Source organism: Myxocyprinus asiaticus, chromosome 27 (genome assembly GCF_019703515.2).
Source record: "Myxocyprinus asiaticus isolate MX2 ecotype Aquarium Trade chromosome 27, UBuf_Myxa_2, whole genome shotgun sequence".
In the NCBI taxonomy this organism is placed as follows: domain Eukaryota; kingdom Metazoa; phylum Chordata; class Actinopteri; order Cypriniformes; family Catostomidae; genus Myxocyprinus; species Myxocyprinus asiaticus.
In genome coordinates this window covers 42,032,197-42,091,343 of record NC_059370.1, presented here as the reverse complement: position 1 = coordinate 42,091,343, position 59,147 = coordinate 42,032,197, and the positions used below count along the sequence as shown (strand labels likewise).

General features: G+C 39.2%; 2 protein-coding genes across 4 annotated transcripts; one reads left to right on the top strand and one right to left on the bottom strand.

Moving 5' to 3' along the window:
* The first annotated feature begins 1,149 nt into the window (after positions 1-1,149).
* Positions 1,150-16,042, top strand: LOC127417947 (zinc finger protein 711-like). 3 transcript variants are annotated; one of them, XM_051658234.1, is made up of 9 exons: positions 1,150-1,287; positions 2,512-2,597; positions 2,891-2,984; positions 3,344-3,811; positions 4,047-4,205; positions 9,250-9,387; positions 9,503-9,640; positions 10,787-10,918; positions 12,398-16,042. In XM_051658234.1, exons 3-9 carry the CDS (start codon positions 2,912-2,914, stop codon positions 13,573-13,575), a joined length of 2,286 nt encoding a protein of 761 aa, XP_051514194.1. In that variant the 5' UTR covers positions 1,150-1,287; positions 2,512-2,597; positions 2,891-2,911; the 3' UTR covers positions 13,576-16,042. The 3 variants fall into 3 exon arrangements, with proteins under 3 accessions (XP_051514194.1, XP_051514192.1, XP_051514193.1); XM_051658232.1 differs by having other exon boundaries at positions 1,156-1,314; XM_051658233.1 differs by having other exon boundaries at positions 1,158-1,291.
* Positions 15,502-45,011, bottom strand: LOC127417967 (FERM and PDZ domain-containing protein 3-like). Its single transcript, XM_051658262.1, has 14 exons — positions 43,373-45,011; positions 42,025-42,127; positions 41,806-41,851; positions 40,450-40,554; positions 34,444-34,551; positions 31,391-31,522; positions 30,805-30,924; positions 30,550-30,686; positions 26,693-26,819; positions 25,927-26,016; positions 25,584-25,763; positions 25,301-25,436; positions 22,165-23,004; positions 15,502-21,664 (listed from the first exon to the last, which is right to left on the bottom strand). Exons 1-14 carry the CDS (start codon positions 43,518-43,520, stop codon positions 18,888-18,890), a joined length of 5,049 nt encoding a protein of 1,682 aa, XP_051514222.1. The 5' UTR covers positions 43,521-45,011; the 3' UTR covers positions 15,502-18,887.
* Positions 45,012-59,147: the final 14,136 nt, after the last annotated feature.

The following is a 59,147-nucleotide window of genomic DNA, read 5'->3' as shown; positions in this document are numbered from 1 at the left end:
TTTTGAGTGAGAACAGACGAAGATATAACTTGTTTTTCCATTGTTCATCTTGCCATTGCAGTATCTAGGCACGATCATGATTTCAAGCTTGATTACATTTCCTAGTGCTTGACGCATCTGCAGAGCACTAGATGGCGCTTCGAAGTGCAATCGAGCTTGAAATCATGATCACCAAGGAGATTGCTGATGTCAAGTTTTATAGTGAAGTGGGAGTTATATTTTGGTCTGTCTCTCACCCAAAACCAATTAATCACTTAAGAAGACAAGTTAAACCACTGGAGTCATATGGATTAATTTTATGCTGCCTTTATTTGGTTTTTGGACCTTGCAAATTTTGGTCACCATTCACTTGCATTGTATGGACCTACAGAGCTGAAATATGCTTCTAAAATTTTTCACGTTTTGTTCTGCAGAAGAAAGTAAGTTATACACATCTGGGATGGCATGAGGGTGAGTAAATGATGAGAGAATTTTAATTTTTGGGTGAACTATTTCTTTAAGTTGTTTCATTCGACACTTACATTTAAATAAAGATATAGAAGAAAAAAGAACCACATTTAAAAGTACATTTTTAAATATAAAATATATTTTGTTTGTACAATATTACATAAATGTATATTATGTTGACATATCAGTTCAGAGACCCCAAATCTAACGTATGCAACAATAATCAAATTTCGATATAAGTAGAAGCATCTGCTAAATTAATAGACTCTTGTGGGGTTGCACACTTGCTGTAATGTCAGTCAGACTTTAGAGTGCAAACATGTATTGCAGGAACTTAAGTGGGTGAGCAATATTTAATTCACAACAATAAAATAGCAAATGCACTAACAATCCAGAAAGCTCATACGCCACAAGTAATAGTGTTGCTCTACGTTTAATTACATTTGAATTGTGTGTGGTTTAATATTAATACTAAATTATTAATACTATTAAATTAAAATGGTTTACGAAACTAAAAGTACCGTATTCTGCACACAACACTATGGTTGCGTATGAGGTGACGTCAAGTGCGCTGCGCGTTTGCGTCAGGTTTGCTCTGCCCCTCCCCTCCCCTCTGCTGTTGATACCGAGCATTCTGATTGGCTCAGGCCTGAAATCGAGCAGCCTGATTGGCTGGGGCCTCGAAACGAGCAGCGTGATTGGCTCAGGCCTGGAAAAGAGTGTACGGGGATCCTCAATGTACAGGCCGCAGAAGTGCTACCGTTGGAAAATTAACTATAATAAAATACGACGCATTGAAGGGGATCCGAAACTCGTCAACGCTTGGAAGGCAGTCGCGGTGTAGGTAAAACGTGTTGGATTTGTGCGGTATGTATATAAAAAGGTCGCGCTCGGCCCAGTCGGCCTGCGCGGGCCTTGTGTTGTGTTCAAGCGCGTGGAAGCGCCCAGCGCGCGCTCCTGCTAGCGCATACTCGCGCTAAACTTGTCCCCGTACCGAATGCGCGCAACGTCCTTGTCACATTTAACAGATATTTACGGTGTAAATATCGACAGTGCAGTTGCGTTGCTTGTTCTGGTTTGAAATCGGATTGTTTTTTACTCACGTCTGGACGCTAATGCTATTAGCCGTTTAGCATGTAGGAAAATGGCGGAGGGCAAGATGGCGCAGTAAGGCGACTGCTTCTGCGCAAGACTTATTTCTACTGGGTTATTAAAAAGAATATCGATTTTTGCTGCGTTTGTGCAGAATTTTAACTGTGTAGCGTCAAAGCTATAAGTACAACATTTGTTTCGATTAAATGGTCTAAACGAATTTACCTGTATGCGCAATTACGTATCCCACTATGGCGAAGGTTTACCTCATAAATATTGATAAGGTTTTGCTGACGTCACGAGCTAATCGCAGTCAGGCGCTTAGTATGGAAGTGTAATGAATATTCATGAAACACGCCTTCGTCATAGTAAGGTTTGTAAATACGCCACCGCATCTTTAATCGCAGTGCGTGTCTTTCACTGTTGAACGCTAGTGGCCATCATCATCCTTACTGTTGTGCTGTAGATATCGAACAAAGTTATTTCACACACTTGAAGACGCTGTTATTATTGTGAATTGAAGACATTACACTCCTCAAAACGAATAACAGGCGCGTCTTGAGACATTGAAAAATTTTGTTTTTACTTTTAAGGAGACATGACGTCATTTTGGAATCCCCCCAAAACATTATTACTCGATACATTCATTTGTAATTACTAATTAATATTATATTATTTACATATGAATATTAGTAACATGTTGGGATTATTAATATATTATTTTATGAATTCCCATATTAATATTTAATACTACTATCAAGCTGCTTATTAAAATTATATGATTTTAAACAATTTACACCGTCTGAACGAAAAACTCTTGTCTTACACTCATGCATAGATACATACATATATATATATTTTTTCTCCAATATTTTGAACAATACATTTGTTGAAATGTCTTTTAAAACATAAAAATGTGTCTCTAAAATTGTTATTTACAAGTATTTATTGCCTTGTCTCTGCTTCTTTTAGACACTTTCCACCCAGATGCCAGATTCACAGATTTGCGTAATATTTGTGACATTTTTACCTGAAATAAACATTCAACAAATGTGAAGGTTTGTTCATTAGCAATATAATAAAAGCTTTTTTTTTTATTTTTTATTTTTTATAAACCACAAGGCTTCATGCTTGTAAAATGTAATTTTTAAGAACTAAACTGTTAAAATATCATTAGCTCTTTAATGTAGATTGTGTAATTTTAATGATTGGTTATGGATTTAATTATGAATATAATACCCTGTTATTTCTATTTTGTTTTTATCTGTTTGTTTTAAATATAGATTTATACAACATTTCTCCATTGTTTATTTATTGTTCTTGTTTATAATTTTCTCCAATGTACATACAGCATTGTGGAAAATCTTGGATAATGGATCAAGGCGGGATCCTGGAGCTTCACAAGGAGCTGAAAATGCCCCATAAAATGATAATGCCAGATTTCGGTAAGACACGGCTATTGAAATAGTGAAGCTAATGTTTGGCTATATGTAGATATCACATAATCGTGCTTACTTGGCCTTTTAACAGAAGAGTGCCAGGTTCAAAACAAGCTTCCAACAGCCGTGTATATGGAATAAGTTTGAAGTGATTTTTCATGAATTTTCGGTTAAATTAAATGTAGAGTAAAATTAGCGTTTGATTTCAACAATGTGTTTGTGTACATCTCATTTGTTGTCATTAAGTTGTATGGTGTTTAAATAGGTATACAAACAGTATTTACAAATTAATTAAAAAAAGCTCATGTTGTTCAACCACAACATTGAAAAATCAGCCTCGCATGCTTAGATGTCTTTTATTATAGTTACAGGGATGGGAGGCATGGCCCACATTGATGGAGAGCACATCGTGGTGTCGGTGCCGGAGGCCGTGCTGGTCTCAGATGTGGTGACTGATGAAGGTATCATGTTGGAGACTACTCTGGAGGCTGAGGTGGTGGAAGGGCCTGACATCTGCCAAGAAGACGTCATCACTACCGAGGGAGTGATCATGTCCGAGTCTATCCTGGAGGCAGAGGTGGCCATCGAGGAGGCTCTGGGCGACACCGCTGATCTGATCGAAGAGACGGTGTCTGATCAGGTGTTTGTGGCTGACCTCATGTCACCTCACGTGGAGAACACACTGGACCATGACCTGGTTTCTGCAGAGGTCATGGTGACGGACACGGAGATGGTCATCCAATCACATGACGCCATGCCATCTGATGTCACTATTAAGGATGATGACGAAGAGGATGTGAAGAGCACCTCAGAGGACTACCTAATGATTTCCTGTGAGTGCACATCAACATGTTGTCTCAGTAGGGTTGGAAATAGACAACCAGGTCAGTTTAAAAATAAATAAATACTGAAATCGATTGATGTTGGCATTTTTCCACCAATGCAGACAAAATACTGTACTGCAGGGTTCCTACATTTGGGTTCCTGGTCTTGGAAAAAATATCCCTATGGCTCAGTACATCAGCCAGATGTACACTAATATTTGATACTTTTTGTTCTCTCTGGCAGTGGATGAGGTTGGTGAAAAGCTAGACATTGGAGACGCGCCCTTAAAGATCAGCGCCGATGTGAGTCAGGATGACGATGGGTCCAAGGAGGATGAGTTCAGCTCGGAGGTCATTAAAGTTTACATCTTTAAAGCAGATGGAGATGAAGATGTGGAAATAGGTGAGGGACACATTTAAAATCTTGTCATATGTCAAGAAATAAACCAGACATGATCATGAAACATGCAAATGCACATTGCTCTGTGACGGCTGTGGTGCATATATTAAATATTTTAAAATATGCACCATATTTTAATATTTTAAATTGCTAAAACAAGCATCAATAATAGAGCTGGGATCTGCAGATTCTGTCTGACACTGCTTTAATAAATAGTTTAGCTGTAAAAAGGCTTATCAAACTGTTGGATGCCGTGAATTACATGTCGCGCCCTCCGCAATATTTATAATCTAACAGCCAAGGTATTTATGCGCAGTGGCAGGTAATTTTGCACATTGACCTGCCACTGTCGACAATAAATGCCGCTAGACACAAAGACGCGCGCTTGAAGCAGGGTTCCGCAGATCCTTACAATGTCTTAAATTCAGTTTTCCAAAATGTAAGGTCATAAAAAGTCTTAAATATTTTAAATGATACAACAGAAGTCTTAATCTTTATTTAAAGAGGTCTTAAATTTGGGGGCGGAAAGACAGGAATCGTGATATGACCTAATGTGATTATCAAACTTCAAAACAATATGATTTAATAAAATAAATGCAAGTGCTGCGTCCTTCAAAGTGAAAACGCGGCACTGTTGTATTTTCTCCAAGCACGCGGGGGCTTGTGGGCGTTTCCAGCTGTTGCAGAGCAGTTCATAAACATTAGGCCATATCAAAAATTTATGACAAGCTATCACTAATGATCAACTGTTGATGATGATGATGATATAGTGTTGATGAAATATGACAATGTTTACTTTTAATTGTTCATACAGTAATATGTTGTAGATTATCGTAGGGGTGCACATTTTATATCCATTATTTGTTTGAATGATCAGCTGGAAGCAGTGAACCGCTAACATTTCAAAATAAAAGTCCCCGGTGTATTTCAGAGTTAAAATACCTTTAAAGTTAAAAGTTCCATGCTATGAATCAAATCACTGACTTGCATTAAATAAAAACATTACATCGTACCGGGAGACTCTGAGAAATGGTGGTACACCGGTACTCTTTTGACTAAATTAGAGAAGTGCAGGTACTGCATACTGGTGAGTACCTGCACACTTCAAGCACTGAGCACAATCCAGTATCAGTCGACCTCTAATTTGCATCTATTTATATGATGGTACATAAACCAATTTCAGTGTGATATATATGTGGAAAACATGTCTTTTGAGTATTTTAAACTTTCATATATCCTACACTGTTTTACTGATTAGCAATGTTAAGGCCATGATGAATGTACCCCTGCCTGTTTAATTAAGAGTCTGTGATACATGATTTATTTTGAGATTGTGTGGGTTTGTTTTGGTATGGGGATACGGTATTAATTTTACTGGTTCAGGTCTTAAAAAGTCTTACATTTGATTTTAAAAACTCTGCAGCAACCCTGTGAAGACACACCTGATTATATTTTGAAGAACAGATGAAAGAAATGCCGGCGATGCGCGTGTCTGGTTTGCTTTATTGTTCAGAAGTTAATTTACGCTTTGGCGCCCACGCTCGCAGTTCGACCGTGTCTCGTGAAGCACACACAAATTGTGAATTCTCACTTTATTTCTCTCAGTCATCTGGGAGCAGTTTGTAAGAATACTATTGTTTGAGAACGCTGCTCAGACTATCTCAGGATGCATATGCAAATAACATGCAGTGACATTGGCACTACAGGTGAATTGTCGTGTTTGTCATAATTCAGTATAGCCCCAGCAACAGTTCTTGAACAATTTTACACTTTAGCCTCCATTTGTATGTTGCAAAGTTATTATTATGATAATAGTATTAGCCTATGGTAATTAATGTTATATTTTTTATCTAAAATAACAAATTTAGTTTAAGTTCAAATTATATATAGTATATTTTTATTTGTTGAATACAGATTGACATAATGCAGCCTTATATATGGGTTCCTTTGCACTAACTAGTCACCTAGCTCAGACAACACACTGACTGGTCGATTGGTAGTTTTAAATTGATAGTTTTGCACATTCCTACCTTTTACCTGCAAATTATATATTACAGAGTAAAAACAATTGTCATTTCTGACACAACTGTTCTTCAATAGATATTTCTTTCTGAGAAAAAGACTTAGTTTCTTTTTAAGAAGTTTTTATATCAAAACATCAAATCGCAATACTTACAGAATCGCAATACATATCGAATTGGCTTGGAAATATCGTTGTAGTATCGAACCGGGAGGTCTGTGGCAATTCCCAGCCCTAGTCAATAATACTATTGCTCATACGGAGGGTGAGGGATGTGAACAAACCCAAATTAAAACAGCATTGAAAAAGAAAATCATGTAGACTTTGGTGTGCTCTTTTTGACTTGCCAGTACGTAACCCCCTAGCAACATATAAACGGTTTTTCAGTTGCCAATACTGATATCTAGGGAGCAGGATGGCCGATACATATGCAGACAAGCATAATACAATTTAACAACAGCAAATCAGGTGTACACAACATTTCTAAATTGAAACGAACACTTATTTTATGCAATGTTTACTTAAATTTGCATAAACTTAAAAAAGAAAAAACCTTGGGGGAAAAAAAAAGCGTTGACTTCATTGACATCTATTGGTCGATTTTGGAACTTACAGAAGCGAAAGTAAACACTTCCGTTAATCGGCCAAGCGAACACGGTTTTTCGGCCAATGCCGATAATTGCAAAATGGCCAAAATCGACGGATTAGTCACCCTGGCCTATGTATCGGCCTATCACTACTAAAAATATCTCAGAATATCTAGGCCACGCATAGCAAAGCCTTAGCAGCCACATACAGTACACGCTAAAAATCACTCAGAACACCTATGCAATTGCATAGCAATGCCTTGCAACCATTCACAACACCAAAGCAATCACATAGCAACACACTAGCAACCACATAGCAACATGCTAAAAACCATTCAGGACATCTTGGCAAGTGGGAACCACATAGCAATGCCCTGGCAACCACCCACAACACCCTAGCAACCACATAGCAACATGCTAAAAACACTTAGGATACCTTGGTAACCGCATAGCAACACCCTAGCAACCATATATCAACACGCTTAAAACACTCAAGACACCTTGGCAACCACATACAGTATCAATGCCCTGGCACCCACACACAACAACCTCGCAACATGCTAATACCACTCAGGGCACCTTGGCAACCGCATATCAACACCTTGGCAACTACCTGCAACACCCTAGCAACTGCATAGCAATGCCCTGGCAACTACCCATAAGACCGTAGCAACCACACAGCAACATGATAAAAACACTCAGAATACCTTGGTAACTGCATAGCAGCGCCCTAAGAACAGCATATCAACAATCTGTCACAGTCCTGTCACCTTGTCAGGTTGGGTTTTTGTCTGACGGTACTGTGGCATCTTCACCCCATGTTCTGTCTTGTGTTTCGTGTCCTGTCTTTGTGTTGAGCGCAAGGGTCCGGGTGTGAGTTACCGCCTTGCGCTCTTCGGTGATGTCGCGGTCCTGTCATTCTGTCAGGTTGGGTTTTTGTCTGACGGGACCGTGACATCATCATCCCATGTCTTGTGTTTCATGTACGTTCTTTGTGTGAGTGCACGGGTCCGGTTGTGAGTTACCTCCGTGCACTCTTCGGCCGGTCTTATGTCATGTCCAGAGCATAATGTCTGGATCCTGACTTCCTGAATGGTTCGGTTTCGATCCGTGTTGGGATCCGGACACTCATGCTCCATGTTCTGTTTGTTTTGGTCAGATCGTGCTTACGTTTCTCCCTTATGTGTTTCAGGTGCCGCTGGCATGTGGAATCAGCATTTCCATGGGAACCCTGATTGTTTCCATGGGAACGCTGATCATGCCAACTTTCAGCTGGCGAGCGGCACCTGTCCCTTGTCTGTTCCTGACTATTTTAATCCCCTCTTGTGTCATGTTCGTTGCTGGATTGTTGAATGTGGTTTAGTGAATGTAATAGTGTTTAGTGTTGATGTGTGTTAGTGTGTGTAAGCAACTAACCTCGCTCTCTCTGCCTAGTTTGTTCTGTCTCGTGTATCTGTTTGGTTGCCCATCTCTGCCCGCATGTCGTGTGTGTGTGGTTACCTTCCAGCTTGCTCTAAGGTTGTTCACTACACTCCCGAATCTTCAACGGAGGATTCCTCGTCTCTGCCTGCGTGTCGGGAAAGTGATTACCTTCCAATCTTCTGTGCGATTGTTCTCTGCCCTCACGAAGCTTCAACGGAGGATTCCTCGTAACTGTAGCTGGTGCCGGGATCTCCAGTCTTCGCCAGCACAGTTAACATTATCATTTATTGTAAATAAATCCTTTTGAACTGTTCCTCTGCTCTTGGGTCTCTGTCTCGCTCTCTGACACAATCACCACATATCAACACACTGAAAACACTCGAGACACCTTGGCAACCAGATATCAATGCCCTAGCACCCACTAACAAAACCCTAGCAACTTCATAGCATTGCCCGGACCCACCTTTTAACACCTAACTGCATAGCAACGCCCTGGCAACCATGCACAACACCCTTGAAACTGCATAGCAACATGCTAAAAAACATTTAGGATGCATCGGTAACCATATAGAATCCGAATAGCAACACGCTAAAAAACATCGCCCTGGAACCACCTTTTGACAACCTTGCAACCACATAGCAATGTGCAAACAACCATCCATAAGTTGTCATTTATTCTGTTATGAGTTCTTCTGTTGAATTTGATATTAATTATATTTCTCAAGCCACATGGTTTACCTCTATTTCAATGTTTAAGTGTTACACAACAATGGTTCTCTTTTTTTGTGTGCTTTTTAACAATCTCTCCAGTTTCATTCATATCTTGGATTATTTGGATCACAGTACAGGCCTACAGTAATGATACAATTATTTGGAATTTTTTTCAATTTATTAACAGTCAAAAGCACACAAACCCACACATAGCTGCCTTTGTAGTGGTTTATCAGTTTGAGAAATATGTAAATTGAAATTTGGAATTTTTGTTGATCTGAACCATAAATTTATGTTTGGATTGTAGGCAGCACAGAGGTGGTAGCAGAGAGTGATTTTTCCAATGGGCACACAGTGCTGGAACCAGCAGGCACAGGCAGACTGCCCAGAGAGAAGATGCTCTACATGGCTCTGAAGGATGCTAGCCAGGGAGAGGAGGACATCAGTGAGTTCTTGTATTTCTTTGTTTGAGAAGAGGGACAGTGTATAAAATCTGCGTATGTCTGCAGCAAACCAAAAAACATGTTTTCACTTTTTGTTGATTTCTCTCCTGAGTATAGACTGTACAGAAATAACAGATCAGGTGTATATGGAGGTGATTGTTGGGGAGGAAGAGGCTCCTGCCATCCAGGAAGCTCAACTGGAGGACACACCAGTGAACAAGACCTTCGTCCCTGCAGCCTGGGCAGCTGCTTATGGTCTTTTACTTTATTTATGTTGCTTGGCTTTCAGGCCCAGTAAAAAGATAATTTATCCAAAAAGGAAAACTCTATCAGTACTTACTCTTATGTAGTTACAAACTGATTTGACATTCTTTCTTCCATGGCACAGAAAAGGAGATGTTTTGCATATGACAGGATACAGTGACCAGAGGCTGTCAAGCTCTTAAAAAGGACATAAAAGTTGTCCAAATGACTCTATATTCCAAGATTGTATGATAGAGCAGTTTCAACATCCTGCTTAAAGTGATATTTCACCCAAAAATGAAAATGATCTCATTATTTACTCACCCTCATGCCATCCCAGATGTGTATGACTTTCCTTCTTCTGCTGAACACAAAGATTTTTAGAAGAATATCTCCGCTCTGTAGGTCCATACAATGCGAGTGAGTGGGTGCCAAAATTTTGAAGCTCCAAAATGCACATAAACAGCATAGAAGTAATCCATAAGACTCCAGTAGATAAATCCATATCTTCAGATGCGATATGTGATAGGTGTGGGTGAGAAACAGTCCAATATTTAAGTCCTTTTTTACTATCACTCTCCACTTTCACTTTTACATTCTTCTTCTTTTGTTTTTGGTAATTTGCATTCTTCGTTCATATCACCCCCTACTGGGCAGGGAGGAGAATTTATGGTAAAAAAACTTACATAAATATTGGACTGTTTCTCAACCACACTTATCATATCACTTCTGAAAATATGGATTAAACCACTGGAGCTCTATGGATTACTTTTATGCTGACTTTGTGCTTTTGGAGCTTAAAAATGTTGGCACCCATTCACTTGTAATGTATGGATCTACAGAGCTGAAATATTCTAAAAATCTTCATTTGTGTTCTGCAGAAGAAAGAATGTCATACACATCTGGGATGGCATGAGGTTGAGTAAATGATGAGAGAATTTTCATTTTTGGGTGAACTGTCCCTTTAATAGCTGCTTTTGTGTTCCACACAAGAAAGACATACGGGTTTGAAAATGATGACAGAATTGTAATTTTTTGGTGAAGTATTGCTTTAAAATATAGATTAACATTTAAAAGACATACTCTTCTTTCCTTTAGTGCATTTAAATGGAATAAATGGCCCATCCAAACACCTCACCAGTCTTGCTTTTCCAACAGGTAGTAGTCTAGAGAGTAAGAACGGTGCTGCCACTCCATACCTGCAGATCACTGACAGCATCAGCACCAGCCGAGCTCTCAAGCAGAAGATCAAGAAGAGGAGGAGGGGAGAGTCACGCCAGTGCCAGACAGGTGTGATCTTTTAGGTCCTGTTTACACCTTGTATTAACCTGTGTCTCAGGTGATCCAATCATATGTGTACAGAGCTGAATACAGGTGTGAAGTACGGATGTCAAAAGAACTAGAACTTCGGTACCAAGCCGATACTAATATAAAGAAGCTGTAACGATACCAGTGTTTCAGTAGGACCAAGCACCGTCTCAATTCGGTCCTTGCACGCTGTCTGACTGACATATGGCACTGCAAAGTGAATGTGAGAAGCCACTCATACATTGTTGTACTGGATGACAGACAAAGTGCTCATTCACTGTGAAGATCGCAGTGCATGCAGACTATGTATTTAAATAGATTGAAGCATTTTGCGCTTCAGTAATCACACTGGGTTATATAACCACCGTCTTATCTGGAAGTGTGAAACTACCGTCAAAAATACAGAACCAGTAAAGCCTCCACGTCAAAATAAAAGCTTGACCTGTGTAATTTAAGAAATTGCGACAGATATATTACTTGTGTTTAGTAAAATGTATTTTATTATTATGTTGAACTTATATTTCACAAGCAAGAGTTCTCTTGTACTAAATAAATGTTTTCATTTACAGTGTGATGCTCTGTTTTGGAGCACTTTAATTGACAAAAAAATAACACCGACGTGTAAGGATCTGATTTACTGGGGTAAATGTAGCTTTTTCATAGGCTAAAGGATGAGTTCAGTAGCATATTACCACAGTATTTCTTTCTGTGGTATTGAAATTGGATTTGAGAATCATGAAATGTTACTGGTTTCGGTACTGACTACTGATATGTTGGTACTGTGACAGCCCTAGTGTGAACAGGGTGCAGTTTTGTCATTGGATCAATCAAAGCACATTCAGTGGTAGTTGTTGCATTTGTTGCCAGACAAAAAGTCCAAACATATTTGCACATGACACAGAACATCTTCAGTTTGCCTGGTGTTAATATAGAGCGGCACAAATCATGTGAAACACACACATCCTTGAATTACAGTTAATACTCAACCTAATGAACAATGAGCTTTGTGCTCAAAAAGTCACGTTTGTGGTCAGACTAAAAGGCTGAATTGGTCTTTTTACGCCTTTTAAACACATAGTGAAACACTTACAAATGTACATTGATCTATGTTGTCATGAAATCAGAGACCCTCCCATTGAAGTCTTGGCACAAGTGGTCATAAGAGGCGTATTTGAGACCCATGTAAATTAGCGATTTAAAAAGTTAATTTGACATATTCTTTTTACATTTTTTCTACTTAATTTCTTCAATATTGCATCTACTGATAAGTGCCAGCATTCATTCTCAAATAAGAAACATGTAGCAATTTATCCTTAACAGTTTAACAGTTTGTGATTGGATAAACTGAGATGGATGTTAATACCAGGAGTAAACAGGGCCTTTATTGGAGGGAAAAAGTAGAGCACCTGAAGGTGACATTTTTGACATGTAAATTCATGATGTTCTCATCCTTTGTTTTAGCCGTAATAATCGGTCCTGATGGGCAGCCCCTGACCGTCTACCCCTGCCATATCTGCGGCAAGAAGTTCAAGTCACGGAGTTTCCTGAAACGGCACATGAAGAACCACCCGGACCACATGTTGAAGAAGAAGTACCAGTGCACCGACTGCGACTTCATCACCAACAAGAAGGTGAGTTTCCACAACCACCTGGAAAGCCACAAGCTCATCATTAAGAACGAGAAGATCCCCGAGTACACGGAGTACACGCGGCGCTACCACGAGGCCAGCCCGCTGAGCTCCAACAAACTCATCCTGCGTGACAAGGAGCCCAAGCTGCACAAGTGTAAGTATTGCGAGTACGAGACCGCCGAACAGGGCCTCTTGAATCGCCACCTGCTGGCTGTGCACAGCAAGAACTTTGCGCACGTCTGTGTGGAGTGTGCAAAGGGCTTCCGCCACCCCTCGGAGCTCAAAAAACACATGAGGACCCACACGGGCGAGAAGCCCTACCACTGTCAGCACTGCGACTTCCGCTGTGCCGATCAGTCCAACTTAAAAACTCATATAAAGAGCAAACATGGGACCGACCTACCCTTTGAATGCGAACACTGCCCGCAGGCGTTTGCTGATGACAAGGAACTCCAAAGGCACACAGAGATCTTTCAGGGTCACAAGACCCATCAGTGTCCGCACTGTGAACACAAGAGCACCAATTCCAATGATTTGAAACGTCATGTTATTTCGGTGCACACAAAAGACTTTCCGCACAAGTGCAACGTGTGCGAGAAGGGCTTCCACAGGCCCTCCGAACTGAAGAAACATGCCGAAACGCACAAGGGAAATAAAGTACACCAGTGCCGGCATTGCGATTTTAAAATATCGGACCCCTTCACGCTTAGTCGCCACATTCTGTCTGTTCACACTAAGGACCTGCCATTTAAATGCAAGCGTTGCAAGCGTGGCTTCAGGCAACAGAATGAACTCAAAAAGCACATGAAGACACACAGCGGTCGCAAGGTCTATCAATGCCAATATTGCGAGTACAACACTACGGACGCTTCAGGATTCAAACGGCATGTCATATCCATCCACACTAAAAACTATCCGCACAGGTGTGACTATTGCAAAAAGGGTTTCAGGCGACCTTCGGAAAAGAACCAACATATCTTGCGACATCACAAAGAAACCCTAATGTAATGCTCTTTTATCCCCAAAACAAGAGCCAACGTTATACTCTACAACTACACTTTGTCATTTAGATGGCTAAACTGTCTTGTTATTTAATGTTCTGGTTATATTTTAAAGGAATGTAACTAAGACAGGTATGAGTGGCTTACAGTATGGTCTTGGTCAAAACCATCACAACGTTCACAGTCTTTGCTTATTCACTCATTCAGGGTCTCAAATGTCTATATTTTTATACCCACTTTGCTTAAAAGCTGCAAGCAAATCGTGTCCTCTACTATTAAAGGAATAGTTCACCTAAAAATGAAAATTCTGTCATTTACTCACACTTGTTCCAAATTTGAATTGATGTTTTATCCCTGGAACACGGAGTACTGTCACCATTCACTTTCATTGCATCTTTTTTCCATACAGTGGAAGTGAATGGTGACTGAGGCTAATATTCTGCCTAACAGTTACTTTTGTGGTCCTTGGAAGAAAACAAGCAGCTTTGGATCAATGAGTAAATGATGACAGAATTTAGGTAACTATCCCTTTAAGGCTGGTGAGAGAATCAACATTACTTGGAAAAGATGCTCAATCAAAAGCTTCCCTGAAGTCAGTTTGGTGTAGACTCCTCATTAAATGTATTTTACCAACTAGTATGTCCAAGTTTTACCGCACCTTTTACATTATACCGCCAGTCATGATGTTAATTTAGGCAACTTCTCTTTTTGTGGTATGCATGCAAGATTGTGTGATTCAAACCAGTGCATTTTACCGCATTTTCATAGCGTTTGCTCTGCAGTCCTGGTATTTTGAGTGCTCATTCTAGCTCGTCAGATGAAACTAGTATTTTTGATACGAATCAAACGTTTTGTCGTTAACTTTGTGAATACCACTACAAGATTAAATGTTTATGTAAAATCAGTCATTAACACCTGGCAAACATGCACAAACTGCCAATATATTTCGGATCTCTCGAGTCATGCCTTACATGCAGTGTATTTTCTTGCACTGAACTCAGTAAATATGAATCAATTGTGAATATTTTTAACAAGTTTCAATTATGCTATGATAGATGTATACATTAACAAATGCAAATCACAGTCAGAGCACCTTTTTTGCTTTTATGACATCACTTCTGCGTTATTTATTTATTAGCAGGTGGGCAGACTTAGGCACGGCAATCCTTAACCAGAATCCATCCCCCTTCCTACCAGTATTTGTGAATAAAAGACCTCAGCGATTTAAGAGGCATGCCTTGATATCTAGCTTTATTAATTGGCATAGCTATTGACCTCTAATACTACTGTAGTTAACAACAGTATCCAGAAACTAAACTGCAACATACTCTACATGGATTTGATTGATGTTTAGAGCTGCGAGGGCCTGTACTACCCGTTATTGTTTTTATTGTCTGACATCCTAATGTAAAACATTTGTGAAAAGCTCTGTCACAGAATAAGAAAGGGTTGTAAGTGTTTCAAGACATGCTTTAAAAAGTTCAGTTTCTGGTAGCGACGAAATACTATTTTTCTGTCTTCTTAACAAAAGCAAATAGAGAAATTTCAGCATAAATGGATGAAATAAGTCTTGCTTTTGCTGTGTATGCATCTTTATTCACAATTAAATTGAGGCAATGCCATTAGACAAGGTAGACGCCATGTTTGACACAAATAAAAATGACACTGCAAGGGGTAAGTGTAGGGTATATAAAATGTCTTTCCAAAAAAAATCCAATAGACAGAAAACTGTGGAAAACATGGGTTTTGAAAATTAGATGTGACATAAGACTTTAAAGGGATAGTTCACCCAAAAATGCTAATTCTGTCATCAACCCTTATGTTGTTTCATCCCTTTATTAAATGTTCTCAGTGGAGCCGCAAAGACGATGTTAGGTAGAATGTTACCATTCATGGTGGCTGAGGCTGTAAGTCCCTGACATTCTGCCTAACATTTCTTTTTGTGTTCAAAGGAAAAGATAGAAACTCAGACAGGTTTGGAACAATATGGTGAGTTTATGTAAAAGATTCAAAACTTAAATTTGCGTCAAATTAAATATGGTGTGCACCCTGATTAAGGTCCTTAAAACAAAACAAGTTCAATTGATCAAGTACTTTCAAAGTTGTCATACTGGCAAACATTTTCGATCCCTGGGTACCTGATTCATTGATGCGTTTACATGACGTTTGTGGCATTTAGAATTAACTCAAGCATTGTTCGAAACACATGCGGCCTAGATGGAGCTCTGTTAGTAACAGTTTTAATTGGGCAACACATTTTTCATGTGAATGAAATTCATGCATTTCAAGTAGTTTCTTTTTGGTGTTGGTGACAAACGGACTACTGGTGAGGAGGAATCCAAATAAATGTCTTTCAAAAACCACTTTTTGCTGACATAAATTGTTTCACAGTCAGGTATTCCTTGACGTTTAGCAAATAGCACTTTTCAAATGTAAGATAATTAACACAATTTAAATAAATAATCAAATGAAGATCATTTGAATCCACTTGTTTTAAGTCTTGTATTATGTCATTAAAGTGGTTAATTAGAAATGCTTTTTTCGGGGGGGGGGGGGGGGTTTACACACCCTCACGTTGAGTTCTTTTGGCTTAGTTTTAATGTTTCAACAGTTCATAATAACAGGTTCAAGTTCCAAGGTACTCATAACTCAGAAAAGCTTGACAATTAGCTATTGTCTTGTCTCAGTTATATCATTTGGCTTTTATAAAAGTGAGTTATGAAGGAAAAAAAAAAAAGAAACTGAATAAAGGGAGTTACGGCGAAAATCGGGTCTCTGAGAACTGATCTGTACTTTGATATAAAATTGCAGTAACTTCAAAATCCACACTTTAGAAGCCATTTTTCTGTTTCAGTGTTGGCATAGTTACTACTGTTTTGCCTTTGAAGGTTATGAATTGCAGAACTGCACCTCATGAAAGTTTATTTTTTTATTAAAATGTTAGGAATAAATATATTTAATTGTTATTAAAAGTTAGTTAAGTTTATTAAATGTTTTATTAAAATATTAAAGGTGCTTTTAATAATAATTAAAAAAAATCATTTTTGCAAAGAAAAGTGGGCAATTTCTATAATTCAAAGTAGTCAAGAATGTAAATGGTCAAAGCTAAGAGGCTGCTTTTATTCTTTCCAGAGCAGAAAATAGCTTTATTTTTTATTTTTGTTATTTTATTTTATATATAACTGAATATAACTTTATTTTATTTCTTAAAATTAGATCACTGTCAGTGTCTTTACACAATACATAATGTTTGGTGTAATTTTTCACAGCTCTTATGTCTGCAAAATAAGTTGATCTCAGCCAGTATGAAGCTGAAAATATTGTGTTTTTAATGCACTTTATTTCTTTTAAACATGACCTTGCACACAAAAATGGACAGGAACTAAAAGAACGAAATATGAGCACATACAACAAATGAAAGAAATTAAGCGCTGTGACAAATCTCATTTTGACAGTGCAACTAGTGTTTGACAGAAAATGGAGAAGTATAAACATGATGATATCTTTCACTGTAAAGTATTTTATAAAAATAGACATGTTCCATGCTTACTCTGAAATACTCTAAAATATAGGTATTTGTTTTTTGTACATTGCTTCTATAAATAATAAGATTCATGTTGTGAATTCTCTGTTAATTAAAAAAAACAATAAGTTCTGATATATTCATAAATATCAAAATTATTTTTAAGCTTCACAAATATCCCATGTTTTATTTTTAACAATATTTTTAGTTGAGCATAGAATAAGTATACAGTACTTTTCTATGGAAATATAATTGTAAAACACTATTTTCAATGAGTATGGTTTTGTTGACCTTTTAATGGTATATTATCCAAATCAAGCATTAAACAGTCTTGACAGTGCCTGCTTCATTCAAACCAAGCTTAAAGGAGGGTCAACATGCAAGACACCAGAACAATGAAATTCTATTTGTTATAACTTAACAGTAGTAGAGCCTGTTAAAGTGATTCTAAGACCCTTATTTAATCAGTTATATCATAGATTGAAAGGAGACAGAAAAGTGTTGAGACATAAGACAGCAGTTGGTTTTATTAAAATACATATAAAACTATTCTGTGTGTGTGTGTGTTGGGGGGGGGTGTTCTTAAGAGTGCACAATGGATGACATCACATGAAAATCCAAAAATAAAGTTTTCTTCATTATAGTAAGGACATTTCCAATTATGAGGTAAAACATTAAATCAATATTCATTAAGTTTTCAAACATGGTAGTGCACTAAGACATAGGCTATTTGTGGAAACAAAATGTTTTATATACATACGCATTGGCTTTGTGATTGCACTGAATTATGAGGCTATCAGAACCTTACCACACTCCTTCAATAGAAATAATGTTGCCACTGTTTGCCACTGCATGAGGTATGGAGCTAGTTCAGTCCTGTATGTGGAGGTGAGAGATGAAGGATATTGTTTTTGTGCATTAGCAAAGAGCGCCCTTTGTTTTTCTGCTTGGTCTTCACTCAACTGCAGTCCTCTTTCAATTCATATTCCAGTGAATTTGAATCTGCTACATTGTCTGCCCTGAGCAGGTGTTGCCTTCCACTACCTTGTTAGTGGGCTCTTGTGTTCATAAATATTTATTAAAAATGTACCAATTTAGACTCTTGCAGAGATACAAATCCAGAGTGTGGATGTGATATTGTGAAAAGGGAGTATTTCATGTCACAACAATCAAAATTGAAAAACAAGTACATTATCAAATAGCCATTTTTCTCTCTAGCTAATTTACAAAATCTGTTATATCTGTAATTTACTCTGTGATAAATTTTGCCACCATCTGGGCACATTTTTATGTGATCTAGGTATAGTTTCTCTACAATATTTGTAATTTCATAATGATAATATTGTTTTTTTTATAATATACTCTATAAACCATTTGTTCCAGATACAGAATAACCCAGACATTCCCCATCCCCACCAGCCCTTCCCAAGATTGTGATTTTATGGTTAAAATATAGGAACAACTAAACTTACAAAAAAAGTCAATTTCACAGTTCTCTTTTTCTAAAGACATGAGTGTACAGCCCTGTTATTCATCTGTACTGCACAGGATCAATGTATATTTTTCTTTGCTGCACATAAATGGTGACAAAGATCCTCTGGGGGTACAAGTTGGCACAACCCTTTACAATAGTATTACAGTATATAGTTAAGCAATTATGGAATTTAGCAGGCAGTGACCTAACAGAAAGGCCAATAAAAATGTAAACTAATGAATAATCTAGAAGAGAGTCACATTGCCCATTTGAAAAACTGTCTTTACGCCTGCCCCACGATCCCATGTGCGAAATGAAGTCATTACTTGCTGGGCAAGGTTTTGATGGAGCGATTAAGAGAGCCCATGTTAGTGGAGGTTTGGAGTTTAGCACTGGCACTCTTATTGGGGAGGCTACTTGAGTGTCCCATTGCCTCTTCAGCAGCCCGAAGAAGAAGGGTATAGTTGACAGCCACCTCCTCTACTTTATGTAAAAGCTGTAGTTTTTGAGTTTCAGAGCGTACACCCTTGACCAGCTTAATGAATGTCTGAGTAAGGTTACACAGCACCTGGAAGCTGGCTGTGACAGCACTTAGCATTCGTGCTGGACTTTTCTCAACATTTGCCACTCGTCTACATGATGCCCTGAACTCTTTAAAACAGACTGCAAGTTCTTGCTTGTACTCTGCCAGTCTTGCAGGAGGAATACGAGGTTCACCTTCTATTTGTGGACTATTGGCACACTGCCTTAAAATTGCAAGCAGCTCATTGGCATCAAGTTGTGCATTTAGGAATCCATCAGGTAGCGAGAATGTTTTGCCCTGCAAGGACTGTAGTCTTGCCAAGCTCGTTTCCAAGTTCCCAGGTGCCCGCAGATCAATCCTCTGTGTTTGTGGCTCCTCTTCCTCCTCTTCTTCCCCACTGCAATCCTCCGCATCAAGTACCTGAAGAGTTTTGCTGACTACTGGCATTGCCCCTGAATCTAGTTGCATTCCGGGCAAAACCTGCAAGGGGATGGAATAAGACAGTTCATCTTTTTCACTGCTTTCATCAGCAGCTTCACATTTGCGATAACAGAAGCAAAAGGAGCAGCATTTTTCCCTGTCTTCATTATCTTCACTTGGCAATCTTAGAACCTCAGTGGTACCCTCACGAGTTTCCTGAATTAGTTCCTCTCCCTGTATAAAAAATATCCCCTTCTTTTTGGTGTCCCCCTCTTTAGTATGTACAGGCTCCACTGGAATTGGGAGTCTAAGTCCAGTGGCTCTGACTCTTTCCATTTCTTTCTCCAAACTCTTTGTTTTTGTGGTTTTGACCTCCGCATATAGGGGGGTGCTTTCATTGTTATCTATCTCCCCTATACTATATCTCCTTTGTAGCTTTTTGTACTGTGGTGCACCCATACATTCTGATCGGGTGGTGCACATAGGCAAACATGATGTGGGTGTATCTCTGGGTTCCCTTGACTCTAGGCTTGTTGAGCGGATTCGAGTGGTTTTGATTTCCAGAGTCTGAGGTTTCTGTAATTCTCCTTGAGCATGTTGAGACTTAAGGACTCTTGGGGGTGTTTTTGAGACAGCTCTCTCTCTTCCTCTCTGCTCAATTGCAGAACCAACAGCTGTATCTGGGAGACGCATCCCCCGGCACATCCGCTTACAATCACAGCTGCGTCGCTGTTCTCGTGAGATCCCTGGAACCTTCTGCACAGGACTGGTGCGCAGCTGGCAGGCACATGGGGTTAAGGAGGGGACAGGAGAAGATCCCTGTGGCAAGAACTCTCCTTGTGATGTTTTGGGTTTTAGAAGCTCCTCCAGAAACTCTAGCTCATATTGCCTGACCTTCTGTAGCTGCGCATGGCGCTCATCTGTCTCTCTGCGCAGACGTGCTGGGAAGGTAGCTGAAATTATATTCCTAAAACTCAGAAATGGAATACTACGCTGGGATTTGGATTTGTTATTCGCATGCTTTTTATACTCTGCTCCTGGGATAGTTGCACCCTTTTCCACACAACTCAAGACATGTGTTGGGTCTACCAGAACAGGCAAACTTTTAGCATCTATCTGTGGTTCCACAGGGGCTTTACTGTGGGAGTTCTCTGCCTTTACCTCTGATGTCTCTTTCTGTTCTACTTTAGCAGGCATAACTGGTGAGTACTTAGTGGAAGGCAGGGTGCTAGGCTTTGCCAAACTTGCATCAGGTGTCTTTGCTGTAATCTCTTTGTTGCTGATTAACTGAAGTCCTTTGGCACAGAGATGCTCATCGTCTGTGGGAGAGGATGAATGAAACACTACAACCTTTTGGGCCTGTGGATCTTTCAAACGCACCTGTGGGCCAGGCTCTGGCCGTATTGGACATGTGCAGAACAAGTCAGCAGCTGGTAGAAGGCCCACTGAACTTGAAGGCTTTATGGTCTCACTTGAAGCAGTCTCTGCATCTTGGCACACATTTGTCTGGCAAATCTTAGCAGATGCAGTTCTGTCCACAGACAAGAGAACGGGTAAGGCTATGTTGGTCATTTCTAGGGTGGCTGTCCCAGAATGTTTTTCCTGGACACCTTTGGAGGAATTGGTGCTCAGTTTTTCTTCATTTGCAAGAGGCAGTTTCTCTTTGTTGACCTGGGGAGCACACCCCACATTGGTTTGTTCTGATGCTTTGAGTTCCTCAGATGTCTGTGGTTCAGACTCTACCATGCACTCTTTGACAGGGTCTGGTTCCAGTTTTTCTATATCCTTCTCACTTTTGACTCCTTCAGGGCTCTTGCCCTGCTCCACAGCATTGACAGCCCCTTGATTGGGACACACTTTCAAGGGCAGAGTCTTACTTAAGGTCACAGGCTTTGGTGGACACCCACTACGGATCTGACTCATTGAAAAGGCCCCTCCCCCAATTGCTTGTGTGGTACAGCCAGGGATTGTCAAGGGGAAGTCTCGTCGACGGAAAAGTCGTTCTTTGTTGATGTGTTGGGCAAGAAGATAGGCCTGGTTCTGATGCTGCTTCATGGCAGACACCATTTCAGACACATCAGTAAGCTCTGATGAATTTGTCTCATGCCCAGAGTCTAGGGATGATTCAGGGGTTATGGCAGCAAGCACAATCAACCCTGAAAGAGAACAAAAAACACAAAAAGGATCATAAGAAATCAAAAGTCAGGGCACTTTAGCTAAACGAATCCAACAGAGACAGAAGTACACATTCTAACTGAAAATTATGAATTGGAAATATACAAATCCAATCCTGTTTAATATTTTGCTATTAAGGAACAGGGAACACTGCATGGATAATTTATGGGACCTGCTGATTTTTATATGTTAGGTTATTGTAACTCAAGGATGCTTTTTCATCAGACTATATGCACAATGGAGCCAATCCCCGATTTCAAATGGCCAACTCTAATTTTGCAATATCCTTGACTTTGGAAAGACAAATTTGATCTTTTTCAACTTGAAGTTAATGAGTAAACTGACTAAATTCACAAAGAAAACTAGCAACTACCAATTTCAAATTACCCATTCTGAATTTACAACTTTCTTGACTTTTAAAAGACTAATTTACTTATTGACAAGTTAAAGGACCAGCACTTCTAGTAGTACTTATGTCCACCTGCTGTCTGTGCTGTCTGCTGGTGATGGTGTGGGTAGTCCTCTGATGCAGCGAGTGCTTCCAAAGCCTGGAGAGTGGACACTAATGCATCATCTAACTCCTGAGCATGGTCCTGAACCGTCCTAGTGGCCACAGTATCAATCAGTGTCACAGGAACATCCTCTTGACCTTCTGCCACAGCAGCAGAGGCTTTGATTCCTTTCCGACCCTTTTTTGGGTCATCTTCATCAGAGCTATTATCACGAAACCCCGGGGGTGGTGCTGCTATGGCAGGAGGGGGAAGCTGCAACTTTCCTCCACCATCATCCACCTCCTCATCTTCCTCATTCCCAGGGAGTGGTAAGGCAATGAGATCAACAGCCCCTACTTCACGAGAAGCACAAGAATTTGTGCACTGCTGCAAAATGAGCTTCCCAGACTCTCCAACGTCTGACATCAAACCAGCTTGGAGTTTTGCCTTGCAGGAGTCGCAAAAAAACCTTCTTGACTGTTCCATTGTTTTTGCCCTGCCCCTGAAGCTTGAGCTGTCATCGCCAGGACGGTCTTGTTCAGCCACTGATTCAGTGCTCTTTAGAGTGGGGTCAGACTTTGTGCGTGAACGACTCTGCACCTGTGAGATAAGGTTCTCATTAATGTCAAGCTCCTGCTCTGCCTGTATCTGCAGATCTGGCAGCTGTTGTTGCTCTTTTAAATGGATGTGACACAGGCCAAGGTGCTGAGATACAGTTGGTGCCGATGTCTTCTGCGCCGCCTCTCTTGATGACCCCTCTCTCTCTTCTCGCTGACTCCCACTTAACACAGTGGCTCCGGAGCGGGAATGGGTGTGGGAACTTCTGGAATCTAAATGACAGAAGTGTCTGAGTGGCTGAGCAAGTAGGAGACATATGATGGATAAAAATGAGTCCAGGTGACAAAAGGTGAATCTGTTGAATAGAGTTTTCAGAGATGGATGCAGAAAGAAACCTTGTGGGATGCCATGACATGTTGTGATCTTTCTCTTTGGTAGACCACAGGAGATGGTGCGAACATCCAGAACATGGTTTAGTAATATGATTCAAATGTTTTCAACTTGCAGAGAAATGAATTTATCCAGCATTTCAAATAGAACATCCCATAAACTGATTTAAGATGAAGATGGAGAGATCAAGATGATGGGAAGCTCAAGCAGGAATTATGAATGATTGCCATTGCAAATCCTTCTAATCAATGGAAATTTCTTCAGAAGCAAAAAGATGAGAATTCATGCCATGATTTTAGCTGATTAACTCACCAAAATTAATATATATTCGTATGTTATTCTTTTACTATTGGAAATGACAAGTAGCCTATACAGTTGTGCTCAAAAGTTTGCATACCCTGGCAGAAATTGTGAAATTTTGGCATTGATTTTGAAAATATGACTGATCATGCAAAAAAACAAAAACCGTCTTTTATTTAAGGATAGTGATCATATGAAGCCATTTATTATCACATAGTTGTTTGGCTCCTTTTTAAATCATAATGATAACAGAAATCACCCAAATGGCTCTGATCAAAAGTTTACATACCTTTGAATGTTTGGCCTTGTTACAGACACACAAGGTGACACACAGGTTTAAATGGAAATTAAAGGTTAATTTCCCACACCTGTGGCTTTTTAAATTGCAATTAGTGTCTGTGTATAAATAGTCAATGAGTTTGTTAGCTCTCACGTGGATACACTGAGCAGGCTAGATACTGATTCATGGGGAGCAGAACTGTCAAAAGACCTGCGTAACAAGGTAATGGAACTTTATAAAGATGGAAAAGGATATAAAAAGATATCCAAAGCCTTGAAAATGCCAGTCAGTACTGTTCAATCACTTAAGAAGTGGAAAATTCGGGGATCTCTTGATACCAAGCCAAGGTCAGGTAGACCAAGGAAGATTTCAGCCACAACTGCCAGAAGAATTGTTTGGGATACAAAGAAAAACCCACAGGTAACCTCAGGAGAAATACAGGCTGCTCTGGAAAAAGACGGGGTGGTTGTTTCAAGGAACACAATACTTGTTGACCCCTCTCCAAACATAGCGCTTATGGTTGTGACCATAAAGCTCTATTTTGGTCTCGTCACTCCAAATTACAATGTGCCAGAAGCTGTGAGGTGTGTCAAGTTGTTGTCGGGCATATTGTAACCGGGTTTTTTGTGGCATTGGCTTCTTTCTGGCAACTCGACCATGCAGCTCATTTTTGTTCAAGTATCGTCATATTGTGCTCCTTGAAACAACCACACAGTCTTTTTCCAGAGCAGCCTGTATTTCTCCTGAGGTTACCTGTGGGTTTTTCTTTGTATCCTGAACAATTCTTCTGGCAGTTGTGGCTGAAATCTTTATTGGTCTGCCTGACCTTGACTTGGTATCAAGAGATCCCCGAATTTTCCACTTCTTAATAAGTGATTGAACAGTACTGACTGGCATTTTCAAGGCTTTGGATATCTTTTTATATCCTTTTCAATTACCTTGTTAAGCAGGTCTTTTGACAGTTCTGCTCCCCATGGCTCAGTATCTAGCCTGCTCAGTACATCCACATGAGAGCTAACAAACTCATTGACTATTTATACACAGACACTAATTGCAATTTAAAAAGCCACAGGTGTGGGAAATTAACCTTTAATTGCCATTTAAACCTGTGTGTGTCACCTTGTGTGTCTGTAACAAGGCCAAACATTCAAGGGTATGTAAACTTTTGATCAGGGCTATTTGGGTGATTTGTTACCATTATGATTTAAAAAGGAGGCAAACAACTATGTGATAATAAATGGCTTTGTATGATCACTATCCTAAAAATCAATGTCAAAATTTCACAATTTCTGCCAGGGTATGCAAACTTTTGAGCACAACTGTATATTTAAGATGGTACCAGGGATGTTGTATCACCAGTACAGGCTACACATTATTGTTTTGAAATAGTCCATGTTACATATGTAAAGGTTTCCACATGTACCAAAACCAATTCAAGTTCAGCAGGTGATTGGGAGATGATGAAAAGCAATGCAAAAGCGCTGTCAGACAATGACATGCTATGATTTTTATGTATTTCAATGAAATTGCAACATTACTTTTGGAAATGATATAGCCAGGTATAGTTTTAAAAACCAGGGAACTGACTTCTAACATACCTGCCTTGATCATATGAGGCTGACCAGGTATCCTACAGTAGATGGTCCTTTTAGGGTCCACAAAGAGCTTGTAATAGCCAGAGATCAAACAGGCAAAGTTTGATGCATCTGGCCACTCCATTAACAAGACCAGAGGCTACAATAATTAGTAAGGTCACAAACATTAGTATAGCATTATATTAAGTAATGTCACATCATTTCATCCTGCTTTAAAAGGAATACAGAAATAATAGTATATTAAAATGTAAATTCACTGTGTGATTTTGAGCCAGAGCTTTCACACCTTTGCTTCCAGAATAACAACCTCAACACGGGCTACCCCATGATGTTCTCTGAAGAGCTGGACTTTGCCTACACGGCTGAACTCTACTAAGACCGTTGTTAGGTTGTTCTTCAGGTCAATCACATGACTGATGCCATGTCTTGGCCCTACCAACAACGTAGTGGCTGATTGCTTCTCATCCTTTTAAAAGCAAAAGAAAATCAGTTAGCATGGAGTTACGGTTAGGGAAAGACCAAGACAAAGTGATGTTAATTTAAGTTAATGAGATAGCAAGAGCATTGTTGTAGTAGTGCAATGAATGTAATACAAATAATCTCTTGAGGAGATGTCAGACTTTTATTACCAGGCCAACTGTGTGAAACAAGAAGCCTCCGAATGGCGGAAGATCGTTCAAGACACGCATATACTGTAGTTTTCCTTGTAGAGGAGAAACCTGCTTAGAAACAGATGGATAGAGAGATGTATTTGGAGAGTTGAGCAAGTGCATACAGAGTGATTTAAAAAAAATAATTTACCAGTAGAGGGCAATGAACTCTAAGGGCTGCTATGCATATAATGATCAGCATGGAGAAATCAATTGCACTTTATTTGCAAATATCTAATTCCACCATAACACATACCAAATATGCTCCTAAGTCATAAACTTCAAAACATTACTCATGACCTTCTGCATCAGATTGAAGAGATTACTGGTGCTGTTTTTTTCTTAATTTTTTTTGTTTAAAAAAAAAAAAAAATAGAAATGGGTACAGATACAAAATTATACCCTATCTATACTGTCATGGATACATTTCAGAGTCTGTTTGCCATTTCTTTGCAAGTGCTCACATTTGAGTAAAAACACTTCCATTTAAAGGAATAATTCAACCAAAAATGAAAATTATGTCATAGAGGGGAAGATTTTCAGTGGTTCGCTGAATGGATGTCTTCGCAGGACTAGACACTGATTGACACTACACTTGTTCGTGTTCCACAGAAAACAGAGAGAACAGCTTTTGAGTTTGGAACAACATGAAAGAAATTAAATGTAGTGCACTTTCTTTTTGGTTAAGATATATTTGCCTGGGAACTTAAGTATTATTGGAGATGTTCTTAGTAAGCAGTTATACCTTGTTACCAGCTGGAGGAGGATGCTGATATGTCTTCAACAGCTGTGAGAGAGTCTTGCAGACATTTTTCTCCTTGACAGTTGGCAACAGGGTCAAAGGAAGGAAAGGTTCCAAACCCCATTCTTTCCTAGATGAGGGGAAACAGGTTTAGTTTTTCAAAGCATGAATGAAGTATCACCACAAGACACTATAGTGTTTATTGATGCTTTGATGAATGCACCCACAAAAATAATTTTTAGTAGTTTTTCTTGTTTTCTATATATATATATATATATATATTACACACACAGGCGGCCTGAAGTTTTTTGCTCTTATGGAAAGAAATTGTTACTTTTATTCACCAAAGTGGCATTCAGCTGATCACAATGTATAGTCAGGACATTAATAATGTAAAAAATTACTATTATAATTAAAAAAAAAAGTTCAGAACTTCTTAAACTACTTCAAAGAGTTCTCATCAAAAAATCCTCCATGTGCAGCAATGACAGCTTTGCAGATCCTTGTTATTCTAGCTGTCAGTTTGTCCAGATACTCTGGTGCCATTTCACCCCACGCTTCCTGTTGCACTTGGCATATATGTCTTGTCGGGCACTTCTCACGCACCTTACAGTCTAGCTGATCCCACAAAAGCTCAATGGTGTTAAGATCCATAACACTCTTTTCCAATTATCTGTTGTCCAATGTCTGTGTTTCTTTGTCCACTCGAACCTTTTCTTTTTGATTTTCTGTTTCAAAAGTGGCTTTTTCTTTGCAATTCTTCCCATAAGACCTGCACCTCTGAGTCTTCTCTTTACTGTTGTACATGAAACTGGTGTTGAGCGGGTAGAATTCAATGAAGCTGTCAGCTGAGGACATGTGAGGCGTCTATTTCTCAAACTAGAGACTCTGATGTACTTAATCTTCTTGTTTACAGTTGAAGTCAGAAGTTCACATACACTTAGGTTGAAGTCATTAAAACTCATTTTTTAACCTCTCCACATATTTAAAATTAGCAAACTATAGTTTTGGCAAGTCGTTTAGGACATCTACTTTGTGCATGACACAAGTAATCTTGTCATCAATTGTTTACATACAAATTGTTTCACTTTTAATTGACCATATCACAATTCCTGTGGGTCAGAAGTTTACATATACTAAGTTAACTGTGCCTTTAAGCAGCTTATACAATTTCAGAAAATTATGTCAAGCCTTTAGACAGTTAGCTTCTAATAGGAGGTGTACTGAATTGGAGGTGTACCTGTGGATGTATTTTAAGGCCTACCTTTAAACTCAGTGCCTTTTTGCTTGACATCACGGGAAAATCAAATAAAATCAGCCAAGACCTCAGCAAGGAAGCCACTGCTCCAAAACCGCCATAAAAAAAGCCAGACTAGAGTTTACAAGTGCACATGGGGACAAAGATCTTACTTTTGGAGAAAAGTCCTCTGGTCTAATGAAACAAAAATGGAACTGTTTGGCCATAATGAACATCATTATGTTTGGAGGAAAAAGGGTGAGGCTTGCAAGCCGAAGAATACCATCCCAATCGTGAAGCATGGGGGTGGCAACATCATGTTGTGGGGGTGCTTTGCTGCAGGAGGTGCGAGCAAAGAGGCCTACAAACCTGACTCAGTTACACCAGTTCTGTCTGGAGGAATGGGCCAAAATTCCGGCAACTTATTGTGAGAAGCTTGTGGAAGGATACTCAAAACATTTGACCCAAGTTAAACAATTTAAAGGCAATGCTACCAAATACTAACAAAGTGTATGTAAACTTCTGACCCACTGTGAATGTGATGAAAGAAATAAAAGCTGAAATAAATCATTCTCTCTACTATTATTCTGACATTTCACATTCTTAAAATAAAGTAGTGATCCTAACTGACCTAAGACAGGGAATGTCAGGAATTGTGAAAAACTGAGTTTAAATGTATTTGGCTGAGATGTATGTAAACTTCTGACTTCAACTGTATTTGTACATCTGGTCTTCCACATCTCTTTCTGTCCTTGTTAGAGCCAGTTGTCCTTTGTCTTTGAAGACTGTAGTGTACACCTTTGTATGAAATCTTCAGTTTTTTGGCAATTTCAAGCATTGTATAGCCTTCATTCCTCAAAACAATGATTGACTGATGAGTTTCTAGAGAAAGCTGTTTCTTTTTTGCCATTTTTGACCTAATATTGACCTTAAGACATGCCAGTCTATTGCATACTGCGGCAACTCAAAAACAAACACAAAGACAATGTTAAACTTCATTTAACAAACCAAATAGTTTTCAACTGTGTTTGATATAATGGCAAGTGATGTTCTAGTACTAAATTAGAAATGTAGCATGATTACTCCAGGATAAGGTGTTGGAGTGATGGCTGCTGTCTAGATTTGATCAAAAATGACATTTTTTCAAATAGTGATGGTGCTGTTTTTTACATCAGTAATGTCCTGACTATACTTTGTGATCAGTTGAATGCCACTTTAGTGAATTAAAGTACCAATTTCCTTCTGAAACTAAATCTGTAGATTATTCCAAACTTTTGGCCACCAGTGTACATACTGTGTATATAAATATATAAACAAAGATCCCTAAAACAAGAAGTATTTTCTTGATAGCAAAATGTTGTAATATATTAACATTAAGAAGTTATAATAATAATAATATATTTAGAAGTTTTTTTTCTTCTTAAGTATAAATCTAATATTTTGTTGATTTAAGCATAAAACTCACGGTTTGCCAATGGGGCTAAAAAAAAAAAAAAAAAACGTAATTGTTCTCTGAAAACAAGTCTCAATATCTTTCACAATTTTGCTTCTTGTTGGTAAAAAATCTTGTTTTAAGGATGTTCAATCATGGTAAAAGGGGTCGCACATGTCTGGACATGTCTGGCAGACCAACATGATCACACGGGAATTAAGTATGTTGTTTCCAAATGTTCCAGTATCCTAGGATCGGCCATGCTATGCTGACTCACTGACAAGCTGCATTTGTTTTGCATCTGACCATTGGCGTGACCGCAAGCGCTTTGCTAGAGCAGAGTGTGAGACCTGGGTTCGAATCTCCCATTGGAACCAAGAAGTAATTGCATTTGCATAAACAGAGACGAGCGCAATTCTGAGGTTGCATTTTTCCCTCTAACGTTAAATTTTTACTCCAGTTATGATTAGGTTTAGCTTTGGGGTTTGGGCTGTGGGGTACCTTTTATAAAATATGCATTGCTCTTCACTGTATTACATCTTGTACAGCTGAAAACAAATTGCTTCACAACTCGCTTTTGGCATCTTTCCGTGGACATTTCATCCTGAATATGGAGCTCACATGTGCTCATACACCCAAAAACAGTTACTGCTTTAGCCACTGGCAGCAGTGCTTCAAATTTCAGTAAGCACAGACCGATTTTAGTTAAAGAAATGTCAACCTATTGTTTCCAATTTCAATGTGAGATCAGTCTAGGCAGACAACACACAGCATTCTAAAATTCTAAAACTGTTGTTTTCTATGAACGTATGCACACAGGCGCCACCGCTCGACATACGTCGGCAGCAGCCAGCTACATCTTGAGGCTGCTAAAAGTTCTGGTGTGCCTCTCTTACAGTTTTCCAATATATTACATTCAATTCAACCAAAATCATGAAGTAACATATATTATTGCTGTATATTACTTTATTCAACCTGTCAAAATTGTCTATACACTATGTGTTCTAGCATAGAATAAAGTCTAGAATTCATATAGAGAAAATGCACAATAAATGTTGTTTCGTGTGTTTTTTTCCAACCTTACTTGTCCTATCCGTTGCATGGCATCTTTGGCTAGAGTCAGTTTAATAAATATTCCCCTGATTCCCCCGCTATTTGTTGATGTATTTCTTCAAAAGCCCCAGCACTTACTCAACATTCTTGAGAGAAATCTTCTGATTGGGTCGCGCGATTGACACAGTGATGTAGATGTGGAGGGCTGCCAACCTTAGTGTGACATCAGACTTCCAGTCCACCCCAAAGCGTTCTTTAATGACGTCATTGCGACTCTGTGACAATTGAGGAAAAAGAGATTGAGAGGCTTTATGGTAAGACCAGACTCCTTATGCGTTAAACAGCATAACATCCGTGACAAGTGGATATGTGAATATTCGTGACTCAATCCACCTGTATGTAGAGATACTCAAACGCTGCAGGGTCTCTCCTCAGTAAGTCAGCAGGGTCCTTTGGGAAGAAGCAGATACGGAAAATACACTTCATTCCCTGGAAGTAGGTCCTGTGAACTACCTGAAGATACAAAACAAAGTATATTTTTCAATACAACGTGTTGTGTGAATTTGAATGTTTATGGACTGGCTATATTCACTTCCATTGTAAGTGCCTTTCTGTATCTGCTTTTGTTTTTTTTTTGCATGATCTGAGCTGAAGTAGAAGTTATGATGCCAATTTTGTCAGATTTTACTGCTAATGTTAAATATGGTCTTTGATCATAATCTTGACCAACCGCTTAGGAGATTTAGATCTTTCCCCATTTAAGTAGATAGGAGCTGTTCTTCTGTACCTTGTTTACATAGAAAATAGCAGTCCAGCCTGCCCAGGAGCGTTCCAAAGATGGCTGCTGAGTGGACTGACTTGCCTTGAAAGAGACTTTGACGGTTCTAAACTATTAATAGCACTGAAGAACGTTGAAGGAACTCTTCATTTTCAGAGTGAAGGTAACTTAGTCATTGGGTTTTGGGTTGTATTTACTCACATGAGACAGTGGCTGGTTCTCCTGGAGCAGATGCAGCCTCTGGTTCTTTGCCAGTCCACCGGACTCCAGCACCAAAGCGAAATGCTCAATGTAACGTAGAGAGAGACGGTCCTGCAGCGACGATATCACATCCTGTGACGAGAGTAGAAGGACAATAATCTCAATGATCTCAAATATTCTGTAGCTCCTGCTAAAGACATCTTAAACCAGCCTATGCTTGTCTTAGCTGGTCTCCCAGACTGGTCTAGTTAAATGGTTTTAGAGTGATTTTCTGCTCTTTTCAGCTGGAAGACCAGCTGGCTGACAAGCCAAGACTATCTTAAACCAGCTAAGGGTAGCAAACCTGCTAAGGCTGGTTTGGGCTGTTTTTTTTGTTAGTTTTGTTTTTTCAGTTGGGGTAACCCGTCATTTCTTTGTGAAAAGAAAATTCTGCTCATAGTTGATGTTTTAACCTCCTACAACATAATTGATTCAGCCATCGTAAAATTTCTCAGTGTAATCCGAAGTAAATCTAGTGTAAAGCAACAGCATCGGCAGTGTGCATACACCGCAGGAGGACAGGCTTGACATTTCTATCGGTAATAAAGCAAAGAAATCAACCCTATTAATCACAAGGCTCTGCCCTAAGTATCCATCACTAGACAAAATCTATGAGGCTTTTTACTGACTAGTAACTTGGCCTCTGGAAAGGACTCCAAATATGAATGAGGTCTCCATGTGACTAATGCAAACACAGTGGCTCAAATACTCTACTGAAGCAGCAATGCAGGGCTTGTGTGGAGCATACTGGCCAGTGTAAAGTGATACATTATATACTGTGTGTTTGATGACAGTAACCATGCTCTGGGTGATTTATGGATTACTCAGTATGATCTGCAGAGGTATGACAGAGACCGTATGCTTTTTTCTGGTACCAGGATTGAGATAATCTGTTTGGTGATTTTGATCAAACGCTGAAGATATCACTGGATATCACATGGCTCATGAAGGATTATGGGAAATGTCAACTGCAGTTTGAAACCACAAGGCAAAAAGCTCACTCGGTTCACAGCAAATTGAGTCATTCTTTAAAGATTTTCTTAGATATTATCTCAGTGTGTGTGTGTATATATATATATATATATATATATATATATATATATATATAGCTCTGGAAAAAAATAAGAGACCATTGCAAAATGATCAGTTTCTCTGGATTTACTATTTATAGGTATGTATTTGAGTAAATGAACATTTTTGTTTTATTCTATAAAGTACTGACAAAATTTCTCCCAAATTCCAAATAAAAATATTGTAATTTAGAGCATCAATCCTCCACCAAATTTCACAGTGGGTATGAGACACTGTGGCTTGTAGGCCTCTTCAGGTCTCCGTCTAACCATTAGATGACCAGGTGGAGGATCGGTGATGATCTGGAGGTGCTTCAGCAAGGCTGGAATTGGGCAGATTCGTCTTTGTGAAGGCTGCATGAATCAAGCCACGTACGAGATTATCCTGGAAGAAAACTTAATTCCTTCTGCTCTGACATTGTTCCCCAGGATTGGTTTTTCCAGCAGGACAATTCTCCATTCCACACAGCCAGGTCAATCAAGGTGTGGATGGAGGACCACCAGATCAAGACCCTGTCATGGCCAGCCCAATCTCCAGACCTGAACCCCATTGAAAACTTCTGGAATGTGATCAAGAAGATGGATGGACACAAGCCATCAAACAAAGCCGAGCTGCTTGAATTTATGCGCCAGGAGTGGCATAAAGTCACCCAACAGCAATGTGAAATACTGGTAGAGAGCATGCCAAGACGCATAACAGCTGTGATTGAAAATCAGGGTTACTCCACCAAATACTGATTTCTGAACTCTTCCTAAGTTAAACATTAGTATTGTGTTGTTTAAAAATGAATATGAACTTGTTTTCTTTGCATTATTCGAGGTCTGAAAACACTGCATCATTTTTTGTTATTTGGACCAGTTGTAATTTTCTGCAAATAAATGCTCTAAATGACAATATTATTATTTGGAATTTGGGAGAAATGTTGTCAGTACTTCAGAGAATAAAACAAAAATTGTAATTTTACTCAAACACATACCTATAAATAGTAAATCCAGAGAAACTGATAATTTTGCAGTGGTCTCTTAATTTTTTCCAGAGCTGTATATACTGTAATATATATATATATATATAAATATATAGCGAATTCTACTTTAAAGCACCTTGGAGGAAGTCAAATAGCCATTCAGCCGCGACATTATAAACAGCACTGGTGAGGAAAAGATTAGACAGCGTTGTGCGATGTATCAACAAATTACAAGCCTATCTATACTACACATCACGACATCACCCTTACTATCATGTTTTTTTTTACTGTAGTAACCCGTGTGACAAATGACTGGACATTTTGTTTATTGATTTTTTCCTTTGCACCTGGTAGCCCCTCCCACCGTGAACTCTCATTGGTCCAAAATCCCACTCATCTTATTGTAACTCTACGTTAAACATTAAATATGTTCTTATTGGCTGTGATTAAGCTGCATCGTTCTGCGGTTTCGTGTGCATTGTGGAGTTGTCAAAGGAATCTTGTCACACTGTGTCTAGTTCGGACATGGTGTTAGAGCACTAATTAAAAAAATATATATATTTTTGGAAAATATTAATTGATTTGATATTCGCATTTCAATTTGACCAGATGTAAGGTCAGCTCTGCAAATGAAAGCCCCTTTTCCCTTTGTTCTGCTTTTGCTTTCAGAAAGAAAGACATAATAATGTTGGCTTTGCTAAGCCATGTTAGTATATTCTTGGTACATGAAAAGACTCTAATGGCTTTATTCTTTTACTGTCCATTATGTATTACTGACAAGATCAGATTTGATTTAAATACTAGGAATACATTGCATTAATGTTGCTAGGTCCAGACTTGTGCCAGTTTTTATGTGCTCAGGCTTTTAGTGTAATAAAAGCGATATTTCATGATCTGCAAACGAAGTGCAAGTCAAAATCATTGTAGCAAAGGTCTGATAAATACAAGTGACAGGTGAGAGTTGTCGCATCACACTCACCCTAACAGTGGTGCGGCTGTCAAATGTAAATGATTTGATCTGTCCATTCTCCAGAAACACCTTCAAAACATTTGGTATCAGAAGCAAAGACTCGTCTTTAAGCATGGTCTGAAAGAGACAAAGGAGAGAGAAGGGAGGAAGCTGTCAGTGAACCCTGGGCAGGATTTTCAGTAAAGAAAACACTCTGAAGGTCAATACAGAAAATCTAATAAGCTCTAAAGGAGAGAGAGGGAGAGAGAGAATGTAGAAACACATAAGAGGACTCTGGATGGAAAACTGTAGGAATAAGGAAGAAGCTTATCACATCTGAAACAAATGGTTAAAGGAGTGATATTTGTCTAAATCAGTAGTTTAATTGAACTGAAACTGAATAAATGACCCAAACTCAACTTTAGCCAATGACTGAGTAGAATGAAAATAGTGATAAGTATAGCTGTTTACACAACATCCACCACAAATAAATAAATTTAAATGCAGATGTTCAATTGAACATAAGCTTTGAACTCACTTGCAGCAAATATTTCCTGCTAACTAATGACCAATAAGCAAGCAATTAAAATTAAAGGTGCACTAAGTAATTTTTGTTTATATTTGCTTATTTATCTTCCTGGTTTTCAAATGTGGATATTCCACTTGCCCATCGCCAAAACCCTTTGGCTGGCCAGAGGTGCCAACTTCAGTCATCTGTCCTTATATTATTAAGACCTGTCGGCTGCCGTTATCACAGTGAATCACCAGATCCTCCTGTCCACCCTCTCTGATCTGGGCGCCACAGAAACTGCACTTCACATCTCAAAAACAACTTAGTCATGCAGATCCCCAGACTCTACCTAGGGGTGTATTTGTATATTTTTCTATAAATTACAAACCTGAACCCAAAGTCCTACTGATCCCAACCCCTTGGCTTCTAACGTGAACTGCTTTGAGAGCGTATCCGCCTTGCGTGTATCCAGAACATGTCAATCCTCCAGCGGTTTTTGCTGAGCTTTTCTATCGGGGTGATGTCCGGGGCCCACACAATTGTGTGGTTTGCGTGGTGGTTAAAACCACTACTGACTCTACCTGTCAAAATACACTACACAGCTCCTGTTCCAGGCTTTTGTCATCTCAATATGAGACTATTCCTATGCTTTGTTGGCCGGCCTACCAGTTAACACTTCCAGATTAAGCATCTACATATGATGTAGAACACAGCAGTCCTGATCTACAATCAACCGGAAATGTCCCTCATCGCACCCCTCTGTGTCCCTCCAGAGGCACTTTTGAACCATTGGGCTGAACGGTTCTCATTGCAGAACTGTGCTGTACCAATTGGGGCTTGTTTGCGCAGTTACGGTTTCTTTTTCCAATGTGGTGCTGCAAAACCAGAAGTAAAATGGACTGACTGAACAAGCGACCAATTGTTAGTCGCCACGTAATAAAGGCATTCCACAAGCACGGCTTAGTATGGTTCACTAAACATGCTGAGAAATCCAGGCCGTGAACGGTTTGTAAATGTACCATACTGATACTTACCGCACTCAGGACCATTCAGCCAGATGGTTAAAAAGCTTTGTCTCTACCTGTAGTTGCCCATATTAAAGTCAAGGCTCTCTGATACCATCACAACATTCAAAAAACACCTGAAGACACACCAAAACAACCCATACGACAGTGGTCTTAACTTTCAGAAAAAAGGACTAAACTGCACCTTTTAAGGTACAATGGCAGTCACCTCGATTTGGGTACATGATTTAACCTGCAGATATGTTTTTGTTAAAAAAAGCATATAAATGTATCTGTAAAAGCACACAATAGGTCCTAAGTTATAAACTCCTAACTAGAGGTACAAAAAAGGTCCGCTTGAGGGTACTACCCCCAGTGTTGGCCCGTGTACCTTAAAAGGTTTTTTTTTTTTTTTTTTTGTTTTTTTGAGTGTTGGACTTGCCACCATTCCAGTGTGGTTGCAGCAATTTTCTGGTTAACAAATGCAATTGTAGAAATACAATGGGTATTTGTTAATTTATTCTGCATCCAAAAGTGACAATCATAGAGGGGTTACTTAACCAAAGTGAGTAGTATTCATGTGATCTCAACATCGCAAGCGAGTTTAATTAAACAAATTTGTCAAAACATACTTCTAAGGTTACTTAGTGCACCTTTCAGTGGATGGCGAATCCTTTAAAGCATTTGAATCATTTATCATTTTCCTATAAATTTGCTGTGGCATTGCATCAATAAAACTGAGATCATTACTTTCAGTAGCATCCTAACTTCAGCATCGTATTGATTTCCACCAGGTGCATGCCCAGATTTTACTTCGGAAGTAGATGACTTAAGGTGTACTTTCTCTGCCACTGAGCATCATCAATAAAATTAAGAACTGAACTGAAAAAGTTATCTACCATTATTCACATGTGCAATACTGGTTACAACAGTTTTATTTATTTATTTATTTTTGCAGTTTAAACTCAAATATACAATGGAAAAAAATAGGCAAGCATCAAATTGGAGGGTCAGTAGGTATCATGTGATGAAAGGCGGTGAAGTGAGCAGGTTGGCTAGCTTGTACATTCAACGCAATCCCGATCAATTGCACGTTAATTAGAGAGCAAGATGGTGTGGCATGAATAAGTCCCACGTTGGCATTTATCTTTAAGCCTAACCCCCTTAATAAAAGGTAGCAGCTTATGTACTCTGTGCTGACAGGCGAGTTTTAATGAAGAAAGCCCCGCTGGCCCCTGCTGATCACACAAGATGGATTGACATGATTAGAGGAGTCTCGGGTGAGGGTGGTTTGATCTTTACCGATTTTGGCCCTCTAGGCCTGATCAGCATGTTTCTTCTTCCAGGAGAGCTGCACACCCCTCCCATCGGTCCGCTTTATTAAATTGGTGCGACCAGCACCCAAGGGTGTAGTGTGGACTCTTCCTTGATCGCAAGGCAGATATCAGACTGTATGGGACATAATCCATGGACATTGACATTAACATGGGTGCTGTCGACCCATGCTCACCAAGAGGAGATGGCAGCTGTAGTGCTAATGAAAGGCTACAAATGAATGAATGTCTAGTAACAACATTAAGGCTCATGGGGAGGCTGCAGTCCTACCTTATTGAATTACTCCTAAGCAGGTTGAAGCTGCGACAAGGAAACTGACACCAAGTTTATTCGCTCAACTCTGTTACCCAAACATTGTAATCAGAACCAGAGCAAATTATTCCAAGCCCTTTTTAATAACCATGAATTGCTCCAATTCAGAGCCCTAGTCTTAAAGCTGGATTACACTACCCGATTGAAAAGTAGATTCGATCTAAGCATAAAATTCGATCCGAAACAGATGCAAGCAAACATGTACAGGAGCATTGCAGTTATTGTTGAAGCTACTTTGTTTTCAAATTCGCTAAAGACACAGGACAAACGTATTTGGATGTGGTCTTGGGAGGAAAGACGCAGCCAGTGTGGTCTCTGGAAACTGCAAAGCGAGTTGGAGGCGAGTTGCGTTAAAAGTTAAAGGGATTCTTGACCCAAAAATGAAAATTCTCTCATCATTTACTCACCCTCATGCCATCCCAGATGTGTATGACTTTCTTTTTTCAGCAGAAACTAAGATTTTTAGAAGAATATCTCAGCTCTGTAGGTCCATACAATGCAAGTGAATGGTGGCCAAGCCTTTGAAGGCTCAAAAAGGACATAAAGTCAGCATAAAGGTAATCCATAAGACTCCAGTGGTTTAATCAATGTCTTCTGAAGCAATCCAATTGGTTTTGGGTGAGAAACCAAAATATAACTCCTTTTTCACTGTACATCTTGCCATTGCAGTTTCTAGGCACAATCTTGATTTCAAGCTTGATCACTTCAGAAGACATTGATTTAAGCACTGGAGTTGGATGGATTATGTTTATGTTGACTTGATCTGCTTTTTGGAGCATCAAGGGCCTGGCTACCATTCAGTTGCATTGTATAGACCTGCAGAGTTGAGATATTCTTCTAAAAATCTTAGATGGCATGAGGGTGAGTAAATGATGAGAACACTTTCATTTTTGGGTGAACTAACCCACTAACCCCCCAGTACTGCATCCCAGTACTGGCCATGGTTAAAATCTAGTATAATCCAGCCTTTAGTTGCAATACTGTGGCACCTGTTTCAAAGACCCACAAAGTCTCAGCAACCAAAACAAACAATTGAACATCTGTCAATATCTTCCTGACTTGCTTTTATGTAAATCTGCTCTGCTCTGCTCTGCTGAAAAATTTCAGACAGGGAAACACTAAGCCAAGCCAAGCATTGTCAATTCAAAAGCCTGTGTTTTCATGTATACACTAGATGCTCTTGTCAATATTTTCCCAACTGGTTTCTATGTAAATCTACTCTACTCTCAATATTTCAAACAAGAAAAACTACAACCCTTTAATTCCAGTCAAGCATAGTCAATTGAAAGTCCTGTATTTTCATGTATGCAGATTTTGGGAATCTTTGAAAAAGATGAAATCATACTTAAAGCGCAAAGGTTTAAAATTATTCTTTTTTAGCTTCTCGAAATGGTGGACCACAATTCGATTAATGGGAAACCATTGGAGATGGATTTACGCATTGCCCCACTGGGTTATAAACCTGCAGTCTGATGAAATGAGATGAGCCAGACATGTGGAGTGAGTCGGACTTCAGTATTTAAACACTGAAATGACAGCCATTTTACACTCTCAAAAGGAGACCAATACAGACTGATGCATTCACTTTCTCATTTTGTAATATGAAAAACAATAACAAGTGTGATTTTATTAAAAATACACTGTTAAGTTGAAGTCACCATATTCGGAAAGGCACGAATAATAACTTCAAAACGAATAACGGATTCAACTGAATAATATATATTTTATAAAAATATTCGTTTGACTGATTATTAGATTAGTTTATTAGGTCTGACATCATGTACGCTTTCCACTGATTGAAATGTCTGTTAATGTATCACACGGTTCACACGTGATTCCCGTGTATTTATTAATAGCCTAAACCTGAGCGTGATGTTAAATTCCTGACCTGAAGTGATGATTTCACGTTGGAGCTTGTCTATCTGTCTCTTAAAGTTGACCACATTTATATCCCCATCAGCGATTACGGTAATTATCTGGTTAAGACTTTATTACGAAAAAAATGCTCCATAAAGGTTTAAATGCCCCATAGATTATTCATCTATTTGAAATATTCCTGCTTACTGTATGTAAAACAAAGAAACTAAAACATGCTCCGTCTTTTTTTCTTCTTCTTTAAACGGTGCTAAATTTGAGCATGTTAAGTGTTCTTGAGCTCTGGAAAGGTGTGTATAAATGTATTATTATTATTTAACTAACTAATGGTGTCCCATCGTAAAAATTCCTGATAGACTTGCCAAACTTTCACGTGTTTGTAGGCTGTATTGATTTATTTTCATTTCTTTTAATGTTTGAATTTGAATTTATTATTCACTGCAAAATGTGTGCTTGATATTTCACATTTTGCTTGACACCTCCTGCCTCCAGAATAATGTTGTTATGCATGCATCTATTTCATGCAGATATTAATATCAGAAATACCAGGAGAAACCACATATTCCACAGTTAATATGGCGTACAAATTCAGCCTCATCTGGTAAGAAATAAATAATTAAATAACAACTGCATATTAATAATAGTAATAATAATAATTAGGCTTTATGAAAAGGAATATACAAGTCATATTTGAATAATAGAAACTATAAATGTATGAGTAACACTTAAAAATGGGCGTTTCATTTAGTTTTGATACACTTCCGGTCTAAGCCCCGCCCACATCCGGTTCTATCCGAATACAGAGACAGATACAGATAATTTTGTCATATGAACAAATACAGATAATGGCTTCACTGCACACCCCTAGTAGTTGCACGGTTCAATTCTAGAAGCCGTGGTGCCAGTGAGTGTTTAACAGCTCTCATTTCAGCGCATAAAGCCGTGTTATATCACAGAGATGACTGGGGTGTGATGTGAGCGAAAGGCAACAGCACATACTGAGTCTGGGTCGCTGATGGACACTTGCTCAGAAAAGCGCACTTTGGGGGGATTGGTTCGCAGTTGAGCTTTCTTGGCTGCACTTATGAAGGCAGACTTAGGTGACTATGGAAACAAAAAAGAAAGACAAAGGGAGGGAAGGAAGAAAGAAATAGAGATGAAAACATTGTTTAAGAGTAGTTTTAAGCATAGTGAAAGCTTCAAAACCAATGGTCTGGTCTTGATTTGGAAAAAATAATACAAATAAAAGGAATAGTTCACCTCAAAATGCTTATCCTGTCATAATTTACTCATTCTCATGTAATTCCAAACTTGTATGCATTTTTGACCCTGTGGAACTCAAAAGATGTTTTGCAGTATGCTTACGCTGCTCTTTCCCATACAATGAAAAGCTCAAAAAGCACAAAGGACAATAAAATGGAATAAAAGTATCATAAGGGTGATTCTCACGAAACCTGTCAAGAAAAAGTCCTGTCACCAAATCAAATGCAAAAAAATAAAGATTTATATATATATATTATATATTTTATCCCCTTTTTTCTCCCAATTTTGGAATGCCCAATTCCCACTACTTACTAGGTCCCTGTGGCGCGTTTACTCACCTCAATTAGGGTGGCGGAGGATAAGTCTGTTGCCTCCGCTTCTGAGACAGTCAATCCGCGCATCTTATCACGTGGCTCGTTGTGCTTGACACCCCGGAGACTCACAGCATGTGGAGGCTCATGCTACTCTCCGCAATCCTTGCACAACTTACCACGCGCCACGTTGAGAGCGAGAACCACTAATCGCGACCATGAGGAGGTTACCCCATGTGTCTCTACCCTCTCTAGCCACCCGGCCAGTTTGGTTGCTTAGGAGACCTGGCTGGAGTCACTCAGCACACCCTGTGTTTGAACTCGCGACTCCAGGGGTGATAGTCAGCGTCAATACTCGCTGAGCTACCCAGGCCAACTAAAAACTGATATTTAAATAAATATTAAATATTAAAAATCTTGCCCTCTGTTGGACCTCTCAAATTTCATTTGCGTATGCGATGACGGAATTTGTTTTTGGGTGAACTATTCCTTTACTTTGAACAAATTTCAGTTAGACTGCTAAAAGAAAGGGACATTTCACATTACAGTTTTACTACTGAGCTATAGTATATTCATGATGTAATTACTGTATGTAAATTGTATTATAGAGTAATTATTGGGTTTGCACAAAGCAGATCATGTTTACGGTCACAAAGCTCTCCAAAATTTCTCCAGAATTCCAAAACTCCATGTGTACTTTAGATGGCATTGACTTTAGCTTAGAGACTGATGTATAATATACTGCAGTTTTTAATGTAGAAGACAAAATGTCTTGAACTACCTGTTGCGGTTGCAGCACAGTAAGAACAATGGAGTCCTTGCAGCGTCTGCAGAGAGCAAAAGACATTATGGGAAGTGAGTTGCAGAATATAAAAGGAGTCTCTTATCTGAAATGAATTCTCTTATCTGATGCAGACACATGGAACAGTAATACATAAAACAAAGTCAGTCATGCATCCTGACGAGGCCCCTCCCCTCTGGTGACAGTAAAGGGTGTTACCTTACAAGGTCTATGACTTTCTCCCTGGGCGCGTCGCTCACAAGCTCTTGGTTGATGGCGAGGATCTGGTCTCCAGGGAAAAGCTTGCCACTGGATGGTCCGTCTATAGAGGAGACATGTCAAAAACTTGCGTTGCTCTTAGTGGCTGACGGAGTCGATTATTTAAAGCATCCTAAGGGGCAGTTCAGACCCAACACGTTCTTGCGCTATAAAAAAACCTAGACGCAGCACAACGAAGCTGAAGGATTGTGTATTTTAATTATCTCTAGTCTATATTGTTAGAGATGTATCCGTGTCTGTAAAGGTGTGCCAGAAACCCCAATCAACCCCTACCAGGAGGAACATATGGAGATATCCTGTAGATCTGGTTTATTGGGAGCCTTCAAGGGATGTGCTAACACTATTGTTCTAAATCAGAGCAGTTGCACTGCAGCCACATGATTGGCTGATTAGATAAATCGCATTAATATGTAGCTGTACAGGTGTACCTAAAAAGTGGTCAGTGAGTGTATGTATTCCTTTATTTTTTGAACAGCAATGGATGATGGGATTAAACAAACTAATCCATTCATCTTGAAACATTGAGCACATAACCAAATGTGGGCACATGCACATGAAACTCAAGGCCAGTAGATAGCATGTTTGTGATGCAACAGATGGAGACGTTTAAAGTTAGTTTTGATGCAGTGCATGATTAGTTTGAGTTTTTTGGAAAATTTTAGTTTGAGTTGTAATTTAGGGTTTTCTATGTTATTTTGGGGAATTTCATTTCAGTTTTAGTTTCAGTTAACTATAATAACCTTGCTTTCCACACAAGAATGCTATTTCCTCCCGGATTAGTGGCCTTAAGTGTATTTTTTGAATTTTATGGATATTCAGATATTTTCTCCTACCCTAGCTTAATATGCAGCTACAACTATGCTAACTACGACCTTTTTAGGTTGATTTAACACTGTGGCCATATAAAAAAAAAAATTGCTCTGTTTGTTTGAGCATCCCAACCAGCCCGATACAGCATCATTGTCTCATCCAATGGAAACTTCGACAGATGACGGGGATAGTGGTCGGGAAACCTGTTTGAACACAATAATTATTTTTGTAATTCCAGTTGGTAATGCAAGTTGTCACACTTGTTTCTGAAGGCAGTTAGAACCTATCCTTGCAGTGAATTATTACACTTATCCTATTGGGGCATCAAATCACTTGATTATCTGAATTCCCATTTGACTAAAGCACAATTTGTACAAAAATCTAAAGAACCCATTAGCCTGTAAATGAGATAAGGGTAATTGGCTCATATCCCAGAGCCCTGAATGTTTGACCCAATGGACAGAGACACATGTCCTACCTGCAAAGACAGAGCGTACAACAACAGGCCGTTCACTGCCGGCAATGAATCCGAAGCCGTGGCTTGGATGGCGTTGGATGCAGACCTGTCGAGCTGGACCAGGAGTCAGACTACCACTGTCCATACCATCCTGACCCTCCTCTAACATCACAGAGCTACAACACAATACAACACAGCTGCTTACAACTCCCTAGTGTCCATAAAATATGTCCATGAAACATTAAAATACATGATGTGTTCGCACTGGTTTTCAAATGAACGTGTGAATCTCTCAAAACTGTCAAGAATAGGTCATTTCATTTTTCAAAATTAGATTTTGCCTCAAGATAACGAAGCCTGTTTTTTGAGCCATTAGAACTTATTGCATTGTGTTAGAAGTTTAATGACAATTAAGCACATTCTAAGGAGTTGTTGAAAAACTCACTCATTACTCTAATAAGGGGAAAAAATATAATATTATTTAAATTATAAAGTTAATTTGTAAAGTACAATTGTAAGTATGGTAGTATTTGTTGTATTTTATTTTTATTGTCTGATTTTGATTACAAATATATATATATATATATATTTTTTGTCCAGACAGGATGATTTTCAGTATTGAATACACTTAATGAGAATGACATTTACAGTACTGACAGTCTGAGAATTGGTTGGAAAATGTGCTTAATTTTCGTGAAAATAATGTCATATTTGTCATTCCGTGTCAACTCAACCAGAGGTCCCTGGCTAAATTTTTTTAACTGGTGAAAGAAATACATAAATGTATTTCAAAAATAATAAATGCCATGGATCAATATTTACTGAGTAATCCATTATTTTGTAGAGTGGAGTCAAAATGAAAATTTTCGCCTATATGATTTTGGTGTAAAACTACAAGTTAAAAAAAAAGAAAAATAACCTTAGAAAATTGGCAGCATCATTACTTAATTTTTAGACAAAGATAGGTAGGTCTTTTCCTAAAATCAGTTGACTTCAGCGCCTCTTGTTGCACTATATGCCAATGGAGCGAGTCCAAAAAAAAAAAAAAAAAAAACTATTTGTGTTGTTTTTTTTTCTCCAAAGTTGGAGTGCATTTTACTCCAGATGTAATAAAAAATATCTTAATATTATTTTAGATTCTGGTTCATAACAAATTTTTCTTTTGGTCTCTTCATACTTAAAGCCCTGTATGGTTGAATCACAGAGATATGGGTCTCTCAATATGACTCAATCTGAAAATGTTTTAGTTTACACATTTTCAATGGTTGTAATGAAACAAGGCTTTTTCTTGTCCAAAAAAAAAAAAAAAAAAAAAAAAGGGGTCTGAAGTGCAAATAACATTAAAAGTAGAAATGTATTGTTATTTATTCACATAAACACAAAGTCACAATCTTGATTATTCTGTATTTGGCTAGGCTATTCATTTATTGCAGTACCTACTGTATGTCTAGCTTTTGCAGAAATGTACTTATTTCAGATATTTACATCTGTCCAAGCACTAAAGATGCTGAAATTGTATTATTTTTCTGTCCTGGATGTTTATTTGTAATATCCACTCAAACATGTCTCCATATTTGCATAACCACTTTAACAGTAGATTTCCAAAATCTGACAAGGGTCGGAAATTACATTTGCGAATGCAGTTTTGTACATCATATAAAAGCTCATATTCCATCTGGTCATTAAGAGAAATGCCATTTCTTTGTTTGCGCCATTTGCTTTTTATGAGGTCTTTCCCGCTGCACATGTGAGCAGATAATGTGCTTTTATGTTGCATAGTGTTCTCATTTGACATAAGAGGATTATGAATAGCACACTGCACCTGTCATATTCCTCTGTGTGTCCATCCTGGACCCTGGCCATCCCCTGAGAGGACAGAACCGGACTGGCGGATCCGCTGCTGGGGCTGGCTCTGTTTTGCACACATTCACCTAAGTGGACAAAAATGAGAGAAGATGAGCAATAAGTTAATAGGGGTCATATCATACATTTTTCTCTATGGTCCACTTAAAATTCTACCCTCTCCTGACCCTTAAAATTAACAGGTTGTATTGGTCACAAAATAATCCACACTGAAATCTGACTTGAGATCAAGACAGAAATGATCAAGGATCTTGTTAAAAATAAACTTCAGCTGCTTAGTTCTAACATTGCGATCTGCAGAGCTGTAGGTGCTACACACAGCCAGAAACAGCACAAGGTTTGACAGATTTTACCTAATTTTAAGCGGGGTGCACACTGAATGATTTTAATGGTCCTTTACAACTGTTGCTCATCAGACTGTACAGTACACATCCTAGCCAAGACTTTGGTCCCAATCATTCCAATTGACAGCGTTGACTGGGAGTTTTACACCATCTGGGCATCGTTGGAGCAGTCACACTGCAAGACAAGAAATTTGTGATGTCAAATTTTGGACACTGCCAGAACTTGAAGGCCAAGATTCATCTCAAGGGCAATTAATTTGCCATCGGTGAACATGTCTGTAACAAATATTCGTATTTGGATCAAAGGAGGAAGCGGGAGCCGATTTCCACAGACCACATGAGTCAGGGTTAATCAAATAAAACAGAAATCGCTTTTCAGCTTACACTCAAACAAAACACTGGTAACAGACACAAAGTCTCTGGTCTGTATCTCTCTTCCCCTTTCTGTGGACTGAGCTGTCTTTTATCTCCTCCGACTCTCGCTGTGAACATAGAAATGGTAATTAGTCACAATTCATCTCAGGTGGATGTCCTTACCGCTTTCACTCTCCCCAGACAGGCACTCGACCATGCCCTCACATCCACAATGTCACACTAAGCGATCAAAGACTGCTGATTTTGCTCTACGACAAGATAAATCTTTTATGTTACTTAATATTTGTCAAGACTGAGTCCATAACAGGCCGAGTCTGAATGAATCTGTTCATGAATCTGAATTTATATTTTAAGCTTATTTTAACATTCACAACAAAAACACCTCTATATTTTATGATTAGTTTCCTGCTGAACAAACTTCAAAGTGGTTTCAGAATGAAAGCATATGCTTTAGGTGTATGAAGACAAAACTGTCCTTCAACACACTTCTTATTTCGTTCTGTTGACATTTCAGTTATTTGTTGCTTTTTCCCCTCAAACATAGACTAAAGAAAGTGAAAGCTGCGTTAGTCATTAAAACCAGAGTTATTATTGTTTCAAAGTTTAATTTAGTTTTTAGTTCTACATCATTTTCAGTTTGTCCTTTCAGTTTAGTTTAGTATTATCAAAAATTATCCCTATCTAAAGAAATAATATATACTGAGATTTCTTTTTTGTCTCTATCTGATGACTGGTTTGGGAAAATAATGAGTCAACACTAGTAATTAGCACTCGCTGAGAAGTTACATCTCACGACTTGAAAACACTGGTAAAGCCCACTGCTAATATTAGAGCCATTTAACACGGACATGATGGTGAATTTGTGGAAAACGTGTGGCAGTTCTGCGCACTGCTTGTGCAACTAAAACCCTGATGCGTCTGTGTGTTATCGTTTAAAAAATGTATTTAGTACTACCTTGAAGAAGCTATTTGACAACAGATACTCACATATATTCCACAAGACAAAACAACTGAATTTAAAAGTTTACATTCTCTTCATTCGTTCATTAGTTCTGAAAATTCAGTCATTGTTTACTCACCCCTGTGTTGTTATAACTCCATATGATTTTCATTATTTTTCTTAACACAAAGGGAGAAATTGTGATGTCACACAATGGCAGTTTATGGTGACCACTTCTTCAAAAGGACACAAAAGTATAATTCAGAAGTCTAACAAATTGTTGTATGTGACTCATGTCTTCTTCTGAAGGAATACAATAAGGTTTGGTGAGAAACAAAACCGAAATCTGATGTGTTATTAAGTGAACAGGATACGACCGCTGTTCTCCTGTGAGACGGACTGCACGTGAGCTTTAGAGCTACTGGCACAAGAGCAAACTCTTTAATATGGTGTGTTGCTTTCTCTATGATTAATGACTGTTTGTGTAATAATTCTTCATGAGTCCCTGCTTTGTCCTGAGCTGTGAAGCTGCCCAATTTTCTGAAGAAAAATACTGTACATTCTTTGGTTTCTCAGCATCTTCTGCACATTTGAGTTCTTCCCAACAGTGGATAAATGATAAAGACATCCAGCTTTTGACACTTATGACAACTGATGGACACAAAAGGTGCAAACATTCACTGATGCTCAAGAATGCAACACAAGAACCAAGAACCAAGGGGATGCAAACTTTTGAACAGGATGATTTGCGTAAATTACAGTACATTTTGTGTAATGTAGCTTTTGAAGGGAAGTACTACATCAAATATATAATTTTTTATCTCTTATATTTGCATACATTCTGAAAGGGGTGTGAAAACGTATAGGCCTAAAACAAAAGGGGTATGCAAACTTCTGCAATATATAGTTTGTGAAAATGTATATTTCATTTTATATTTTGTTTTTCACTATTTAACCACATTTTAGCTTTTTTAATTTACAAATTCCATGTAGCCTATTGTATCCATATAATTTCATATTGCATGTGTAATTATGAGTAGACTTGTCATGTCAGGAACACATTTTAACACAAAATTCACAACACTGGAACCTAAAATTCAATATATAATCCCCACATCTCAACATTTAAAGGAATGTTCCGGGTTCGACACAAGTTAAGCTCAAACAACAGCATGTGTGGCATAATATTGATTTTTCCTTTTCTTTAAAAAAAAGCAAAAAACAAAGTTACAGTGCGGCACTTATAATGGAAGTAAATATGGCCCATCTTTGGAAGTTTATGATTTTCTAAAAGCACTTACATTAATTCTGTTAAAACTCGTGTATTATTTGAGCTGTAAAGTTGTTTAAATAGTCATTTTTACAGTTGTTTTAGGTTTTGTTGACATTACATCATCATGGCAAAGAAGTTGTAAAATTGGCTATAACTTTACACTATTTTAACTTTTAACTTTTTTTTTTTTGTGTGTGTTAATCAACATTATGCCACAAATGCTTCGACTGAGCTTAACTTGTATTGAACCCGAAATATTCCTTAAGCGCTTGTACCATGTAAAAAGTGCAGTGTAGATGTCTGAATGTGACACTTGTCTGATTCAGACTGATCTCACAGTGAGATCGGAAAGAGTAGGTCGACTTTTCTTTATCTAAAATTGCCGTATACTTACCGAAATTCGGAACACTGCCCCATGTGGCCAAAGCGGTAAGTGTTCTTGGGCGTATGGTCACGTGTGAGCGCCATTTTCTGGGTGTAATGTCCGCGAAGCGAGTTGTTTTCTGCTGTACAGGCACATATGAGGAATGACTGTTTTATAATGTGTACAACCCAAACCTATACCTAACCTTAACCATTAGTGTTAAAAAATGTAATGTTAGTGATTATGTGATTGTGATTACTCCCTGATCACAGTGGGATTCGATCCACGGTGTTCCCCGTTGACATGACGCGCATCCAGATGCAACCCGCTTCTGGATGCACCACAAGGGAAAGCAATTGAGCTGGAGCCGTTGCAGACATGTCTGTGAGGACATGACAGCGGTCTTAATGAAGGTAATGAAGTTCTTAACCACGACGAAACTACGATGCGAGCACCGTCTTGGCTGCACAAACGGCGCGTGCAATTTTTCCAGTTGTCAGGTCCCGTGCCGTGTGAAACTGCCTTGTAGTTTCTAGTACATTGGCTACATACCTGTCTTTATGTGTTCGTCGTGCCAGCCACCTCGGTAATCGATGTTATACAGCAGTCTCTGTAGTAACATTCAAGCGTATTGGTTGACTGAGTGTGCCGCTCTGCAAGTGTGTTTGCTCAACACGGTGAAGCAAACTCTGGCTATGTCTATGACATCAGGGGTGCTACAGCTGCTTGCAGACAGAGTGTCCATTGATTTCTGTTTCATTATTTTTATTTATTTTGTTCATTGCATCACAATTCAAATGCCATGGACTCAGCTGGACTCAGAAAAAAATCCAGAGTCCCAAAGGCTCGAGTCCGAGTCAAGTCTGAGTAAAAATGCATCCGAGTCCGAACTCGAGTACCCCAACTTTACTGTCAGACATTCAAGATTTTAGAACGAGTCGTTTTCGTAGCATAGCTTTAATAAACTGTCTCTTTTTTGACAAGTTTTGAGTTCTGTAAGATATCTCAAAAGATCAAGGAATATTTGATTTCTTAGGATAGGATCCCTGAAAGTTAGAAATCTCTTCTGGGATTTTATATTTTCTCATAGGTAATATTCAATATTCAAAACTCTTAATCGTTGTGGTTGCAGCTATAACCAACAAACCAGTCATTTCGAGTGTCTGTTTCACAACTTAGCACTGATTTTGAAATATGATTATTATTTAGGCGTCTTTACAACAACATGTAGGGTTTCAACCAACCTGGTCTCATTACGAGTCATAACAATTAGTACAAGATGGCGAAATCATAAGAAATCGTACAAAAACGTACAATTTTTGCACCCATACAGAAAAAAAAGAAAAAAAAAATCCCTAAGCTTAATCTCTAATGCAAACCTAACCATAAAGTCTAACCCTTAACCAAACCATAAACCTAACCATGATTTTAATAGAAAATAAAAAGAAAACACTGGGTTTCAAACGAGAAAAGGGAAGTGTTTTACAGGTTGTATTGCGTAAACAAATATGGAACGAATAAACACATTTTTTCACTGATGTTTGCTTTCTTAAAATAAAGTGTTGGATAAGAGGCTAGCTAATTTTTATGCCTGTATTGTATCCATTTGAAATTCTGTTTATTGATTGGTTGGTCTCTATGGGAAATAAAGTTGTACCTTTTTGTACAAGCCAAATCATACTATATATACAGGTATACGCACTGGTGGCCAAAAGTTTGGAATAATGTACAGATTTTGCTTTTATGGAAAGAAATTGGTACTTTTATTCACCAAAGTGGCATTCAACTGATCACAATGTATAGTCAGGACATTAATAATGTGAAAAATTACTATTATAATTTGAAAAAAAAAATGTTCAGAACTTCTGAAACTACTTCAAAAAGTTCTCATCAAAAAATCCTCCATGTGCAGCAATGACAGCTTTGCAGATCCTTGTTATTCTAGCTGTCAGTTTGTCCAGATACTCAGGTGACATTTCACCCCACACTTCCTGTAGCACTTGCCATAGATGTGGCTGTCTTGTCGGGCACTTCTCACACACCTTACAGTCTAGCTGATCCCACAAAAGCTCAATGGGGTTAAGATCCAGAACACTCTTTTCCAATTATCTGTTGTCCAATGTCTGTGTGTCTTTGCCCACTCTAACCTTTTATTTTTGATTTTCTGTTTCAAAAGTGGCTTTTTCTTTGCAATTCTTGCCATAAGGCCTGCACCCCTGAGTCTTCTCTTTACTGTTGTACATGAAACTGGTGTTGAGCGGGTAGAATTCAATGAAGCTGTCAGCTGAGCACATGTGAGGCGTCTATTTCTCAAACTAGAGACTCTGATGTACTTATCCTCTTGTTTAGTTGTACGTCTGGTCTTCCACATCTCTTTCTGTCCTTGTTAGAGTCAGTTGTCCTTTGTCTTTGAAGACATATATACACACATATACATATATATATATATATATATATATATATATATACACACACACACACAGTACTGTGCAAAATTTTTAGGCACTTGTGAAAAACTTACAATGTGAGGATTTCTTAAAAAAAATAATGACATAAATAGTTTTCATTAATCAGTTAACGTCATACAAAGTCCAGTAAACAGAAAAAGAGCTAAATCAATATTTGGTGTGAATACTTTTGCCTTCAAAACGGCACCAATTCTCTTACTTACACCTGGACACAGTTTTTCTTGGTTGTTGGCAGATAGGATGTTCCAAGCTTCTTGGAGAATTCGCCACAGTTCTTTTATTTATTTAGGCTGTCTCAATTACTTCTGTCTCTTCGTGTAATCCCAAACTGACCCGATGTTCAGTGGGGGGCTCTGTTAGGGCCATGCTATCTGTTGCAGGGCTCCCTGTTCTTCTATTCTATTCTATTTGCAAAAGGAATGTTTGGGAGTATAAAATGTATGTTTCCTATTGACACACTAAAGAAGCAGATATAAATAACCATCTTAAGGCAAATGTTTTTGTGAAACATCTTATGTGCCTAAGACTTTTGCACAGTACTGTATATATATATATATATATATATATATATATATATATATATATATATATATATTCACCATCTTGTACGCATTATTACGAGTTGCCATGAGACTATGTTGGTTTCAGCTAACTCTTCCATCTGTTTGTGATTCTTCTTGGATCACACTATAATTCTCTCTCAGTATTTAATTCCCATGTATCTATAATTGAATCGTTGGAACTTTGTACGTTACTAGTAATGCATGAGTTGCCCTGTTAATGTCATGACTTCTATAAAAGGCTTGAGGACTCAGAATATTCACTCAACGCACTTATGGAATATTCTAAGATGCATTATGCAAAAAGCACTTAAAACTCTTAGAGCTGGTGTGAACTCTTAATGGCAACACAGATGGAGGGTGCAATAATAGATTGCAGACAAGACTTCTTTTGTGCTGCTGTGCAGTACATTTACAAACAAAGAGACAAAGTGAGACAGGGAAAATATGGAGAGACTAAAGTAGAGGTTTAAGTTTATGAAATTGTGACAAGAACAACAGAGGCTAACATTATGCCTAATATCTCCATTTGTGTTCCTCGGAAGAAAGTCAAGTCATAAGAGTTTGAAACAAGATGAGGGTAAGTAAATTATAACAGAATTGTTATTTTTGGGTGAACTTTTCCTTTCATACTGACGTTTGGCTGAAATCACCATCTTCAGTCATCAAGATCCTCCGGGCGATTTCTGAAGGTCATAGCTGCATCAGTGTGTTTGTTCTCCCCCAGACACTTTCTAGCACTTTCTCTCTTCTGTATGTTTTAAATACTTGAGGCTGCTGTGTAAATCTGTTTTTGAGGCAGTCGTAACCTTACCGCCACACTGCATGATGACTCACATGCTGGAGGGGAGCTGATATGTGATGTGCTGTGTTGTAAGAGCTCCATCAGGTGCCTGAGATATCTGAATGTCGTGATACATGTGAATGCTTCTTAAGACCCCTGGCCAGCATAGATGGACGAGAGATTTGTACTTTCACCAAGAACACCTCATACAAAAAAGCCAGGATAAGATAGCTAAATAGATACAGGTCAGGTATTCAAGAGCATTTTAGACTGTGAAGGGCTCCCAGAATCGTGTGATACATTTCACCCAGAAACTATGTGCAACAAGTAGTGGTATCTGCAGGAGTGTTTAAGGTTTTTGAAGCAGTGGCTACTTAACTACTTGAATTGCAGATTCTCCAAGAAGAATGCTCAAAGTTTTGCCTCAGTGGACTGACTTTAAATGCTAGAGCCACATGATAACCAAAAACCAACTCGCAAAAGTCACCTCTGCTATGCTAGGGAGTTGTGAGTTGTCAGAGTGTTTCTATGTGGTTGCTAAAATGTTCTGAATGGTTTTATGCAAATGCTATAAGGTTGCTAGGGTGTTCTGGGTGGTTGCTTTCTGACCCAAATCAAAAGAGGCCACCCACCAGTTTCCATGATATTCTGGTCTGTAGATATACAGTATGTACAGTAAATACTGTAGATGATTGTTTCTTTAACTTTGGGCAATTTTCATGTTATATGTTATATGTTTGGGCTAGGGATGATGTTTTACCCTGTGAATTTCAATGTATTTTTATTAAATGTACAGTCATTTCAAATCAGATGATTACAACACGCTCCACAAAAGTTGGGACAGTCGCGTGTTTACCACTGTGAAACATCACAGTTTCTTCTAATACCACTTAATTAGCATTTAGGCACTGAAGACACAAGTTTGTTTAGAAAGTGGAATTTTCCCCCATTCATCCTCTTCAGCTGCACAATTGTATGGGGTCTTCGTTGCCTTATGGTGTGCTTCATATTGCGCTACATATTCTCAACTGGAGACAGGTCAGGACTGCAGGCACCCACACTCTCTGCTCACACAGCCATGCACTTGAAACCTGGGCAGTATGTGGTTTGAAGTTGTCCTGCTGGAAAATGCAGGGATGTCCCTGGAAAAGACGGTGCTGGATGGCAGTATATGTTGCTCCAAAATTTGTACATATCTGTCTGCATTCATGGTGTTCTCACAGATGTGCGAGTTACCCATGCCATGGGCACTGACACACCCCTGGCCCATACAGATACTGTCTTTTGGACCTGCCGGTGATAACAGCTTGGATGGTCCTTTTCCTCTTTGGCCCGGAGAACACAATGGCTTAGTTTTTCAAAAACTTCTTGAAATGTGGACTATTCAGACCAAAAAACACAGTTCCACTGTTCTACTTTCCATCTAAGATTAGACCAAGCCCAGAGAAGTCGGTGGTGCTTCTGGACAGTGTTGATGTATGGCTTCTGCTTTGCATAGTAAAGTCTTAACTTACATCTGTGGATGCAGCAGCATGTGGTGTTGACTAACAAAGGTTACTAAAGAAATCCCAAGCCCATGTTCATGATATCCATTACAGATGAATGCCGTTTTTTAAGACAGTGATGTCTGAGGGATCAGAGATCACGCGCATTCAGAAATGGTTTTCGTCTTGCCCTTTACGCACCGAGATTTGAGCAGATTCCTTGAATCTTTTAACTATATTGTGCACTGTAGAGGGTGAAATGCCCAAAATCCTTCCAATTTGTCTTTGGGGAACATTGTTCTCAAAGTGCTGGATTATTTGCTGTAGCATCTCTTCACAAATTGACAAGTCTTGAACGATCCTTGCTCTTGAAGGACTAGGCTGTTTTCGGAGGCTCCTTATACAGTATACAGTACTATGACACAATTGCCTCACCTGTTTAACATCTCCTGTTTCACATTGCCTTGTTATTTCTGCTGGTCAAATTGTTATTAATCTTAAATGGCCCCTGTCTCTTTTTTTTCACCCTTTATCTCCCAATTTGGAATGCCCAATTCCCAATGTGTTTTTAAGTCCTCGTGGTCATGTAGTGATTCGCCTCAGTCCGGGTGGTGGAGGACGAATCCCAGCTGTCTCCGCGTCTGAAACCATCAGCCTGCACATCTTATCATGTGGCTTGTTGAGCGCGTTGCCACAGAGACATAGCGCATGTAGAGGGTTCACGCCATCCACCGCGGCATCCTCGCTCAACTCACCACGCATACACCACATTGTAGCGACCACAAGGAGGTTACCCCATGTGACTCTACCCTCCTTAGCAACCGGGCCAATTTGGTTGCTTAGGAGACCTGGCTGGAGTCACTCAGCACACCCTGGGATTCGAAGATCATGATGGTGCCACGGATGGCCGCCTCGATGTGGAGCGCTTCTATTGTTTTGTTGTTTTTGTTGGTTTGTCCTGTGTTTAGTAACCTTTTTCCAGTCAGTTTTACCAGAGACGAACTGCTGAACATTCAACAGCATATACCAGTTAATCTTTTCCTGGATTTTGAAAATTCGGACGTTTTGTTTGACATTTTAGTCGGAGGCGCGGCTGTGTTGTTTAAACGTGCTATGAGATGCAGGCGAGGGAGACGAGCAGGCGCGCTGGTCAGGCTCCGTTGGCAGGGCTTTCGAACAACGCTGCCGAGCATTCATCTTGCGAATATCCGCTCTCTTCCTAACAAAACGGACGAACTACATCTCCTCACCCGCACAAACAAGGACTTTTCAACCTCTGCTGCTTTGTGCTTGGCTGAGTGAAGCCATTCCGGACAGCGTGTTACATCTGCCGGGCTTCCTGCTGTTCAGAGCGGATCGCATCGCAGAGTTAACGGGGAAAAAGAGAGGCGGTGGAACATGCTTTTACATCAATGAAAGTTGGTGTACAGATGTAACAACGTTAAAGAAGTGCTGTCCTAATTTGGAAGTGCTCCTTATTAACTGTAAGCCTTTCTACTCCCACGGGAGTTTTCCTCGTTTATTCTGGTGAGTGTGTATATCGCGCCAAACGTGTGATTGAATGCCCGGCTTCAACAGCTGGCTGATCAAATCACAGACACAGAACAACAATACCCGGACTCAGTTATTATTATTCTTGGGGATTTTAACATAGCAAACCTCACACGTGAACTGCCCAAATACAAACAGCACATTACATGCCCCACTAGAGACAGGAACATACTGGATCACTGCTACACACAATAAAGGATGCATATCGCTCTGTTCCTAGAGCAGCTTTGGGACTATCTGATCACTGTCTGGTTCATCTTCTTCCAACCTACAGACAGAAATTAAAATCTACTAAGCCTGTAGTAAGGATTGTAGAGAGATGGACCAACGAAGCAGAGCTGGAACTACAAGCCTGCTTTGACTGCACTGATTGGAGTGTTTTTGAGGCTGCAGCCACAAACCTGGATGATCGCACAGATACTGTTACATCATATATCAGTTTCTGTGAGGATATGTGCATTCCTACTAAGACTTATTTAACATTTAACAGTGACAAACCATGATTTACAGTGGAACTCAGGCAGCTTCGTCAGGCCAAAGAGGATGCTAACAGAGTTGGGGATAAAGTCTTGTACAATCAGGCTAGGAACACACTGAATAAGGGAATCAGAGTGGCTAAAAGAAGATACTCTGAGAAGCTGAAAAACAAGTTTTCAGCTAACGACCCTGCATCAGTGTGGAGTGGCATGAAACAACTTATGAATTACAGGACTCCTACCCCCTACCCTGTGGTGGACCAACAACTGGCTGAAGTGTTCTACTGTAGATTTGAAAGGCCCAATCTCACACCCCACACCCACTCTGACCTTCACTTCACACAAACACCAACACCTCCTGCAACCCCCCTCCTCCCCCCTCCTGCTACTCAACCTGCACTTAAGATCTGTGATGATGATGTGAGCCGCATCTTTCAAAAACAAAGGATAAGGAAAGCACAGGGCCCAGATGGCGTTTCACCTGCATGTCTTAGATCCTGTGCTAGCCAGCTGGCCCCCATCTTCACACAGATCTTCAATAGATCACTGGAGCAGTGTGAAGTCCCATGCTGCTTCAAACGTTCCACTATCATCCCCATCCCAAAGAAACCAAAAATCACTGGACTTAATGACTACAGACCTGTCTGTGGTCATGAAGTAATTTGAGAGACTGGTGTTGGCCCACCTGAAGGACATCACTGGACCCTTTCTAGATCCCCTTCAATTTGCTTATCGAGCAAACAGGTCTGTGGATGATGCAGTCAACATGGGATTGCGTCATATCCTGCAACATCTGGACAGTCCAGGGACGTATGCAAGGATCCTTTTTGTGGACTTCAGTTCGGCTTTCAACACCATCATCCCAGCTATTCTCCGGACTAAATTACACCAATTCACTGTTCCCACATCTATCTTTCAGTGGATTACCAGATTTCTGACAGACAGGCAGCAGCTTGTGAGACAGGGGAAATTCACTTCCAGCACCTGTACAATCAGCACTGGTGCCCCCCAGGGATGTGTGCTCTCCCCACTACTCTTCTCCCTCTACACCATCGACTGCATCGCCAAGGACCCCTCTGTCAATCTCCTGAAGTTTGCGGACGACACCACTGTCATCGGCCTCATCTGAGATGATGATGAGTCTGCATACAGAAGGGAGGTTAAACAGTTGGCTGTCTGGTGCAGTCAAAACAACCTTGAGCTGAACATGCTCAAAATGGTGGAAATGATTGTGGACTTTAGGAGGAACCCCCCCAACACTGTTGCCCCTCACCATTCTAAACAGCACTGTGGCAACAGTGGAGTCATTCAGGTTCCTGGGCACTACCATCTCACAGGACCTGAAGTGGGAGACCCACATTGACTCCACTGCGAAAAAGGCCCAGCAGAGGTTGTACTTCCTTCGTCAGTTGAGGAAGTTCAACCTGCCACAGGCGCTGCTGATACAGTTCTACTCAGCGGTCATTGAGTCTGTCCTCTGCACTTCAATAACTGTCTGGTTTGGTTCAGCTACGAAATCAGACATCAGAAGACTACAAAGGACAATTTGGACTGCTGAGAGGATTATTGGTCGCCCCCTGCCCCTCCTTCAAGAACTATACACTTCCAGAGTGAGGAAAAAGGCTGGAAAAATCACTCTTGACACCACTCACCTGCTCACTACCTTTTTGAACTGTTGCCTTCTGGCCGACACTTCAGAGCTCTGAGCACCTGAACTGTCAGGCACAGGAACAGTTTTTTCCCCCTGGCTATCCATCTCATGAACAGTTAAAACTGCCCCTTTGAGCAATAATTAATGTGCAATACACAGATTAGTCTATATATATATTGTCTATTGTGTAATCTATATATACTTTTTTCTTTTCAATATTTATCTATTTTGTATTCAATTTTAATTATTTTTTAAAAGTCTTGTTGCTATTTTTGTATTGTTGTGTACTGGAAGCTCCTGTCACCAAGACAAATTCCTTGTATGTGTAAGCATACTTGGCAATAAAGCTCATTCTGATTCTGATTCTGAACTAGCGAACTCCAGGGGTGGTAGCCAGCATCTTTACCACTGAGCTACCCAGGCCCCTGTTAAATGGCCCCTGTCTCAACTTTTTTGGTGTGTGTTGCAATCATCTGATTTGAAATTACTGTACATTTTCAAAAACAAAACAAAAAATCAAACAAAAAAAAAAATACTATGAAATTCACAAGGTAAAACATCATATAATGTGTAGTTGTAGTGCTTTCAATATAGCAAAGGGTGAATTTAATTTACAAATCACTCTTTTGTTGTTTTTATTAGCATTATTCATACTGTCACAACTTTTCAGAATTGGGGTTGTAGGAAAATATGACAGAAATACAGTATATTACTACTGTAAAGTTATGTAATATTCACTGTAACACTACAACTACTACTACTAATAATAAATCAGTAGTAATTGTATTATACTTAAGCAGTAACATCTGTGATGCTCTGTTATCCAGCACTTTATTTGACAAAATATAACTCAAATGTTGTATTTTGAATTGTGCTGTGAGGTTCTGTATATAAGCACTTCATTTAATAAAAAAATAATACAATATTATGTTGAAAATTAATTGTTATATTTTCATTTGATTAAAGTTTTAATGAATTCATTTATTTAAACACCATTTTGATGATAAAATTGAAATAAACTGTTGATATGGAGTTTAGATATCAGCAAGTTCCAAAAATGAATTATCTGTTAGAGTTGGGGTACTTGAGTTCGGACTCGAGTCCGAGTCACAAGTCAAATTTTAATGGACTTGGACTTGTCACGGACTCGGATACATTTTTACTCAGACTTGAGTTGGACTCGAGCCTTTGGGACTCTGGATATTTTTCCAGCCGAGTCCATGGCATTTGAATTGTGATGCAATGAACAAAATAAATAAATAAAAATAATGAAACAGAAATCAATGGACACTCTGTCTGCAAGCAGCTGTAGCACCCCCTGATGTCATAGACATAGCCAGAGTTTGTTTCACCGTTTTGAGCAAACACACCTGCAGAGCGGCACACTCAGTCAACCAATACGCTTGAATGTTACTACAGAGTTACTACCGAGGTGGCTGGCACGACGAACACAAAAAGACGGGTATGTAGCCAATGTACTAGAAACTACAAGGCAGTTTCACACGGCACGGGACCTGACAACTGGTAAAATCGCACACGCGTTTGTGCAGCCAAGACGGTGCTCGTATCGTCGTGGTAAAGAACTTCATTAAGTCAAGTCACCCACATCATGTCTCTCACAGTTTACTAACACAACATATAACATATAACAGTATTATTAATA

Coding starts and splice junctions, on each gene's coding strand:
- LOC127417947 (XM_051658234.1), top strand. CDS start 2,912: ATGGATCAAGGCGGGATCCTGGAGCTTCACAAGGAGCTGAAAATGCCC. Junction 3,812..4,046: donor GGACTACCTAATGATTTCCT/GTGAGTGCACAT, acceptor TCTCTCTGGCAG/TGGATGAGGTTGGTGAAAAG. Junction 10,919..12,397: donor GTCACGCCAGTGCCAGACAG/GTGTGATCTTTT, acceptor CCTTTGTTTTAG/CCGTAATAATCGGTCCTGAT.
- LOC127417967 (XM_051658262.1), bottom strand. CDS start 43,520: ATGTTAGAGGAGGGTCAGGATGGTATGGACAGTGGTAGTCTGACTCCT. Junction 31,523..34,443: donor ACAGCCGCACCACTGTTAGG/GTGAGTGTGATG, acceptor CTCTCGTCACAG/GATGTGATATCGTCGCTGCA. Junction 23,005..25,300: donor GCCTCATATGATCAAGGCAG/GTATGTTAGAAG, acceptor TCTGTCATTTAG/ATTCCAGAAGTTCCCACACC.